Source organism: Nicotiana sylvestris, chromosome 10, assembly GCF_000393655.2.
Source record: "Nicotiana sylvestris chromosome 10, ASM39365v2, whole genome shotgun sequence".
Lineage (NCBI taxonomy): Eukaryota > Viridiplantae > Streptophyta > Magnoliopsida > Solanales > Solanaceae > Nicotiana > Nicotiana sylvestris.
Genome location: NC_091066.1, coordinates 52638679 through 52710767, shown reverse-complemented (window position 1 = coordinate 52710767; position 72089 = coordinate 52638679). Strand labels below are relative to the sequence as shown.

Here is a 72089-nt window from a genome sequence, read left to right as displayed (position 1 = left end):
CGGATCGGCTGGGCCAACCCATCAACAAACCTCCACACCTCTCTCTCTCTCTCGGTGGGGAGTATCACAATGGCATGACGAGCGAGATCAATGAACCGGGTCTCATACTGGGTGACCGTCATAGGACCTGCTGGAGACGCTCAAACTGCCTACGAAGAGCATCTCGCTGAGTAACTGGAAGGAACTTCCCCAGAAATAAATCTGAAAACTGATCCCAGGTCAATGATGGCGACCCTGCTGGCCTGGCTAAACAGAAATCCCTCCACCAAGTCTTGGCGGATCCTGCCAAGCGAAAAGTGGCGAAATCGACCCCATTGGTCTCTACTATGCCCATAGTCCGTAGAACCTCATGACAGTTGAATATGAAATCCTAAGCATCCTCTGAGGGAGTGCCACTATATGTAGTAGTGAAGAGCTTGGTGAAACGATCAAGCCTCCACAAAGCATCAGCGGACATAGCCGCACCATCACTGGACTGAGCCGCAATACCTGCTGGGCTGCCACAGTTGGCTGAACTGTTGGAACCTGAGCCTGAGGAGCTACCGGCTCTGGAGTACGAGTATCGGGAGTCTGAACTCCTCCCCCAGCCTGAGATGTGGCTGGAGCTGCGGGAAGCAAACCCGTTCTAGAAATGCCCTCCATAAAGCCTACCAGTCGGACCAAAGCGTCCTGAAGCACTGGAGTGGCTATGAAACCCTCTAGGACCTGAGCTGGGCCCACTGGAACAGCTGGGGCCGTAAACCCCTCCTCAAAATCGACCTGAGGATCCGTCGCTGGAAATACTGCTTGGGGCTGAGCCCTGCCCCGGCCTCGGCCTCTGGCACGGCCTCGGCCTCGTCCTCTGCCCCTAATAGGGGCTGCTGCTGGGGGCTCACGCTGTTGCGCGGTAGAAGAGGAAGCACATGTCCTCGCCATCTGCGAAAGAATAGAGTGGAAAGACAATCAGTACTTGAGAAACAGAATCGCATGACAAGAATGAACAAGGTGAAGTTTTCCTATCTCAGTAGCCTCTGCGGGATAAATACAGACGTCTCTGTACCGATCCCTCAGACTCTACTGAGCTTGTCTGTGAGTTGTGAGACCTAAGTAACCTAGGGCTCTGATACCAACTTGTCACGACCCGAATTCCCCACCGTCGGGAGTCGTGATGGCGCCTACTGTCGGAGCTAGGCAAGCCATCCTTAACATACCTTTTCAACTAATTTTCAACAAGATAATAATAAAAACAATAAATTCAAGCGGAAGCCTTAATTTAATATTAAATGAACGAAAATGCGGAAAAATTAACATCATCCTCTACCTAAGATTTAGTGTCACAATACTCACGGACTACTATAAGATACCACAAATAAGAGTTTGAATGAGAATACATAAGGAGTCTGCTTTGATACAATGAAAACAAACAGAAATAAAATAGATGAGACTCAGGGCCCACACACGCCAACGAACTACCTAGGAGTCTCTAGACTGAAGGCACGCTCCCAATCTACTGCTACTACGGACCGTAAGCTACTCCCGAATCTATGCACAAAAAGGGCACAGAAGTGTAGCATCAGCACAACTGACCCCATGTGCTGGTAAGTGCCTGGCCTAACCCCGGCGAGGTAGTGACGAGGCTAGATCGGACCTACCTCAAATAACCTGTATAGATATATGTGCAACAATGGAAAGATATACAAAATTTAAACAGATAATAGGGAGGGGACATGCTGTGGGGTGTAAAAATTTTGATATAAGACCAACGAACAGAGAGATGGAAATTGAATAATTAGCATCTATGAAAGAGAGCAAGTGAATCAACAACTGCACGACACCAACCTTCGTGCTTTTACTCTCAATTCTCACCAAAACTGTCAAATATAGTGCACGGGCATCACCGTTCGTTCTTTTCCTCACATAATTCTCACATCAAGGCATAGAATGACCCTTCGTGCTCAAATAATTAGAGACATGGCACGGAAAGACCCTTCGTGCATAAATAATTAGAGACATGGCACGGAAAGACCCTTCGTGCATAATTATCAAAACATGGCACGGAAAGACCCTTCGTGCATAATCTCTCTTCCTCACCCAATCATCAGTCACAACCAATCGGGGAAAGGGAATATACAACAAGATTAAACATCCCGGCAAGGGAGAACAAATCAATACACATCCCGGCAAGGGAGTATTCACAACACATTCTCCTTTTAAATCATTCTTCCTCAACCGTTCACATTATATGAAACTTATCAAATAAACAAGGAGCTTGTGTCACATTATTCGAATTAAAAGCAATCAAGACTCACGGTCATGCTAGACTCCGGTGCATAGATAACCGTCACCATGCCTATACACCGTACTCCACATTAGCAAGTAGCAAATATCATCCTAATCCTATTCCCTCAAGCCAAAGTTAGAACAAACACTTACCTCGAATGCTCCAAACTCAACTCACGCTTCTAGTATAGCTTTACCTCTTGATTCCACCACCAATCCGCTCGGATCTAGTCATAAGTTACTTAATCACATTAATAATTACTAAATGAATCATCCCCAATGCATGAAAATAGATTTTTCAAGGTTTTTCCCAAAAAGGTCAAAAATACCCCCGGACCCACGTGGTCGAAACTCGAGGTTCGGACCAAAACCCGGTTACCCATTCCCCCATGAATCCCAATATATGATTTGTTTTTAAATTGGACCCCAAATTGAGGTCCAACTTCTCAATTTGTAGAAAACCTAGGTTCTACCCAAAACACCCAATTTTCCCCATGAAAATCTTTGATTTGAAGTTGAAATTATATTAAAAGATGTTAAGGGATAAAGAAATTAAGTTAGAAATCACTTACCAATCGTTTTGGAGAAGAAAGGTTGTTTGGAAAATCGCCTCTTAGGTTTTGGGTTTTTGAAAAGTGAAAAATGGCTGAGATTTTCGAACTTGTATACCTTTATGAGGACCTGGCGCGGACCGCACAATAATGTGTTGCGGCCGCGCCGAGTGGGAGAAAAATTGGGGCTTCTCTGAACCCTTCCAGCGCGGACCGCACTGTTTTGGTGCGCGGCCGCGCTGGTTGACCTGAAACCCTAGCCTTCAGACTCAGCCACACGGACCGCACAGAAAGGCATCGCGGCCGCGCGTCTCCAGCGCGGACCGCACGGAAATGACCGCGGCCGCGCTGGTGTCTGCAACACCTGAACCTGCATTTTCTTAAGTCCAAGACCTCCTGGGCCCCATTCAAAACTCACCCGAGCCCTCGGGGCTCCAAACCAAACATGCACACAACCTTAAAAACATCTTACGGACTTACTCGTGTGATCAAATCGCCAAAATAACATCATATACATAGGATCAAGCCTCAAACACATGATTTTCTTTTCTTCAACTTTCATAACTCAAATTCTCCATTTTTAGTCCGAAACACGTCATATGACGTCCGTTTTTAGCCAAACTTTACAGATAGTGCTTAACACATATTTAAGACTTGTACCGGGCGTCGGAACCAAAATACGAGCCTGATACCTATATTTTCTAACTCCTTTTCATTTCAAATTTTCATATCAAATTTCATAAAAACAATTTCTTTCAAAATTCATTTCTCGGGCTTGGGACTCATAATTTGATTCCGGGCACACGCTCAAGTCCCATATTTTTCTACGGACCCTCCGGGACCGTCGAATCACAGGTCCGGGTCCGTTTACCCAAAATGTTGACCGATGTCAACATTATGCATATTAATACCAAAATTCATCAAATGTTTCACATAATTCACATCATCTAACATAAAAACTTTCCGGCTACGCGCCCGAACTACGCATGCCAATCGAGGCAACTAAAAGCGAGGTTTTCAAGGCCTCGAAAGCGCGGAACAAGGAAGAACTACGGTGATGACCCTTCGGGTCGTCACATTTATAATTTATAACTAATCGAGGAATACCTCGTTCCTTTTCTGCAGCATTATTAACATAAATGGCAGAACATTACCAAGGAGATTTTGAGGGTTTTATCAAACTCTTTTGTAACAAGCTGTCAATCTCGTTTTTGCAGAATTCAACTAGTTCAGCATTCATCTGGCAAGGTCGAGATTTAGTAGGAATATCATCCTCGGAGAAATTTTCTTCGTAAGGAAGAGTTACAATATGCCTTTTTCGGTTCCAAAAGGCACTAGGGTGATCGGCACAAGCATCAACAACCATCTTTTCAGCAATCAATTTAATCTTTTGCTGAACCTTAACAGATTGTAAAGTATCGAATATATTCATGCTTAATATTTCTAATTTTCTTCCGCGATATCATCGCCACTTGTTTCAATGTGCATTGATGTGTCTGATCTTTCACATTGATTCAAAGTTTGAAGTAAATTTCTTTTTACTTCTTCCAGATATTTATTTACTAATTCGGTTTTATCTCCGTCTTGAACCGAAATTCTTCGAGCAATATGTTTGACGGAGCTGTCATCAAATATTTCTTTCTGTCAGCAATCAATTTAATCTTTTGCTGAACCTTAGCAGATTGTAAAGTATCGAATATATTCATGCTTAATATTTCTAATTGTAATGAATCAACATGCCTTTGTTTCATATTAATCAAGGCGTTAATATCTCTAGTTACGGGATCTGTAACAAAAGAATAACTTATCTTTTATCTTGATAAGTAGCAGAAAAACCCTGTGCATCTATGTTATTAAAAGGGTAAATAGCATTAATAAAAGGGGTTCCAAGTATAATCGGAGGGTATAACTGATTTTTTACCAACAAGAAGAAATGAGGAATACAAACTTTACTTTGGCAAATATGAGTATTTGGTAGTTTGTACTCTATATCTAAAGCATGACCAGAAGCGGATTTAACCAAATGAGTGGTCTTTTGAAAATATTTAATTGGAATTAATCCTTCCTGAATGCAGCTTACATCAGCACCACTATCAATAATGGCTACATTAGTTATAGAAAAATTATTATCGATCAAAATAGTACATTTAATATACCATTTATGCACAGTAATAATTTGCATCATACCTAAAAACATATCAGATTTTTCTTCAGTCAGATCAGAAATTTCTTTTCCTTTATCATTAGAAAATTCAGAAATTTCTTTCGTCGAAAATTCAGGTAGAGAATTATTTTTCTCGATTTGCGTAATTCGATGATCGCAAATCATTTGATTTTTCTTAAGAGACTTAATATCCCTTTTCAAATTTTCAATTTCTTCTTTTAAATCATCAAAAGAAGCATCTCTGCTAAGCGTACTGGACTTATGAAGTCGTTTATTAATTTCAGACAAAGAATAAGGCGTAAAATGTTCAAATTCGTTCTTGTATTTTTCAAAAGGTTTTGAACTACTAGAACTAGAACTTGCAGCTAAATTAATAATTTTTTCACGAAGTTTTTCATCGGTAACTTATTTTAAAAGTTCTATTACATTATCAGATGTAATAGTTTTCATATTTAAATTATGAAATTGTGATTGTAATTTATAAAATTCGTCACTATCATAAGTACAAATATCACCTTTGCACGCAGTGCAAGAAGTATCAACATTTTTATCACTATTAGATAAATCAATTAAATCAACTTCATATTCATATTCAGTCTCAGAGTAATAGTCAGATTCTGATCCTGAAGTGTATAACAAGCCATAAACTTTATCGCATAACTCATCATCGAGTTCTAAGGTTTTCAGCTTTTGAAGCTTGCAATTTGGAGAAATATGACCAAACTTTCCACTTATGTATATATATATATATATATATATATATATATATATATATATATATATATATATATATATATATAAATTTTCTTGTAGTATATATTGTATGTTATGTATATATATTACCTTATATATTTTCTTGTAGTATATATTGTATGTTATGTATATATATTACCTTATATATTTTCTTGTAGTATATATTGTATGTTATGTATATATATTACCTTATATATTTTCTTGTAGTATATATTGTATGTTATGTATATATATTACCTTATATATTTTCTTGTAGTATATATTGTATGTTATGTATATATATTCCCTTATATATTTTCTTGTAGTATATATTGTATGTTATGTATATATATTATAGCTTATAAATAATTGCAAGTTAAAGACAAAAAAATATTGCAAAAAGATATTCAAGGGCATGTCTTATAATTTTTATTACCAAAAATGGTATATCTTTCTTAGTCTTCCTCCCCCCAATGGAATGAGCACAACAAGGTACTAATACCACCATTAAAAGGGAAAAAAACTAAAAGAAGATATGCCAAAAAGTACAAGGTACATCATAATCTACATTGTATCTCTAACAAATTTTATAAATCCTTCAAGGTTCGGAGGAGGTTGCGTTGGTGGTGGTGGAAAAGAAGCTTGTTCATCACCACTTTCGGGCGAAGCAGCATCCTCCGCAAGTTCTGCCATCATTTCTTCATAAGCTTCATCTACCGCTGGTTGTGATTCCGCAATTCCAAAGTTTCTTCTTTCTGAGCGGATCCAATCTCTGAACATTACAGATTTTTCCAAGCTCTCCCTCATTGACGCTCTATGATCACCTATTTGAAGTCTTGTTTGACTGAAAGCGCTCTCTGATGCAACAGTTGAAGCTTGAATAGATAAAATATCCCGAGCCATCCTTGCAAGAACCGGAAAATGTTTTTCCCTTGCCTTCCACCATTCCAAAAGATCAAAAGTGCCGTCTGGATTTTCCTTTTCAAGTCCCTGCGACCAATAAACTTGAAGCTCATTTAGATGTAAAGTTTCATCATAATTATCACCTTGAGAACCCCTGAACTCCGTCCAAGATTTAAGTACTTTTAAGGCCGCAGTTCTTTTAGACGATTGTGAACTAGACGAAGTAAGGGTTGGAACATTTGGCCTAGCATGCTCTAAGGCAAGTTGATAATCATTATAAATTGTTTGAGCATTAATTTTAATTGAGGCTTTTGCATCTGCAAGTGTAGCAAATTCCTCATTTGAAAGATCTAAAGCCTTATAAATATTTGAGTACCAAAAATGAGGACCTCTTAATTTCATTGTAGGATTTAACATTGCAGCAACACCATAAATAGGAGGGATAGGGAAAAAATATTTCTTAAACTTTTCTTTCATTGCATTTATAGCAAGTTGATAAATTTCCCCACCCTCCGAAAATTCAACAAACAAATCACATAGTGCTGCAATATAAACTAAACAGTTTGAAATAGTAGGATAATATTGCCCAGAAAATGCATTTGTAGCAATTTGAAAATGTTCTAAAAAATCTATAAGAATTTTAACATTCGTCCAATCTTGAGTAGTAAGCATTTCATCATCATCCTCACCACCCACCCGAGCATTAAATGTTGCATTAATTGGGTTTCTATATTCATATGCAACTACTAAACTTTCGTACATATAATTCCATCTAGTCGGGCAAGCTTTAGGAACCTTTCTTTCTCTAAGGCCATATTCATCACATTTTTTAAAATATTCTCTTAGTCTACTTCTACGGTTTGAATAAAAAAGCCAATTAAGAGCCATTCTAACCTTTTCAATTTCTAAATTTAAAATTCGCATACCATCACCGACAATTAAATGATAAATATGACAAATACATCTAACATGGAATATATTCCTAAATGCAGGATTTAGTGTTGTTGTAAGTATGCCTATAGCACTAGTGTTACTAGAAGCATTATCCATAGAAATTGCCATTATTTTATCTCTAAAGCAAAAATATCTACAAATATCTGCAACAGTGTTAGCTATAAACTTACCTGTGTGACATGAATTAATTATTCTATACGCAATAATGCGTTTTTGCATTGTCCACTCCTCATCTATCCAATGACTTGTAACAGTTAGATAATCACAATCATTACCACTTCTACCAATATCAGTAGTAATAGAAATCCGATTACTTATATGAGTAAATAAATACCGCAAATATTGTTCATATTCATGTTTATATTTATAAATATCGCTCTTAACTGTTGCGCGAGGCCAACCTTTATAAGTAGGATTAAAAACTCTTCTAATATAATGCACCCAATTAGGATTAGAGGGAAAAGAATAGGGTAAGCACATAACGGTAACCATCTTTGCTAATTCTTCACGATCTCTATTTGGATCGTAATATAAAATACCTCCGGTCACAGTGTTAATTCCTGGTTGAACTAGATTTGAACCTGTACTAGGGTTAACATCAGAATCTACATGTGTTCCCTCTAGCTGCGCTTTCATTTGTAAATATCTAACTTTATCTCTAGGGTGTGTTTTTATGTGCCTAGTCAAACTACCCGTGCCACTACGGTCTCCAGTATTTATGCGCCAGTAATTTCCCACATGTTTTACACTTAGCCTTATTTTGTTCTCTTACTTGAGTAAAACAATTCCAAACTAATGATGTTTCTAGGCGTTTAGGAGGTTGTCTATTAAAACTAGGGGTTTCTACAGGTGGGTCGGGCGGTACATCAGTTGGGTTATTAAAAGGACTAGTAGGTGTATCATCTAAATCCGGTTGGGTTTCATCTTCATCCTCATTTTCAAAGATAGTTTCATTAGGATAAAGAGCATTCATAGTTTCATCATCTAAATTTTCACCTGGTGCAACATTATGGCAAAATTGACTATCGAAAAATTGAAAACATGGGTTATCACTATCAATAATAATAGGAGTAGCAGGACGTCTACCAGGTCTGGGTCGGGGAGCCGGGGGAAGGGTAGTAGGTTGGCTACTACTTTCACCAATTTTAGCTTTACTCTTACCACCAAAATTATTTTTCAAAGAAAATGCCATATTAATTATAATTATACTAAATAAAACTAACAAAACTATAATATTAAAACTTAAGAGTTGGAACGCGTTTACCGAATTGCCGAACAACTTCTTGAAAATTGAAAATCGTTGAAGACTTGAATACTTCAATTCACCAACTTCACAATTTTTCACGAAATTTCAACAATAAAATAAGCAATTATAGTAGAGAGATTGAGAGAGATTGATGAATTGGTGAGTAAAAATGAAAGAATGAGGGGGTATTTATAGTTGAGAATTGGGAAAAAGTGTAATTATATAAAGTTTGGGGTTAAAATAAAGTTTGGGGGCCAAATGGCTATTTTTTAAACTTCCAAACGGTCAAAATTGCAGCCCAACGGCTATAATTTTAATTTTTGACCCTTTTTTTAAAAAAAGTAGCCGTTAGGCCCGGTAAGACCGGCTCAGGCCCGCCAGCCAGTCTCAGGCTTAGCGGTCCCGGGCTGGTGGGCTTTTCTTCCATACCCGGCCCATCACGGGCTTTTTGCACCATTAGGGACCGGCCCGTTTAGCCCGTTAGGACTGCGGGCCCGGTCCCATCCCGGCCTACCGTACAACATTACTTGTCTCCTATCCCCTTCGTTGTTCGATTATGTGGTTTTTGTGGAAGAACCTCGAAGAGATCTGGTCCAGATCTCGTTCAAAGCTCTTCAAAGGTTCGTCCATGACTTGCGAGTAATTTGTATTGAAGTTCCATGGTTCAAATCTCTGGTCCAAAACCAGGTTCTCTTTACCCCTTCCCTTTCTCCTCAAAACCCTAATCTTTGGACATGAATCCATCCCAATCTTTGTAGATCTAGTAAGGATTCTGAGTTTGTCAATGACTTTTCTTTAAAGATCTCTTGTTTCTTTACACTATATTTTGGGTTCTTTGCTATCTACTGTTTGAATCTCAGCATACATGAAATGTTTTTCACGTTTCTATGATTTTTCTTTAAGTTTCTCTTATTCCTCTACTATTGACTGATTTTAAACACTACAATATGTTGACACGCCTTCCGGTTTTCTTCTTTAAGTTTTCCAAACTAGGGTTTCCCAAAAATTTCTTTCTCCAAAATGTTTGATGATTTCGAGTGTTTAATCTTCTGTTTCTTGTGTGTTTTAATCGATTTCATGAAGATTGCTTTAACCGTAACTTTTTTATGCTAAAAACCCTAATTTTTCGACATTATTGTTTGGATTCTGAGTTTGTCTAGGTTACTTATGTACTAACTTTGTCCTATGCTTGATTTCTGTGATTCTTCTTTAGCCCAATTCGATGTCTTTTGATTTTTTATCCTAATGTACCTCTATTGATGTTCTTTGTTCGACTTTTCTACTGATTCTATATGTCTATGTTCATTTTTTGTCTATTCATGATAAACCTATACTTTTCTCCTAAAATCAGTAATTGATTTGGATTCTTGATTTATCAATTTGTTTTGTTAAGACCTATGTGCTAATTCCTGACTATTTCCTTTTTTTACAATCTTGATTAGCTTTCTTACTTTATTCAATTAACCGTGATATTCACTGATTCTTCACTAATCATTTCTTTAATTAAACTTCTGTCTATTTGCCCCTAGTTGCTCATTTGATTTTCTTTCCTTAAATATATTCTACATTTACCGTTGGTTAATTACCCTTAATTAAGGAAAAATTACACTAATTGTTGTATAATTGATTCTGTGGCTTTCTTAATTGCGGATGCGTTGATTCCCTTTATCTTATTTTCCTTGCTCTTAACTGCTATATATACTCTCCTTTACTCCTCAATTCAAAAAACACTAGTTCATCTACACTCTCACACTCCCAAAAGCTCTTTATTCTCTTTTGTTACTTGCAATTCTTATTAATCCAGCCGGCTATAAGCCATGGCTGGCCACTTGCACCATCACTGCTCTATACTCTGTATTCTCTCCTTAACTGGTATGTCCTGATTCAATTCACATTCCAAAACTATATGTTTTCTTTGTTGCTGCAGGTCATCAGTTATGATTTCCAGTTCTATTTGCTATTATACTCATTATGCAATCAGCATGCCTAGATTACTGTATCATACAGCATGTTTAAGTTTGTTCTGTTAAAAGCAATAACTAGTACACTGTTTGGCATGTCCAATCCTGCCTTAGATAATTGCATGAATCCTATTTATTCACTAGTATGTCCAAGCTGCATTGTTTACTGTCTCACCCAGCATGTCTAAATTCTGTTGTTTTATATGTATTTCTAAACTTTGAATGCTTCATGAAGTATTTGTTTAGTCTGTTCATCTAAGTCCTACCTACTCTGCTTTACTAAGGAAATCCTGTTAAGACATTTAGCCCTTTCAAAGGTACTCTAGTTGTGTGTATTGGTCATGTCTAAGACCTATGTGTTCTCAACATATCTTTTAAATTAACTTGTTAGTTCCATAACTTCTTGAGGAATCTGTGTATTTATTTGCTATTACTAAGGTTCATTCTAGGTGTCCCCTACCACTTTCTCCTTGTGTGAAGTCTATTTGCCAAAGTGTTTTCTGAAGCTGTTCTGGGATTGGTATTCTGATTTCAAGATGTTCTTTTTCATGCTTTTCCAACTACTGTTTTACTCAAACTAGTACAGGTTTTCAAAAAACTCTTTCCATTCCTAAGACCTTCTTTCTACTGTTTACCAAACTCTTTCAAGTCATTATGCACTCTCACATTACTCTTAGATTACTAAGTCATGCCTCTATAGTATGTGTATTGCCTTGAGACCCTTGAGATCTCTCTGAACTCTGGCATATCAGTGCTGGCACTTCCACACTACACATAATCAGTTTTTGTTTGAGGAAAGTCTGGGTGTGAGCACTGCCCGGGATCCTTGAGGTCCTTATGGAACTCTAACACACATAGACATGAATTGGGCTATGGAACTTTGGGCATTTGAGACTACTGAAGGCTTGGTACACTAGAGTTGTTTTGGGCCTGCTTCAGGTTCCCTATAGCTTAACTTCTATTATATTTATGTAATTTATATTCAATTCTTGGTCTGTAATAATTATTGTAAACAAACATTGGAGTGATTAGTGAAAAAGGAGGGGTAGTCACATATTGTGGATAAAGTTTAGGGTAGATAATATGCCTATAGGGTCCATTTCAATTCAAATGTGTTTGTTAGATGACATGCCTATAGGATCTGCTTTGGTTCAAATAAATTCCGCTTGCTTTACTTTCACACAATTAGAAGCCATGCCTATAGGATCTAAATCAGCTTTAATAATAGATATCATGCCTATAGGGTCTAAATCGGCTTTAATAAAAATCATGCCTATAGGGATTTAGCTTTGGTCAAAATAAATTCTGGTTGATTCACCTTATGTTCAATTAGAAATCACGCCTATAGGATCTAAAACTAGATTAGTTAGATTTAAAATCAATTTAACTCATGTTTCTAGACTCTGAATCGGTTTAATTAACTAACCTACTCATTTCTTTAATAGTTTTCAACACTGCCTTAGCTAATATTACTAGAGAGCATGCCTATAGGATTCAAATTGCCCGTTTAAAAATCGTTTACTGATTTACTAACTTCCTGATTAACAATTATATACCATGCTCATAGGATATCACTATTATACGCCTAGGCAAGCCTATAGGGCGACTAAAAACCATGTAATTGTAAAACTATGCCCTGTTATCTGTAACTGCTCATATTCAACAGGTCAAAAATCAGTAGGCAAGCTGAATAGGTCTTTGACACTCTAGGTCCTAATTCAATACTGTATACTCTCTGCTCACCTAGATATCATATTCTAAGGTTTTTCTCTTAAATACCTGAAACTGTTGTTGAGACGTGCACTTACTTGTTCTGTTTGTGGAGGTAAAAACATGAGCCTTTAATTATTCTCTCTTTGATCCAGTCTTAACTGTTTTGATTAACGCCTAGACTTTTCTCCTTTAAGTACCTTAGGATGGTCTAGAACAACCTAAATTAGAGGTCCTAAATACCTCCAGGGCCACCAGGAAGGGACGGGTAGTGCACACATAGGATATCTTTCAAGGTTGCTAGAACGCTTTAGGCTATGGCCAAGGGGAGGGAATTGGGTAGTAAGGATATGATGGCTACGCACTAATGTCACGTGTAACCCCTCATTGATGAGTGATTACTAGACATTGTGTGGTTATGATCCTGTAGGCTAACCAATCTATGACCCCTGTTTCCCAACTCCCGTTGTTTAAATGAATTTACTTTTCTTTACATATGTGCAAATTGTTCAAACTTCTTCCCTTGCTCTCATTACTTGAATCATACATGTACTTAGAGTGTCAAAACATGCCTCTACTTGCGAGTATGTGTTAAATTATTTATTTGTTAAAATGACTAATTCACATAGTTTAAGTTCGGTCGGGACCCATCGTTGTGGACCGCAGGGGTGCCTAACACCTTCCCCTCAAAGTTATTTCGAGCCCTTACTCTAATCTCTGGTAATGCAAACTAGTCCAAGAGTTAATTGCTCTAGGTGTCCTAACGCACCATAATCCGTTAGATGACGACTCTTCAAATACTCAATTCCCAAAAGGAAATGAGTTATTCCCTCCATGAATGTCAAAACTCGGACTTCCCTATCAAAAGGGAAAAAAGGGGGCACGACAGGTGCGTATTGATGTATGGTGGAAACGTTATTGCATATGCTTCACAATAGCTAAAGGTTAATGAGAAGAATTAACATGTTTATGACTTGGAGCTGGCAGCCATTATTCATACGTTGAAGATCTGGAGGCACTATCTATATGGCATGTCGTGTGAGGTGTTCACGGATCAGAAGAGTTTGCAGTATTTTGTTCAAGCAGAAGGAGCTCAATTTGAGGTAGAGAAGGTGGTTGGAGCTATTGACAGACTATAATATCACCATCTTGTATCATCCCGGGAAGGCCAATGTGGTGGCCGATGCTTTGAGTAGGAAGTCAGCTAGTATGGGTAGCCTTGCGTACATTCCAGTCGGTGAGAAACTGCTTGCATTAGATGTTCAGGCCTTGGCCAATCAGTTCGTGAGGTTGGATGTTTCTGAGCCCAGTTGTGTTTTAGCTTGCACAGCCGCTCGGACTTCCTAATTTGAGCGTATAAGGGAGCGATAGCATGATGACCCTCATTTGCTCGTCCTTAGGGACATAGTGTGGCACGGTGATGCCAAGAAGATTATGGTTGGATATGATGGAGTTTTGAGGATGTAGGGTCATGTTTGTATGCCTAATGTGGATGGCCTTCGTGAGTTGATTCTAGAGGAGGCACATAGTTCCCGTTATTCTATTCATCTAGGCGATGCCAAAATGTATCAGGTCTTATGGTAGCATTGTATACAGTGGAAATCGACGGCTCGATTTCATAGGCATCAAGGCATCTCAAGGGCTTTTAGTGATCGACTTCGAGACAGTTCAATTTCGAGACAGTATAATTAATGACCAGTCCCGAGACATTGTGAATTACTAGTCTCGGCAGATCAGGGTGGAGTTCCTAAGGCACGCGCATATAGAAGGTCAAGTCTAGTAGACTAGCCCAAAAGGCAAATCAAGGTATTTAATGGTTGTACCAGCCCCGTATCTTTGTAATTAATGCATTTGTACTATGATGGGATTTCCCCTCTTATATAAAGGGAATCCTTGTCATCTTGAAAACATCTGTTGTTCCATACTAAATATACTAGAACATTCTCTTTGCTCTCTAACACATTCTCTTGGTCTCGTTATCTTATTTATTGCTCATATTTATTGTGTTATATTTATCGTTCATCATTTATTGCTTATTATTGGCCATAAAGAGCCGTCTTTGATTTATGTATAATTGTTAGTCACCATCGACCACCTTCAATAGCTCCCAGCCGAGATTCAGACTCGACCCCGAGGTCCTCGAATAGGCAAGCTCGAGGCCCCAATCGTTAGCGATTTGGTTTGGTTAACATCATATTTTTAAGCTCTTATCTCGTTTTTAAGTCTTTCACATAGCATCAACTGCCTAATAACTAGCATAAAAATACATCACATATTTTTAGAACCACTAAATCAAATTTAATTGTTATTACCATTTTCACGGTAAAAAAGCATTATTGGTGGAGGAGGATGAAGAAGGATATTGTTACATATGTAGCTCGGTGTCTAAATTGTCAGCAAGTAAAGTACGGGCATCAAAGACCTGGTGGTTTGCTTCAAAAGATAAAAATTCCTGAGTGTAAGTGGGAGGGTATCACTATGGATTTCGTTGTTGGACTCCCACGGACTTAGAGGAAGTTCGATGCAGTTTGGGTTATTGTGGATAGACTGACCAAGTCAACGCCTTTCATTCATGTGGCAGTTTCCTATTCTTTGGAGTGGTTGGCAGAGATTTATATCCGTGAGATCATTCATCTTCATGGTGTGCTCGTGTCTATCATTTCTGATCGAGGTACGCAATTTAACTCACATTTCTGGAGGGCAGTACAATGTGAGTTGGGTATGCGGGTCGAGTTGAGCACAATATTTCATCCTTTGACGGACAGACAGTCCGAGCATACTATTTAGATCTTGGAGGATATGCTCCGCACTTGTGTTATTAACTTTAACGGTTCTTGGGATGAGTTCTTACAATTAACGGAGTTTTCCTACAACAACAGTTATCCGTCGAGCATCCAGATGGCTCCCTATGAGGCATTATATGGTAGACGTTGTCGATCATCGGTTGGATGGTTTGATCCGGGGGTGGCTCGATTATTGGGTACAAATTTGGTATGATGCCTTGGATAAGGTTAAGATCATACAGGATAGACTTCGTACAGCTCAGTCCAGGCAGAAGAGTTATGCCTACCGTAAGGTTTGTGATATGGTATTCATGGTCGGAGAGAAAGTGTTGCTTTGGGTATCTCCAATGAAGGGCGTGATGAGGTTTGGAAAGAAGGGCAAGTTAAGCCCTAGGTATATCGGGCATTTTGAGATCCTTGAGCGAGTGGGAGAAGTGGCCTCCAGACTGAATTACCACTAGGTTTATCAGCGGTACATCCAGTGTTTCATATGTCCATGCTTCGGAAGTATCATGACGATCCATCCCATGTATTAGACTTCAGCATTGTCCAGTTACACAAGGATTTGACCTAAGAGGAGGAGCTGGTAGCTATTTTAGACCGGCAGGTTCGTCAGTTGAGATCGAAGAGTTATCATTTGGTTCGAGTGCAGTGGAGAGGTCAGCCTATTGAGGCAGCTACCTGGGAGTCCGAGTCCGATATGCGGAGCAGATATCCCCACCTTTTCACCAGCTCAGGTACTTCTCTATATCCGTTCGAGGACAAACGATTGTTTTAGAGGCGGAGAATGTGATGACCCAAGAGGTTATCTTATTTTTTAGAACTCGATTCCATGTTTTGAGGCCTCCAAAAACCTTATTTTATTCCTCCTTGATTTGTGTGCACAGTCCGTGAGCCTTTCCGAAAAGCTTTTATGTGGAAAATTGATAAAATAATAATTTTTGGCCTAAAAAGTAAATTTTTGTTGACTTCGGTCAACATTTTGAGTAAACGGACCTGGACCCATATTTTGACGATCTCGGTGGGTCTGTACTAAAATATGGGACCTGGGCATTTGCCCAGAATCAAATTCTGAGATCCCTAGCTCGAGATATGAATTTTTGATTAAAATTGAAAAACTGAAATAATAATGGTTTAAAGAAATTTGGTAATGTTTGATCTTGTTAGTATCAGGTCCGTATTTTGGTTCCGGAGCTCGGTACAGGTCCGTTATGATATTTTTATTCTATATGTAAAATTTGGTAAGAAACGAAACTGATTTGACGTGATTCGGACGTCCGGTTGAGGAGTTAGAACTTTTAAAACTTTCTTGAAAATTTCATTCAATTTGGTGCTAAATTCGTAGTTCTAGGTGTTATTTTGGAGATTTGATCGCATGAGCAAGTTCGTATGATATTTTAAGACTTTTGTGCATGTTTGGTTCAGAGCCCCGAGGGCTCGGGTGAGTTTCAGATAGGCTACGGGATGATTTATACTTAGAAAATCTGGTGTGTTTGTTGTTTCTGGTGTGCTGCTATTTTGTGCTTCGCGATCGCAAAGTGTAAGCTGGGTTGGGGATGGATTTTTTCTACGTGAACACGAAGCCTTGGTCGCGAATGCGGAGCACTGGGGGGTTTGCTCTTCGTGAATGCGAATGGCTTGACGTGAACGCGTAGTGTATTGGAGGTGGGCCGGAAATCATCGAGTTGTTCTACGAACGCAGGCTTAGGCTCGCGAACGTGAAGGTCAGGGGGAACAGACCATCGTGAAAGCGTGCAACTCTTCATGAACGTGAAGGCCTTTCTGGCCGTTGTGTATCGCGATCACGACAGGTCTCTCGCGAACGCGATGAAGACATGTCCAGTGATTTTCAAAATAGAACAAAAAAGGGACTTCTTCCCAAATTTCATATTTCATCACTAGAACTCGACCGAGGGCGATTTTTGAAGAAGGAATTCAATACCAAATCATAGGTTTGCACTCTTTAACTTGATTTCTTCAATTTCCATCATCACCCATTGAATTCCTAGTCCTAAATCTTGTTCTTTAAGGGTAGAAAATTAGGGATTTTGCAAATTTGGGGATTTAGACCTCGAATTGGGGTCGGATTCTGGAACTAATTACATATTTGGGCTTGGGGTGAATGGGTGAATGGGTTTTGGTTCGAACCTCGAGTTTTGGCCAAGCGAGCCCGGGGTCGATTTTTTACTTTTTGGGGGGAAATGTTGGGAAACTTATAATTACGTATTGGAATTGATTTATTTAGCGATAATTGATGTTATTAAGTTAATTATGACTAGATAGGAGTGGTTCAGAAGTGGAAACTAGAGAAAAAGCGGTAATTGAGCAGTGAGTAGCCTGTGGATCGAGGTAAGTGTTGTGTCTCACTTTAACTCGAGGGATTAGGGATCCCTAAATTAATTGCTATGTGAAAATCCATGTGTGTGGCGTATAGGTGAGGTGACGAGTACTTATGCGCCGCCAATTTATCTGTTTTCCCTGTTTTCTTCCCGTTCATAATATAGTGTTTCGTGCCTTAACATGTTTCACTGGTATTTCTATGCTTAATTGCTACATGTTAGACATTGTTTTCATTGTAGAAGGTATTAGCTATTCCGTAGTTTCATTGTCTTATATTATTGGCTTAAGTCGGTTATCGGTGTTTTATGGTATATTTTGGATTGGTTTCGCTGAGTAGTATAATTTGAGTGAAGTTTCATAACTGTACAGCTTTCCATTTGCTTTAGTTTGAGGTTTAAATATTGTGGAGAGTTTTGAGCTAAATTGTGAAATTTATGTTCTTATTGTGTGTGATTGGTACTGATATGGTGGGATCGGGTTGCGTGCTACAACTGGAGGAATGAGGGAGATATATTGAGAAAGAATAAGGGTGAAATGCTAATATATGGTGGGATCGGGTTGCACGCCACAACAAGAGTAATAAGGGTGGTATATTGAGGAAAAATAAGGGTGAATTACAATTGTACGGTGGGATCGGACTGCACGCCGCTACAGGAGGAATAAGGGTGGATTGATATGGAATAATAAGGGTAAATATTCATATTGATATTGATTATATGGTGGGATCGGGATGCGCGCTGCATCAGTTTATGTGTTTATGTATCTTTCTTCTACTGTTCAAGTTATTCTGTAGTTTTGCTTTTCACTTAAGGATTGGTTATAGTTGGGTACTGATGAGATATCGGAGTTCTATATTCCTTCCTTGCAAGTTACTATTTTGTTTGTTCCATTGTTCTTTCTATTTTATTATACACTGTATGTAGGTTAAATTGTAATTGCCCCGCCATAGCCTTGTCACTATCTCGTCAAAGTTAGGCTCGACACTTACCAGTACATGGGGTCGGTTGTACTGATACGGCACTCTGCACTTTCTGTGCAGATTTCGGAGCAGGCAGTGGCTGATTAAGAGATTGGCTTTAGAGTTCACTGTTAGGAGACCCAAGGTAGTCCTGTTGGCATCCGCATGCCCTGGCGTCCCCTTCTATATCTCTGTAGTACTGTTTTATTTACTTTCAAAACAGATGTAAACACCGGATTCTGGGTAGAAATGACAATGTTATTAGTAATAGTATATGGATAAACATGTTATTTACTTACTTCCGCAATTAATTCTTCTTGTTCTAGTGTGTTAAATTTTAATCAATGAAACTTAAAGGAAAATGGTCAATAAAAATTCTAACATTGGCTTGCTTAGCGAGTGTGATGTTAGGAGCCATCACGGTCCCATTGGTGGGAATTTTGGGTCGTGACACTAATGATTTTAAGAATTTGATTTATGTTTGGCCTTATTGATGCCTGGTCCGTAGTTTGGTTCCAGAGCCCGATACAAGCCCATTATAATATTTGAGACTTGTCTGTGAAATTTGGTGAGAAACGGAGTTAGTTTGACGTAATTTGGACGTCCGGTTGTGAAAATAGAAGCTTAAAAGTTTTCTTGAAAATGTTATTTAATTTGGTGTTCAATTCGTATTTCTAGGTACTATTTTGGCGATTTGATCGCTCGAGCAAGTTCGTATGATGTTTTAAGACTTGTGTGCATGTTTAGTTTGTAGCCCCAAGGGTTCGGGTGAGTTTCGGATAGGCTAAGGGATGTTTTGAACTTAGCAAATCTGGTTTTTTTGTGTTGCAATTGATATCTGGTGTGTTCTTCTTCACGTTCACGAAGGACTCCTACGAACACGACGAGTGAACTAGACTGGGGGGAGTTTTCTTCTTCGCGAACGCGGAGGCTGGGTCGCGAACGTGGAGCGATGGGGGCCTTACCCTTCACGGACGCGACCAGCTCAACGCGAACTTGTAACGTTAGGGACCTGGGGAAGGGGACAGTCGTTCCTCTACACGAACACGAGCACTGGCTCACGAATGCAAAGGCCAGGGGGAGCAACTTCGTGAATGTGTAGTGGGACTCACGAACGCGTAGGCCTTTTGGGCCGCTGCCTTTAGCGGCCTAACGCCAGCCCTTTTAATATTTCAAAAATGGGATTCTTCCATTTTTTTCATAAACTCTCCATTAGAGCTCAGCCTAGGTGCGATTTTGAAGAGAAAACTCAACACCAATTCATAGGTTTGTACTCTTTAACCTATTTTCTTCCATTTCTAACATCACCCATTAATTCCTAGCCCTAATCTTTGTTCTTCCATGGTAGAAAACTAGGGATTAGGAAGAATTGGGATTTTTTTGGAAATTGGGAATTTAGATCTCAATTTGAGGTCGGATTTCGAAACAAATTACATAATTAGGCTCGGGGGTGAATGGGTAAATGAATTTTAGTCCGAACCTCGGGTTTTGACCAAGCAGGCCCGAGGTCGATTTTTGACTTTTTGGGGAAAAGTTTGGAAAACCTAAATTTATACATTGTAATTGATCCCTTTAGAAATATTTGATGTTATTGAGTTAATTTGGCTAGATACAAGTGGTTTGGAGGCGGATTCTAGTGGAATGGCCCTGGTAGAGCTTTGAATTGACTGTGGAGTGAGGTAAGTGTTGTGTCTAACCTTGACTTAAGAGAATTAGGAACCCTCGGACTATGTGTTATGTGAATTCCATGTGTACGGCGTATATACGGGGTGACGAGTGCTTATTGCCGAATTATCTGTTTTTCTCTGATTTACCGCTTTTCCTTAATTTTTTCCTTTCCCATCTTAACTGTTATATGCTCTAAATGCTTTCCATGCCTAACTACTACATGTTCATCAATATCTTCTCCTGTTAATGATGTTATCTCTTTTCATAGTTTTATGAATCCCTGCTATTTGCTTAAATTGACTTGTTTGCACCTTCTAATTATAAATTGCCGTATTGGTCTCACTGTGTAGTGTTATTTGTGTAGATCCTTATATTGTACAAGGTTTCCCTTAGTGTTCAGTTTGGTATTTACTGATCATAAAGGCTTTATGGTTTGAACTGTCGATTTGACTGTGTGCAATTAGTGTTTGGTACTGATATGGTGGGATTGCGCTGCTCGCCACAATAGGTGTAATAAGGATGGATTGATATGGTGAAATAAGGGTGAAATATCTACTATACGGTGGGGTCAAATTGCACGCCGTAATAGGTGTAATAAAGGTGGATTGATATGGTGAAATAAGAATGAATTAAGATACTGATATTGATATATGGTGGGATCGGGTTGCGCGCCACAATAAATATATATTATTTACTATTAATGATATTGTTATGGTGGAATAAGGGAGGATTATGTATTGACTGGTGGGATCGAGTTTCGCACCGCAACAACCTATATGTTTGCATTTATTGATCTGTGTTGGTTTTTCGGTATTTGCATTGAACTATTAAAGATTGGTAATTCTGGAATACGTTGGGTTATTCTTGAGACTGCAGTTATCATTTTTAGTTGACTATTTAATTCTGTTCAGTATCTTTATTACACTATCATTATTATATACACTGCGTACATGTTACAGTGTAGGTGACCCGCCTTAGCCTCATCACTACTTCATCGAGGTTAGGCTCGGCACTTACCAGTATATGGGGTCGATTGTACTGATACTACACTCTACACATTGTGCATATTTCAGAGTCGATCCCGACGGCGGCTACTAGAGAACTCAGACTAGATAGCCTACGGAGACTTGAGGTACGGCTGTTTAGCACCCACAGCTCCTGAAGTCACCTTTTTGTTTTATTTAGCCGTGTAACTTCATTTTAGCCAACTTTATGTTATTTCAGACCCTTGTATGTACTATTCTAGTAGCTCGTGCACTTGTGACACTTGGTTCAGGGAATTGTAATATATGTTTGGTTGGTTGGTTTAGCTTCCGCGTTTACACCTTAGAATATTTCAGTGAAATATTAGGCGTCATCACGGTCCCGACGGTGGGAATTCTTGATCGTGACACATTAGTAAGCTTAATGTTCCATTGTTTGGAGGCTTGTTTCAAATCATAGAGGGATTTCAACAATCGACACACCTTATACTCCCCCTGTGTGTGAAATCTGAGAGGTAAATCCATATAAACTTTTTCAGTGAGGTCACCTTGGAGAAAGGCATTAGTAACATTCATTTGAAACAATGGCCAACCCTTGAAAGCATCAATACTAATAATTGTTCTCACTAAAACCATTTTAGCTACAAGTGAGAAAGTTTTATGGTAATCTAGTCCAGCCTGCTGTGTGTAACCTTTAGCTACCAATATATCTTTGAACTTGTCCACCTCTCCATTTGCCTTGTATTTTATTTTGTAGACCCATTTTAAGCCTATGGTTTTCTTCCCAATGGGCAGGTCCACAATTTCCCATGTGTGATTGCCTTCTAGTGCTTGTATCTCTTGTTCTATTGCTTTTATCCACTGTGGATCCTGTGCTGCTTCTTTGAAGGATTTGGGTTCCACTAGGACTGAAAAAACTTGTAAATAGGCTTGATATGTTGTGGTAAGATGATCATACCTAACATGATTTGAAATTGGAAATCTGCAATTCCCAGACAACTTTGTAGAAGTCACATAGTCTTTCATCTATATGGGAAGAGTTGTCTTTCTGGGTTCTCTTAGAGCTGGTTGTGTAGGTAAGTCAGTTGTAGTTGGTGCAAACACTGACTCAACAGGAGGATCCTTTCCTGACACCTCACTTAGTATTGAGCCTTGAGTGTCTGATAAGTTCAACTTCTCCAATGTTGTAGAGATTGGCTCTACTCCTTCTGATTCCAAGTCATCATCACCTGCAAGAGAATCAATTGCATCTTGATTCATAGGTAAAGTAGTATCTTCTTGACTGACAGCTTGCATAGGTGGTAAACTAAAAATGTGTTTTTGTTCTAAAATGGGCTGTTGGAAAAACATGTCATCGGATTTAACTCATGTATCCTTGAAAGGAAATCTGCCTTTTTGAAACACTACATCCTTGCTTAATCATACAGTCTATGTCTCTTTTGTGTTTCTGAGTAGCTAATGAACATTGACTTCCTAGCTCTAAGTGCAAACTTATCTCCCTTGGGCAAGGTTGTTGCGTGGCATTGACAACCAAATATCCTTAGGTGATCCACCTTAGGCTCTTTCCCATACAATAACTCATAGGGAGTTCTTCCTTTCAGAACTGGTGTAGGTAGTCTATTGATCACTTAAACTACAGTCTTAACACAATCACCCCAAATTCTTATAGGGACTTCACTTTGAAATTTCAAAGCTCTGGCCACTTCTAAGAGGTGCTTGTGCTTTCTTTCTACATTCTATTTTGCTGTGGTGTATAGAGACAACTAGTTTGATGAATAATACCATAAACCAACAAGCTATCACACTGTGTATTACAGAATTCTATTTCATTGTCAGATCTTAAGTACTTGACATTGACACCAAAATGATTATTTATTATCAGCAGAAAGTTTTTCAAAACTGCACATATTTCACACTTCGACTGTATTAGACACGCCCAAGTGCATCTACTGTAATTATCTACTATTGTAACAAAATATTATTTCCTGTCATAGGTTGGAACCTTGTATGGTCCCCAAACGTCTAAATGAATAAGTTGAATGATAGCAGCTGAGTTTGAAACACTAGTTGGAAATTATAGTCTACACTGTTTTGCAAGAGGGAATACATCACAATTCCTTGCTTCTATACTGCTGATTTTATTCTTTAAGACTGACAAGTGCTGCAAAGATCTTATTGAAGCATGTCTCATTCTGTAATGCCATAAGATTGTTTCTGCATTTTTCTTTGTAATTGTTCCTGCCACCAATGTCTTGTTTTTTGCTTCCCTTTGCTTTATTATGTATAATACTTCATTTTCTCTACCAATCCTCAATACTTTGCCACTGTAAAGCCCCTGCAACACACAGAAATAAGAAAAAAAATGCAACTAAACAGTTGAGGTCTTTTGTGAGCTTTGACACTTATAGCAAATTAAATTTAAAATCTAGTACATGGAGGACATTCTTCACTTTCTAATTTCCTAGAATCTCTGCATTCCCTGTATGTGTAATGTTTGAAGTCTTCCCTATCGGCAGTTGTACACTTCTATAACCATCTATGATCTTAAGTGTGTCTAGTAAATCCTTATTACAGGTTATATGATGAATAGCACCTGTATCCACTATCCAATCCTGTTTTGTAGCATTGGACATTAAGATTTTTATTATGAAAATTTTCATCTCTAAATTCCCTAGCAATAGTCTTCAATTTCTGTGAATATATTGATTTATATATGCGGCCTATTTAATTGATTTTGGTTTCTACAAACAATTCTTTCATTTTGTTTTTAAAGAAATACCACCTTAAATTCTTAATAGGTAATCATTGAGTAGTTACTTAATTATATATGTTGTAATTGCTTTTATTGGGGAATAAAATGCTAGTTGATTAATAATTCTCACTGAGTTAAGGTTCTCATATGATACAAACTTCTTGGAAAGTTATTAATTTACCAATATTCATGTCAAATTGTAGAATCCTAAGCTAAGCTAATCGAGCAACATTCAGACTAGATGAGTTTCATTGCCATCTAAGGCACATATTCTGTAAGAAAGGAGAGCAGATAGAAGAGAGGAAGAAGGGATCGTGTATTTTAGAAAATGAATTGTATGTCTACATTTTGGCACGTAACAGTGCTTTTATAACAGACTAACTATTTTAACTAATTAGTCCTTCTAACTTTCTAAATTGCTAAATGATCCCTAATTACCCAAGGCTTCATTCTTGCACTTCAATAAGCAAATTAAAAATCTTATAAGAAAATGTTAGATCATGGTCTTAAAGCGTCAACTACCCACAAGAATGGATTAGCAGACTAGTTTGCCACTTCCTTCCTTCCTAAAATTGATCACTTTCCGATTGACACTTTAACTCACCCTTATTCCATTTTGGCCCTCCAAACCCCTTTTCTTTTGTTTCATTTTGACACAAAAAATTTTCTCCTAAGTAAAAATGCAGCGCGTGCAAATACCCGGCTGCTACCTCCACCCCCACCCCAATGACCCCCCCCCCCAAAAAAAAATTAACTTTTTTTTTGTAATTTAAAATTATTATTTTTTTCATTTTTTCTGCCCACATCCCGGGAAAAAAAATAATTTTTATATATTTTCAGTAATAACTATGGGTTCAACTGAATCCATAACTTTTGACGCGGAGTAAAAATTTATTAAAATTATAAAAAAATAGATATATACCCATAACATTTAAAAATATAATGGGTTCTTTTGTTCCACTTTGACACAAAAACTTTTATCCCAGGTAAAAATACAGCGCAGACAAATACCTAGCTGGTACCCCCACCCCATGGCCCCCCAACCCCCCGTAATATTTTTTTTTGTAATTTCAAATTATTATTTTTTTCTTTTTTTTTGTCCCCCTCCCGTGGAAAAAATATTTTTTTATATATATTTTCAGTAATAACTATGGGTTCAACTGAACCCATAACCTTCTACGCGGAGTAAAAATTTGTATGTAAAAATTCATTAAAATTATAAAAACAAAATAGATATAAACACATAACTTTAAAAATATAATGGGTTCAATGTTAAAAACATTAAAATTGAATCCATAGGATTTAAATTATGGATCCGCCTCTATGTTTGAAGTATGAAATTTGGCTTCAAAATGGCTCTCACGCGCCTACAAGGGTGAGGCAAATCACACATGGAATCTAGTCAGCTTTTGTGTCAAAGTGGAACAAAAGAAATGGAATTGGAGGACCAAAATGGAATAAGATTGAGTTAAAATACCAAAATAAAAAATTGGACCAAGTTTAATGGACCGTATATGTATTTGGCCATATTTTTTCAACACGTAAGAGCCTAATGTAATAATCTGAGAGCTATGTTGTATGTTTTGTTGTTGCCTTTCTAGGTCGAAGGATCTCTGATTTGTATTAGTTGACTTATTTATTAGTTTAGTGATATTAAAAAATAATCTATTCCAGAATCAAATAAGTGGAACTTATTAAGACTAATTATAGGATTTGAAAGGAGTTTATTTTATTTTTGTTTATTTATAAATAATTGAGTGTAAATAGAGATTAAATATAAATGTTAATTAAGATTTAAAATTATAAAGATCAATTCATATATAGAAATAGGACTAGTAGTACTAGTAGGATAAAGAGTGACATAATGATTACCCATAATTACGGCCACCAAACTAATATCCTTTAGTGATGAGTGACAATCATAGACATCGCTGGCCTGCTTTCTGCTTTTGAAAATTGGAAGGAGGAAATGAATTGGACAGATACAAAAGTGTGAGTAATTTCACCGTTAAATTTTATGCAACACCATATTTTACTTTGTTCTAAAAACTATAATACATATTTAATTTTAAAAATAATTTAACTTTAAACTCTTATTTATCTTTAGTGGCATAATCTTAAAGTCACAAAAATTATATGGCATACCTTAGATCATAAGTTTTTTTAAAAATAAACTTTCTTAAATTTTGTGTTGAAATCAAACAGGTTAGACAAAAAATGAAATGAGAGTACTTATATTTTGCTTATAGTAATACATATTTTTTTTTACTAACGATACATCAACTACTGTTGAAGTATGAACCATCATTCTTTATTTATTTTTATTTTTTTAATTCCTCAAAGTGTTTTCAAATATTCTCCCTCCATATGCAGGTCAAAGTAATAAAATTTTCTTTATGCCAAACTAAGTGGGCGTTTGTACATAGAATTGTAAAATTCCGAAAAAATAAAAAATTTATTCAAGTGAAAATGGTACTTTGAAAATTAGAATTGTGTTCAGATACGCATATAATTTGGAGCTGTTTTTGACTTTTTGTGAGTGATTTGATATGAAAATTTTGAAAAATAACTTTTTAGAGTTTTTTAAATTTTCGAAAAATTCGAAATTCAATTTTAATTGAAGTTTGAAATTTTCATGCCCAAATACTGATTCCAAAAAACGAAAAAATTCGAAAAAGTGAAAAAGTTCTTATGGTCAATCGGGCCCTGATAGTGTGTGACACTCAAATCAAAAGTTAAATATATATTTGTTCATTTTCGTCAAATGTCATAAATTTTACAGTACTTTAATAAAAAACTGTCAAGAAAATATTTATCATCATTAGTGCACTTTCTTTGGAAGGTTATGTGCACTTATATCGGAAGCTGCAAATCAACCTGAAACACCAAACTGTTACATATATATTTTTTTGATTAGCCAAAGAATTAAATGAACAAAAGCTTAAAGATAGTCTTCTCGTAGCTTGTTTATTAAACGGCAAGAACAACTTAAAACAGAAAGAAAGCAACATATGTAAATCTTCTACATAAGAATATATCCCAAGATTGTACATTGGTTCAGTAAACAACAAGAGATAAAGGAAAGAAAGTACTATACAGAATTACACATCTAAGTACAATTCTAGCTTTGTGATCTCAGAGAAGGATCAAAAACCAAAAGCTCCCTTCTTCATAGTTCAAATTACCACAGCATAATTCAGAAAATGTAAAATATTTAAATGCTATTTGAAGAAACTTAACCAAAGTTCATAACAAAGGGAAATATTTGGCCAAAGAGCAATGACCTTGAACTTGATCATCAAGATATTAATTACCTCTTCGAACTTAGACTTCTTGATAATGGATCTTTGACTTCACCTACAACCCAAGTCTCCTTTGCTATATCTGATGAAAATTTGTAGAAATCATCCCCATATCTCATCACCACTAAGCTCTTGTTTTTCTTTTTAGTACTCTCTAAATCTTCCATTGTTGATTTTGCATTCTTTTCTTCTCCATAATCATGCTCTTCTTCTTCTTCTTCGTGTTTTTGCTCAAGCCAGCTTTTCGCAGGAGCAGAACGACAACGCATGAGCAAAAGTGCATTGGGTGGTGGTGCACTTAACGGAGCATGATCGTCAAATCCTGAATTCGCCTCTGCTTCGTTATTACTGTTATAATAAAGCTTTTCTTTCTCTGTTTCCTCTGTTTTCGTAAAATCTGTATTCTGGTTTTCTTGCAAAACCATGAACCACTTAGAGAATACAGTTCTCGAGACAGCTTCATTATCATTTTTATGCAACTCTTCATCTTCTTCTTCCTCATCATCAGAAGTGATAATATCAGTTGCTGCCGCAGAAAATGAACCAAAGCACCTAAAATCAAACCTTACATTACGCAAACAAGTCAAGAATTGAATTACATCCTTTTTAATTCCAAGTGAATCAATCCAAGCAGGTTTATTCCTTTTGTGTTTTTTGATATGTAGCTTCTCAATCTCTTCCATAACTGACTGCCAATTCTTGCATGATTTTTGTTTGTGCCGCCTAACTTTGATCTGCCCAGCACATGTAACTTTTGGAGAAGTTGGCTCTGAAATCTCAGTTCTCTTTGATTTGGCCCATAGCATAGGACTTGCTTGGCCAGCTGCTGGCCCAATACCTCTGGTGCTACATCTCTTTAAATGGTGTTGATGATGGTGACTTGCTGGACTTGGCATAAGTGTTAGATGAGCTCTAGAAGGAAAACAGACTAATAGATCTGTTGAAGGAACTTCTTTACACTTTCTACCTTTCATTGTGTTAATTTGTATAACTTTCTTTCTTCTTCTTGACTCTTCTTTAAGCTTCTTTGATTTCAGATTTTGAGATTTGATGAATCTTAAGGATGTTGAATATCTATTTAAACTGTGTTCATAAGAGTGAGTTTTAAATGAAAAGTAAGGGAGAGGCAAAGGCAAAGGCAAACGCAGTGGACAGCTAGCTTTCTTTTGTTACTTTTTTGTTTATTGCTTCTATCTTTAATTACCATATGTTATATGGTGCATTTTTATGACAATCATTTTGCTTTGTTTTGAAATGGGTCACAACGTGTGATCTTCCCTTCTTTTCTTTCTTAGCCTTTACTTTCCCCCCAACTCCTTGCCAAACAAATTATGTATACTTGATTCAAATTAGAGCCACAAATAAAAGAAAGGTAAGGAAAAATAAAGGGCTAAAGAAGGAAAAAAGGTTGGAATATGAGCTCTGTTTCATCATTTAGTCATAGCCAAGTTAGGCAAGGCTAACGTCGTCGTTTTTTTAACCACAAATTGTCCCACCCAAACTACCAAACTCATCGCTTTGAATAACTCTACCATAATATCTACAGTATTTAATTTCATGGAGGATACTATCTCCAACCCTAACATCCAAAATGTTGTAACACCACAATAGTGTAATACCAAATTTACTCTAATTATGACATCATTTTTTATACCAAAAAAGAATATTTCTTTTTATATTCTTCTCTCTCTTCTATATTATATTATTATCTTTTATTTAAATTTTATTTTTTATTTCTTTCAAACAAATTCTATCTTTTTTCTTTTTTCCATATTCATCACATATAATTCACATTCACCACTTATATAATCATTTATCATAAAATTATTTTAAAGGATAAATCAACTAAAAGTGAAATCATTGATAAAAAATAATTAAATAAATATTACATCATAGTCAAATTTAATTTAAGTACCACATAAATATTCAACTTTTGCCTCTATTCTCCTATAAATGCTCGATTAATGCATTACGAAGTGCGAAATGCACATCTTTATCCTTAATTTTTTTGTGTCGAGCTAAAAATTGTTCAAATCAGTGATCTTCATCTACTGTCATTTCTACCGCAGGAGCTAGACATTCACATGCATCTTGAATTGGTGCATTAAGATCACGTTCGTCCTCAATTATATGTTGTGCAGTATAATACATGTGGTCATTTGAATTTTAGTTTTCACTTTCAATTTTAGCAACATTAGATATCTTACATTTGCAATTTTCATTTTTAAATAATGGTTATATTTCTTTTTATACAATTATAATAATAATAAAAGTAACTTATAATTTTATATAAATATAATATATACAAAAATTAATATATCAAAAAAATAGGATATAAAATTAAAATTATAAAGATCTTAATATAAAAATTAATTATATAAATAATATATGATAAATTAAAAGTCCAAAAAAATAAAAAGATAAATAAAATAATAATAAATCAAATTTGGTGTTGATGAATAGTGTCACACCAAATTTGGTGTGGCACTATTCTCACACTAAAATAGTGCAACATTTGATGTTTTATTGGAGCAAAAGAACACCAAATTTAGATTTGGTGCAAAAAATAGTGCACCATTAGAGATCTAATATTGCTAGATGATTTTGATAAATGCATAACTTATTTGTTATCTGAATTTCTTCATTTTTAAAAAAATAAATCGTTGGGGTCACTAGGACAGGGAAACGGTTATGAGGGCAGAATTATAATTGATGGGCTTGAAGATTTGACTTCGCTTTTGTTTGAGTCCTTCACTGAAGATGGGGGCATTTGCATCTATACTTGTTTTTTTGTGTCACGTTTTAGCTTGTTCTTGCTTTATAAAAAAAATTGCAAGCGTACCCGCTTTTTCGCATAACTTCAGCATACGGGGCTGAAGAAGCAAAGACAATCACGCAAAACTTCAGCATTCTAGTAGCCGGGCCTGAAGTTCAGCTCTAGAGCTGAAGTTTTTGTTTTGTAACTGGCGAACTTCAGCTCTAGAGCTGAAGTTTTTGTTTTGTAACTCGCGAACTTCAGCTCTAGAGCTGAAGTTTTCGTTTTGTAACTGGCGAACTTTTCTTTTTTTGTTTCGCCATGAACTTCAGATCTAGAGCTGAAGTTCTTGTTTTGTAACTGGGGAACTTCAGCTTTAGAGCTGAAGTTTTTGTTCTATATTTGATTAACTTCAGCATGTGGTAGGCCTCTTCGGCTTATTAGTCTCTGCAGCCTTGCTCTTCTCAACCTTGGATTAACTTCAGCATGTTGTAGAGTATGTTTCTTGCTACAGAAAGCTACTTTGGTATACTCATTATTTTAGTTTCTAAGCTTCAAGAATCCACTAATACCCAACAAAAAATATTATAGTGTGTTGAAGTCTAAACACAAAAATGCAGTATATGAAGCACTTGAGAAGATCAAATCAGGTACGTACAATATGGGTGTTTAAGTTGTACAATGAAAACTATTTTCTCGCTTCACCAGCAAAAAAGTAATATGCAACACGGCGAGGAGGAAGCATAGATAGAGTCAAGAAGGAGAAGAGGAACTGAAATCCATACAAACAAGTACATAACCAATCATTACCATTAACTACATTGTTAATCTTCAGAAAGAAGAAGAAGAAGAAGAAGAAGAAGAAGAAGAAGAAGAAGAAGAAGAAGAAGAAGATGAAGGAGCAGAAGGAGGAGCAGAAATGGGGCTGAAGTTATTTAAAAAGTGGGTACAAGTTAAAAGTTTAAAAAAAAATAGGTACAGGTTAAATGGGGGCGATCAAATAGGGCGCCCCATGCAATTTTTACCTGAAGATGATATCACAAATAACTAGTGTTAAAGAAAATTAATACCAGATCTAACTCCATTCCAAAATCTAGATCAATCATGTGAAAATTGCCTAATTGAGAGAATAATTTGTTTCCTCAAACAATGTGGGATAATCTAGAATATCTTATCGGAGCACAAAAATAAGGATGATTCTCGGTCTAACTCAATTTCAAATGCTTTCTGATAAGGTGAAAATATTGTAAAAGAGGAAAGCTGAATTGAGAATTTTGACTTCGGGTCAACCGAGCAGAGGAGTTAATTCAGTTTTGAGTTCCTAAGGTTAGTTAACGTCGCTTGAGTCCTTTATAGCCCGTTTGGCCAAGCTGCAAAAATCAACTTATTTTGAGAAGTGTTTTTTTTAAAAGTGCTTTTCTCAAAAGTACTTTTGGTGAGAAGCAGTTTGTGCTTGGCTAATTAGTTGAAAAGCACTTTTGAGCAGCAATTAGTGTTTGGCCAAGCTTTAAAAAATAATTTCTAAGTGTATTTTTCTCAAAAGTGCTTCTCAAAAAGTGCTTTTGGAGAGAAGCTACTTTTTTCTGCTTCTCCAAAACTGCTTCTGCTTCTCTTCAAAAGCACTTTTTTCCTTCCAAAAGCTTGGCCAAACACCTCAATTTTTGGCCAAACAGGCTATTAGTCTTTCTATTATCTATTACCACACTTATTTGTAGTTCCAAGAAATGGGCCAGGTGTCCCTTTTGGCCGTCATAATAGTACAAGAGTTGTAATCTTTCTATTGGTTGCCAACTGGTCTAGTAGTCACAATTACATTATTAGAGGGTGTTTGGCTAAGCTTATAAGCTGATCAAGCTAGCTTATAAGCACTTTTCGGCTTATTTAAGCATTTGGTAAAGTTAAAAGTACTTATAAGCTCAGTACTTATAAGTCAAAAATAAGCCAAAAAGCCAATAGTTGGTCACCCCCCGTTTATGAATTTTTAACTTATAAGCACTTTAAGTTTGGCCAAGATTTTTACTATTTTATCCTTAAAAATATTTCTTTTTAGAACAAAACTCCTACATCGATACTCACTGCCTCAAGTATTTAACCTAAACCCCATCCCCCCTCCCCCACCTCTTTAGGTCTACAATTCTCATTGACTATTTAAGATAAGCAAATTCTCTATTCCTTTGCATACTTATATCTATGTGATTGTGTATTAATTTTTGAACTGTATATAATAAATGAGGACATATCAAATTTTTGGTGTATTGCTTTTTAATATTGTGGTGATGAAGATAATGTTTGTTTCTCTTCAAATGATTTGTCCTATTTAGGTTTATTTTTTACCGAGAAACTTTTGTCAATTTATTAATTATTATTATATATGGTTATATGCTTATCATAAAATAAATTATATTTATCATAAAAATTATCTCATCTAAGCACAGTTATATTTAAAATAAAATGACAAATAGAATATTTTGTATTTGAATCGATCTATAATCTAAAATTTTGAAGAAATTACGCCCTTATAAGTGTAAACGGTTCTAAGGTTATTTAAGTCATTTTAACAGAAAAAAGTTTATCGTCATTTTTTTTTATCAAATACTGCAATAACTTATTATCAATTTCAGCACTTGTACCCAAACACGTAACTGTTTATTTATTAAATCAGTTTCATTACTTAAAAGTGCTTTTCAACACATAATGATTATCAGCTACTTCAAACCAGCTAATCCAAACAGGCTCTTAATATCGAATCTATAGAAACTTTTGAGAAAATTTTATTTTGTGCTTCACACAACTGGCACTAGTTGCGTGGAATCTCTTTTTTGTCTCACAATTTTGTGGACCCAAAAATATAAGATATGGGTCAACAAATTTGTAAGATAAAAAGAGGCCTCACAAAACTATTGCCAGTTGTGTGAGACATAATGATTATCTAAATTTTCTTTTCCTTGTTTTATGCAAATTTTCCATTTTCAACTTTTATAATTAATCATCGTAGCTCATACACTACAGTTGGTATCTAGAGCCAGGGTTTCCTATGGTCGGTGGTACGATAGGTGAATCACATGAAAAAAGAAAAGCAAATAATGGTTGGAAGAAGATATAGTCTTAGCTCCAAATTTACGTAACGATTTGACCGATCGTTTTGAGCTCTAGCGTATCATTTAGAGGTTTGAGGCCTTGAGTAGCTTCACTTCAGGTATTATGACTTGCACGTGTGGTCGGAATTGAATTTCAGGAAGCTGATAGTTGATTTAGAAGAAAAATTCTCATTTCGGAAGCTTTAAGTTGAAAGAGTTGACTAAGATTTAACTTTTCAATAAACGACCTCAAAATCAGGATTTGAAGGTTCCAATAGGTTCGTATAATGATATTGGGCTTGGGCGTATGCCTAGATTGGGTTTTGGATGACACGAGAGCGTTACAACGTTTATTATGGAAAGTTAGTATTTTGGAAGAATTTCATAAATTTGGATTGAAGTGTACTTTAATGTTATTGATGTCCGTTTGGAATTTCGAGCTTGGAAATAGCTCCATATGGTGATTCTGGTCTTAGGAGCGCGTCCTAATGTGGATTTGGAGGTCCGTAGGTCAATTCAGGGTCGTTTGGCGAAAATCGGAACTGAAGGTTTTTGAAAGTTTGACCGGAAGTGGAATTTTTTATATCGGGGTCGGATTCCGATTCCAGAAGTGGGAGTAGGTCTGTAATGTCAGTTATGACGTTGCAAAATTTGGGGTAAATCGAAATTGATTTGATAAGTTTCGGCATCGAATGTAGAAGTTGGAATTTCTTAGTTTCATTAGGCTTGAATTGGGGTGTGATTCATGTTTTTAACGTTGTTTGATGTGATTTGACGCCTCGACTAAGTCCTTGATATGTTTTGAGACTTGTTGGTATGTTCGGATGGGGTCCCGGGGGGCTCGGGTGAGTTTCGTGATGGTTTCAGACCATTTCTAATTTTTAGCTGCTGATTTTTGGTTACAGTAGTGTGCTATGCGATCACGGGGAACTGACCGCGATCGCGATGAGTAAAATGGGAGAAATTGGCCAATGATGCGCGATTGAGGAAGACCTTTCACGATTGTGTAGAGGAACCTTTCTACGGCACTGACCTGATTTTAGAAGCTTATATCCCGTAATCTATAAGGAATCTGGAGATAATTCAAAAATGAAAGTTATAGCCCTTTATATCTAGTTTTCAGAAAATCAAACTATTTGTCATTTAGAGTTGCATACAAAATGTTATGGTTGGTACACTATAGGCTGTTCAGGACAATTTGGAAATCGCGAAGAAGAAATTTTTGTTGTACATGGCTGTTTTTGGTAGCTTATATCTCGGAGATGACCAAAAGATGAAAGTTGTAGATCTTGGTGTTCAGTTTTCAGAAAGTTAAAACCTTTGTTATTTGGAGTTTTGTATAACAAGTTACGACCATTATACTAGAGGCTATCTGGAAGAGTAGAAGAAGGCTGTTGGAAAAATTTGTTCTTCTCGATCGCGGGAGAATTGCTGCGACCGCATAGAGTAAAAAAATGCTGGAAAATTTTTGTGCTTCATGATTGTGGGTGTTTGGCCACGATCGTATAGGGTAAATGACTGGGCAGCAGATTTAAGTTCTGAACATGGGACTTTGTCCCATTTTCCATTTTTAATGATTTGGAGCTCGGGAAAGGGCAATTTTTGAGAGCTTTTCAAGGGAAAAATATTGGGGTAAGTGTTCCTTACCCTATATTGATTATATTTCATGATTCCATACTTAATTACATCATGAATCTGTGAATTAATGGAAGAAAAATTAGATTTTTATAAAATCTTTCAAAAAATATAAAATGAAGATTTGAAAGGCAATCCAATGTCAGAATTTGCATATTTTGTATAGTTGGCCTCATCTCTGAATTGGTGTTCGAATTTCATGAGTTTTTCCGAGATTCGAGACGTGGGTCCCACTGTTGAATTTTGAGATGAATTTCGGATTTTATTCGGAAGATTACTAATTTCATATGGAATTAACTCCTACGATTCATGTTGAGTATATTGAATTGTTTGTGATCGGATTTGAAGCTTTCGAACACCAATTCGTGAGGCAAAGGTTTATTCGAATCTTGAATTTGATTGCAAAGCGAAATAAGTCTCATGTCTAACTCTGTGGTGGTGGTGGGTGGGGGGGACTACATCTTAGTTGATATTTAATTTTATGTGCAACTAGTTGTAGGTGCTACGTACGCCCGAGATAACGAGAGTTCGTTCGTAGCTAAAGCATGTTTATGTCCGGATAGACTTAAAATTTTATCATGCAATATTTGAATTACTTGAACTTATCACCTTGAGTTTTTGCCAAGATATTCGATAAATGCAAAGGGGTGTACTATTTATTGTACTCATGTACCGTATTGTAAACACATATCTTGTGATTCAGAAACTTCCTTCCTTTCTTGTGGAGCAGGCCGAACGCCTCGGCAGTATATAGATGCATCTATGGTTCATGCCGCTTGACCCTCGGTAGTGTACACATTATTCTGGATCGGGCCGAACGACATTGGCAGAATCGTGCGCGATATCGCTAGTAGTCTGAATATTCACAAGATAAACCTTTCACTGATGCCCGACATTTTATTGTATTTATTACTTAATTGGTATTGACACTTAGCATATTTCTGATATATTAAGGCAGGATATATGGCCGATAAATTTATGCTTTAAAGGAAATAATTGGAAGATTATGTAACTTACAAATTTACCCTATCTTTGTCGTATGCTTCATATCTGCTTATGCTTTATTATATTGCTATATTGGACCTATGGTAAGTGTCGATATCGACTCCCTCATTACTACTTCTACAGGGTTAGGCTAGATACTTACTGGGTACGCGTTGATTTACGTACTCATGCTGCACTTCTGCACTAAATGTGCAGGATCTAACAGGTCATTTGATGATCATCTTGGTGTGTAAGGGCACCGGCTGAGGAGACTTTATGTGAGTTACACTCCTGGCTACGTACCGCAGTCCACCGAGTCTCCATTGTATTGTCTATTTATATTCTGTCTTATTACATTCGGGACGGATGATGTATATTTATTGTGTTCCTTAGAAAAATGCACATGCACTTGTGACACCAGGTTTTGGGGGTTTCTACTGGAGGTTTAGCATGATGGTTCATGGGATTTCTATTATTTCACCATGTAAATTCTATTTGGTACTATTTAATTAATGGAAATTGTGATTTCAAAGTAATAAAATGAGTAATTAAACTGATAAATCAACGTTGGCTTGTCTGACGGCAGCGTTAGGCACCATCTCAAACTATTGTGGATTTTGGGTCAAGTGAGCTTGGTATTAGAGCATTAATTTCACTTGGGTCTCACGGGTTATGAGCAAGCCTAGTAGAGTCTTGCGGATTAGTAGACGTTTGTATTTATCTTTGAGAGGCTACAAGGCTGTTAGGAGCACTTCCCTTCTTGATTTCTCATCGTGCGATTTGATTCCTTTGAGGCTTATGCCTTTATTTCTTTCCTACTCATTCTTATACTGTCACGACCCCAGTTCGCCCTCCGTGAACTATCGTGACGGCACCTAGTCTCTACGACTAGGTAAGCCTAACGAATGCGGAAAAGAAGCAATTTTTGGAAAGAAAATTATATAAAACCGAAATAACAACATGGAATAGTGTTTAAGATGCCGCCTGACACCTAATAGTACAAGAATCTCAACATAATACTTCCCAAAATCCGGAGCCCCATGAATCGCAAGCTAAGAGATACATAAGAAGCTCTAACTCCAGAAATATCTAAAAAAAGGAAAAATACTGAAGGGCTATACTATTGCAGAAAGATAGAAAGGGACTCCTCGGTCCGAGGATGCGACAGATATACCTCAAAGTCTCTACAGAAGCATCTTGCCTCAAGGATGATAAGATTGAGTGGAAGTACCTGGATCTGCACATAAAAAACATGCGCAGAAAGAGCATGAGTACACCATAGCGGTACTCAGTAAGTTCCAAGCCTAACCTTGGTCGGGTAGTTACGAGGAAAGTCAGGGCCCTACTGAGGTTAAATGAAATACAAGGTATAACAATATAAAAATAAGACAATATAATAAGTGCAATAGTAAGGTGTAACACAGAATAGAAAGAACATCAACAACTACTGCAGAGGCAAAGTAAACACGGAGAGAAATACAGCTCAATATAAAAATAACAATCGGGGATCTCCCAGGATACCGTCCTGTAGTCCCAAATATAAATATCCAGTGGATCTCTAGGGATACCGTCCCTTAGTCCAACTTATAATGCGAGGGGATCTCCCTGAATACCGATCTGTAATCCCAAATGTAAATACTCCGTACACGGGAATCTACCGGGTGCAATCCCGTAGTTCCAATGTAAATGTGCAGGGGGATCTCCCGGAATACCGTTCCATAGTCCCAAAGTAAACATACAGGGGGGTCTCCCGAGATACCGTCCCGTAGTCCCAAAGTAAACACACAGCAATAACAAGAAGAATACACAGTTCAATTCAAATTCCATACCAAGTGTCACACCTCCCTTTTTACCTACCCCAGAAAGGGTATAAGGGAGTTTTTTTCTAATTTAAAGTGACAATTGAAACAAGATTATTTATCTAAGAATCAGAGTCGGCACTTGGGATAATTTATGGTATCCCAAGTCACCGGTTCAAATCCCAAATCGAGGAAAAATTTGACTCTGTATTATAGTCCGCGAACCAGAAATTCGGGTAAGGAATTCTGTTAACCCAGGAGAAGGTGTTAGACATTCCCGAATTCCGTGGTTTTAGAACGGTCGCTCAACTGTTATTATTGGCCTATTTATCTAATTTTTATAACACTTTCAAACCTATATGTATTTTTACCAGCTTTTATTTAATTTTAGGAAGATTTCAACGTTATACAAAATACGTCTTTGGATCACGCCACATGAAATTCACCCACGATCCGTGACATATTTTGTTTAACGTTGTTAGGATTTGGATTTGGGTCACATGAAATGCACCCAATAGTTTAGGGAGGTAAGTTATTAAAGTAACGCGCCTAAAGCAACTACGCGTTTGCAACTTTGCGAGGGCCATGAAAATTGGTAAATGGCGCACCTCAAATTCTAAGGATCAACACAAGATTAATTAAATGAGGGCCATGCAATTGTCATTTTTGTTGGGAGTGGTGCACCTCAGTTCTAAATTAAAGAGGCATTCAAACTAAGCTTTGGAGGGCCATAAGCTATTTTGCGTTATTTAGTATGGCTAACCTCATTCTAAAAAAATATTAATTGTTTAAAGAAAACTGCAGGATTCCTAATTACTCAAATATTGCCTAATGGATTTGTTGAAACCCAAAAGAAAGTACTACTTCATTTTAAAGAAAAACTCAAGCCCAATCAACGAGCCCAGTCCGTATGGGTCATGTGCAAATAGAATATTCTGAGATATACATGTCGAACCTCCACAACAACTGAAAGCAGTCAGATTTTTAACGTGCCAAATTAACATTAAACCAAAAGCCATTGCAAGCTTTGGGGCTCGAAGTAGGCCCGTCATGATGAAGGTCGACAAAACCAAAACAGCTCAAAGCTGTGCATTCGTACTTGAGAATGCTTTCGCCACTTGGGCTGCCTTTAAGCCCAGATTTTACAAACTAACAATTAATTTAGATTAAAAGCTAAGTGGGATTAAACCTACAATTATTCCTGACTCTTAGCTAAGGGACACAAATTGCCTAATTAACTTCCATATTTACAATTGTCTTAATATAGAATAATTGACCAAATGTTCCCAAATCAAACCATCACTAATCCATTATGGCTCATGAGTAAACATGCTGGAACTATGGACATCAGTCCTTTAAATAACTTCACAAGAACAGTCATACAAATTTCAAATTCATTCAAACCTTGGCTTAATCCATGTACATGATAAATGGAGACTTGTAAATGGGCCTAATGAACAAACATGATCTCAAACCTTAGGCTCATGGGCAAACATGCTTATAAAACAACATCAATACACATAGAAGCCAAACACCTAACATTTTAATGGATTCAGATAAACATTAGAACCAAAACCTTACTGATTTTTGACAGAAACTTAAGCAAACAATTTGTGATCCAGAGCACAAATCAAAATAAACTGAATAATTGAGGCATACAGTTCATTTGCCGTACAAACAATCTAAAAACCTGCTCATACACCTTCTAAACATGTTATTTAATGTTGAAACTAAACAATTGTCTAAAACACAAACCCCATTTTATAATACTAGTACCAGCTCGTTTAACATCTACCATTACCAATCTACTACGTGGTATTTAAACAGTAAGGAAAAAAACAAAGAGAAACTATGGCAAATACAGCCTATATTCCATCGGATTCCACTTGATTCTCATAACCAACATTCAATCATTATTTCTGGACTAAGGAAATACTTGGAAATGAAAGTAAAGGGGATAAGATCAGCAGTAGCAACAACAGTATCCAGCGGCAGAAAGAAACCACAGAAAAAAACAGCTTTAAACCAAAAACTGATGCTCAAAAATCAAAAATCCACAACCAGAACTTCAAACCAAGCTTTTAAACCACCAGATTCAAATCATTTGAGCCCAGATAAGCTAGAAACTATTTCAGGAATTAGAAACTGAAGAGATCACCGAAAGAATTCAATCAAACAGTGAAAAGCAGCCATTTGTACTTTTGGATTTTTATCTCCTAGGTCTCTCCCTTATTCTGTCCTCCCTCTTAAACTTCTATATCTCTGTTTCTTTTTCTTTGGACTCTATATTCTGTCCCTTCTCCTTCAGTCTTTTCCTAAGCAAGCTTTATATAGGATCTCTTAAGGCAGCCTAAAATCAATTCCCTATTCACAAATGCCCCTTCCCCAATTTCTTAATTGATTCCACTTAATTCTTTGCTCTTTATTTTATCCAATAATGCACTCCTAAACCCTACCACTATTAGAAGCTTCTTAATTAGTTAGGTAAGGTTCACACAACCTAAATAATCCCTAGGTTACCCTTACAATCCCTGTTAATTACTCAAACCTAACAAACGGGTCAAATTGACCCAAAGTCCTCGAGCTACTGTCTGTGATCCAAACCAATTTCTGCGATTATATGGAAGGTAGAAAACAAAATCGACTACTTAAATGGATTCAACACATGATTGATTAATAACAACTACTATATGACTGATTAATATCAACAAACAAACATGAAATCAGTTAGGTTATTAAAACAAGCGACCTAATTAGATGAACTAAGTCAGCGGACCAATAAGAATCATAGAACAACTTTCACAAAATGAAACAAAGGGGACAACGAGCAGAGAATAGTTTGAACTCAACAGATTGGTCGAGTTTTCAAAAGGAGTAAAAAAATCTAACTAAAGAAAGGGAGAGGAAAAAGGAGATGAAATGGATTAAAAGAATGAAAACACTTACCATTTCAGAAATCAACAACCTGCTGTAGACCTTGATATAACGAGACTAATGTTACACATTTGTTCTTTGTCAAGAACAATTGAGCAACATCACTCTTCGTCGAATCTAATCTTCAAAACTTTGACAGAAACATCATCATATGACCATGCATGCCACTAGGTTTCATTGAGGACAATCTTAGATTTTTAGGGCTCGACCTCAGATTTAAGATTCGAGAGATTCTGGCAATATTCGAGGGAAAACAATAATGGATTTGGTACGAGGGAGATATATGGGTTAGGTGGTGTTGATTTGGGGTCGACTGGTAAGTTAGGGTTTAAGGGTCTGACCTTCGATCCCATATTCGAAGAGTTCGACTGTGATTCGAAGGTAATGGGCTGAGGATTCGGAACGGGGAGATGAAGGAGAGGCGATGGTGTGAATTTGGGGTTGTTTGGTGGTTGCCCGCCACTGTAGGCGATTTTTGGCAAGCGGTCAACGATGGTTTGAGGCGACGATTTTGGCTGGTCTCTGAAGAGAGATCAAAGACGATGAGGGGGGGGGGTTCTGAGGGGGTAAGGGGTTTGAGTATATTAAATTGATGATTTAATTAGGTCCGTTGGATGATTGGAATCCAACGGTTTTGATTAAATCATTAATGGAAAACATGGTCATTTTGTTTCACTGGGGGGAACCGATTTGGTTCTGGATCGGGTCGGGGTTTGGGAAATGGGCGAGAATCTGGACCGTTTGATTAAACTAATTCAATGGTCCAGATTAAAACGCCTAAAACAGCGTCGTTTGGATTAAGCTGGAGACAGACCGACTATTAGGGCGGGTCTGTGCCGGTTTTGGTTGGGTTTTGGGGACAATTGTCAAGTTTGGCCCAAATATAGCCTTTTCTGTTTCCTTTTATTTTCATTTCTTTTCCTTTCCCAATTTCTTTTATATTAAACTAAAATAAAAACCTAAATTAATTCCTAATCCAAATTATCTAATTAATTTAATTAACTCTAAATTATGACTATCACAACTAAGTTAAGTACCAAATTAAAGGGAGAATTACCAAAAAATCAAAAATTAAAAAGCAACAATAAATTATTTTTTGTGATTTTCTATTTTTGTAAAGCTACTTAATTAATTCTTAAAAATACAAAGTTAAATCCTATATGCAAAAAAATGCAACATATTTTTTTTAAATAATTTAAATAAAATAAACATGCATAGACAAATGCAAACAATAACAGAAAATGCCACAAAAAATCCGCAAAATTGTGAACAATGGAAAAAAATATTTTGTTTTTGAATTTATGGGAATAATTCATATAGGGAAAAAATCACATGCTCACAGCTGCCCCTCTTTGCTCGGAAACATGAATAGTTTTCGTGCAAAGATCAAGTGAGCAGATACGAGCGATTTTTGCCCATTTGAATACTCCATGGGAAGCATCTTTGAAAGAATCTGACCGAATCTCTGCTTCAAAGGTTTCCTACATACCCTTGGCTATAAAGGAATCAGGTCAGTGTAGTTCGAGAAGTTTCGGTAGCTGGGACTACCATGAAGCTGTGATTTTACTGTTGTTGCTGCTACTACTGCTTACTGACCTCCTTATTACACCGTGACAAAATAAAAGAAGCTAGACTAAGCTATGAACTATGCATTACAAAGATTTATTTACAAACTTGATCTTGTTATTGTCGTTGCCTTGTTGACTTGCATTTTCCTACAGAGTTCCTTTGTTGCTGACTTGAATCGTAATTTTGTGATGCTTTCCCTTTCCTTCAATTACTTTCCCTTGTTTTCCAGGTGGATACCTGATTGCCGAACTTTAACCATCTTCCTTTGACTGTTATTGCCTTTCCTTGAATTGCTTCCTTCTGTTCTTCTTCCTTTCATTTTTAGGTGGTTTCTTGATTGCCAATACTTGAATTGTGTTCCCTTCCTATGAAACTTGAATTGCTTTCCCCTTTCAACTTGAACTTTCTTCTTTTGACCATTATTGCCTTCCCTCTATTCTCCAGGCGGGCTCCTAATTACTGAAACTTGAATCGTACTCCTTGCCTTCGTTTTTCAGGCGGGCTCCTGATTATTGAAGTTTGATTTGTACTTCTTCCCTTCGTTCTCCAGGCGGGCTCCTGATTTCAACAAAATTTGAATTTTTACTTCTTCCCTTCGTTCTTCAGGCGGGCTCCTGATTTCCAACATTTGAATTGTACTTTTCCCTTAGTTCTCGAGGCGGGCTCCTGATTACTGAAACTTGAACTGTATTCCCTTGCTCTCCAGGTGGGCGCCTGACTGCTGAACTTGAATTGTATTCCCTTGCTCTCCAGTTGGGCGCCTAACTGCTGAAACTTGAATTGTATTCCCTTGCTCTCCAGGTGGGCGCCTGATTGCTGAAACTTTAACTGTTTTTTCCTTGACTTGTTCTCCCTTGTTCCTCTAGGTGGGTGCCTGATTACTAATACTTGTGTCAATCTTCCTTGAAACTTGATTTGTTTTCCCTTGTTCTCCAGGTGGGCTCCTGATTACTTGATCCTGAACTGCTTTTTATCCCTAACATCCGTGTTGTTCTTCCCTGTTCTTCAGACAGGCATCTAACTTCAACAAAATAGACAAAACAAAGAAAATTTTCTACCCCAATTTGGTAGCCGGGAACCTTTGTGAGTGTTAACTGAATCATGTTACTTAATATCTCTAACAATCTGTAAACTAGATCCCATTATCCAAGAGGGTTCTGAAAATTTCTAGTAAATGCCCGTTTCAAAGCTGCATTATATTTTCTTCTATTGAACCTTGTTATCTAACTTGGTCGTAAAACTTCATCCCATTATCCAGGAGGGTCCTGAAAAGTTTTAAATTAAATCTTATCTTACAAGTGACGCTTTTAAAGCTAAACTATACTTCCTTATAGCCGAACTTACGCTAAAACTTGTTATCTAATGGAATTCTTAGTGCTACGTCCCATTATTCAGGAGGGTCCTAAAAATTTCTAGTGAATCCTATCTCAAGCATGCAAACTTCGAAGTTCCGCTTATATTCCTTTGGGTTACATTTATGCTAGATTCTGCTACTCATGATTATTTTGAATTTTAAACTAAGTCCCATTTTCCAGGAGGGTCCTGAGAACTTTGCGATCAAAGCTGCTTGGTGCTTGCTCTTTCTCCACGTAGGATTTCTCTGAAACAAATGAAATTTCCCCCCCTGTTTAAATCAAAGAAAAATCTTGTCAGTTTAAAACGTGGTGGTTAGTTGTGGCATTCTTGCTGAAGGTGGTTCTTCCTTTGCCATGCTTTGCTTTGACTGGCTGCCTTGAGCCGGTCGAGAATTGTTTGACCTTCTGATTGATCCTTAACCCCAGGACCCTAGATGATTTGAGTGCTCTACACCCCAACCGTTGTTTTTCATTTCTGACCTCTGCATCTCCCGCGACATTACTGAACCATTTCACCGATTTAACTTTTACTTACACTCTATGTCCCACTTTTCATCACACTATCTCTGGGATGTCCTAGCCGCATTTTGCTTTGTGCAATTTTGAAACTGGTAGTAAACTTTGAAATTCCTTCTTATTTGTTGAAACAAGGCTAACCTTGGAAGAGCTTTAGAGCAGTAAAATTAACAGCAATGAAATGCGACGATTTTGAGAATTAAGAATAAAGAAGAAAATCCAAATTTGGATGACTGTTGGAGAGAGAAAAAGAAACTTATCTGAGTGGAGTAACTAGCACCAATAATCATGGTATGCATTTTGGATTAATCAACCCAGTCTGTTTAACCAATCACTTATCAAATTGTTTTACTTTGTGCTCCAAGATATCTGCAACCCGATGTTTACTTTCCTCCAGCTTACAGACCTTGTTCGGCTTGCAGTGCCTTGAAGGGTTTTCACCGACAAACCTCTCTCATTTGTTCATTCCTCAATTCCTTGTCGCCTCATGGTGTTCGTGAAGGTTTTCACTAATAAGACTCTCTCATTTTTACTTTCTCTCAGCTTTCGTCGCCTCATGGTACCTACGAGGGTTTTCACCAATAAGACTCTTTCATTTTTTGATTTCTCTTGCTTAAACCGGAGTGTTGCCCCTGATATGAATCCTCTTTACTTTCTTGACTTGGCATATGTTGAATACTGATTGGGAGGTCTTTCTTTGGACAGTAATGTGGGTTCTTTGGATATGTTTGAAAAGAAAAAGGTATCAAAAAGGCTCAAAGCAACTTAAATGGGTCAAAATTACAACTTTTGGAACCTGATCTCTTACCACAATCACAACTTCTACCCCAGTTTCTTGCTTGGGGATTTTTGATTTTTATTTTGATATGATATGACCAAGCTGTGAGGCTGCCTACATATTCTTAACAGGAATCAGGTCAAACGTAGTTCACACCTGAATTTCTTTATTTTCTTGTACTTTTTCTTTTCGCTTCTTTTCTTTTTTTTTTCTTTCTTTTTTTTTCTTTCTTTTTTTTTCTTTCTTTTCTCTCTTTTTCATTATTGATTCCAAAAAAGGGGTATGAAATAAAATAAATAAGGCTCAAAAGGGGAAACAAAGGGTAGAGTGTTTAGATAGCAGAACAAATTGCCTTTGTCATTCTAATCTTCGAAACAATGCCAAGTACAAACAATCAACAATTGAACCAAAGAAATCATACATAATATCTCTTGACTGCATCAGGATTGATAGCCATGTCTACACATTTGCCTTCGATATCTGTTAGATACAAAGCACCATTGGACAACACTCTTGTTACAATGAACAACCCTTGCCAATTTGGGGCAAACTTGCCCTTCGCTTCGACCTGGTGTGGAAGGATGTGCTTTAATACTTGGTGACCCACTTCAAACTTTTGGGGACACGCCTTTTTGTTGTACGCTCTTGCCATTATCTTTTGATATAACTTCCCATGACACACTGCTGCCAATCTCTTCTCATCGATCAAACTTAACTGCTCCAAATGGGTTTTGACCCACTCATCATCCTCAATCTTAGCCTCAGCAACAATACGAAGGGATGGGATTTCAACTTCCGCAGGTATCACTGCTTCAGTGCCATATACCAACAAGTAAGGAGTTGCACCCACTAAAGTGCGAACAGTAGAGCGATAACCCAACAATGCGAATGGTAACTTTTCATGCCATTGCCTGGAACCTTCCACCATTTTCTAAAGTATCTTCTTTATGTTATTGTTGGCTGCCTCGACTGCTCCATTCGCCTTGGGGCAATATGGGGTGGAATTGCGATGCGTAATCTTAAATTGTTGACATACCTCTTTCATCAAGTTATTGTTAAGATTAACACCATTATCTGTGTTGATCACCTTTGGTATCCCAAATGGACAAATGATATTTGAGTGAACAAAATCGACCACTGCTTTCTTGGTCACAGATTTGAGATTTTTAGCCTCAACCCACTTGGTGTAATAATCAATGGCCACCAGAATGAACTTGTGCCCGTTGGATGCTGCTAGTTCAATTGGTCCAATGACATCGATGCCCCAAGCAACGAAGGGTCATGGTGCCGATATTATGTTTAATTCCGATGGTAGAGAATGAATTAAATCTCCATGTACCTGGCATTGATGAAATTTGCGCACAAAACTAATACAATCCGCTCCATGGTGAGCCAATAATAACCTGCTCGGAATTTTTTTTTCGCCAGCACACATCCACTCATATGCGGTCCGCAGACTCCAAAATGTACTTCGGTCATGACAGCCGTGACTTGTTTAGTATCTATGCATCTCAAAAATCCAAGATCTGGAGTTTTTTTTATACAAAACTCCTCTACTGAAGAAAAGTCCATTTGCCAACTGTCGAATTGTTCTCTTTTGATCCCCCGTGGCTTGCACCGAATATACCCCCATTCTGATGTACTCCCTGATATCATGGAACCACGATTCACCATCAAGTTCTTCTTCCACCGTGTTATAGTAAGCATGCTAATCTCGGACTTGAATATGTAGAGGATTGACATAAGCTTTGTACGGATGATGCAACATTGATGCCAAGGTAGCCAAAGCATCGTCTACCTTATTATGGACCCTTGGAATATGTTTGAACTCCATTGATCGAAACCGTTGACAAAGATCATGGAAACATTGTCGGTATGGTATGTGCTTCAAATCTCGTGTTTCTCATTCTCCTTGAATTTGATGTACCAGAAGATCCGAGTCTCCCAAGACCAAGACTTCCTGGACATCCATGTCTGCAGCTAGCCTTAAACCCAAAATGCATGCTTCGTACTCAGCCATATTATTGATACAATAAAAATGAAGCTGAGCCGTAACAGAATAATGATGCCCTATTTCAGAAATAAGAACGACTCCTATTCCAACTCCTTTCATGTTAGCAACCCCATCAAAGAAAAGTTTTCAACCTGGTTTTTCAGTCTGCTCTAGCTCATCAATATGCATCACCTCTTCATTGGGAAAATAAGTCCTCAGTAGCTCATATTCTTCATCGACCGGGTTCTCAGCCAAATGATCGGCCAACGCTTGGGCTTTCATTGCGGTCCGAGTCACATAGATGATGTCAAACTCTGTGAGCAAAATATACCACTTCGCAAGCCTCCCTGTGGGCATAGGCTTTTGAAAAATATACTTCAACGGATCCAAGCGCAAAATGAGGTAAGTAGTGTAGGATGACAAATAATGTTTCAATTTCTGTGCTAACCAAGTTAGGGCGCAATATGTCCTTTCCAGGTGAGTGTACTTAACCTCATAAGTTGTGAACCTCTTTCTAAGATAGTAGATGGCCTGTTCCTTCCTGCCAGTGATATCACGCTGACCCAATACACAACCAAATGAATTTTCCAGGACTGTCAAGTAAAGAATCAAAGGTCTCCCTGGTTCTGGTGGAACCAACACAGGTGGGTTTGACAAGTATCCTTTTATCTTATCAAATGTTTCTTGACACTCATCAGTCCACTTGACCGCAACATCCTTCTTCAGCAACTTGAAAATAGGCTCACAAGTTGTCGTGAGTTGAGCAATAAACCTACTGATGTAGTTCAATCTCCCTAACAGACTCATCACCTCAGTCTTGTTCCTCGGAGGTGGCAATTCTTGGATAGCTTAGATCTTTGATGGGTCCAACTCAATGTCTCGACGACTGACTATGAATCCCAACAATTTTCCAGATGGAACACCAAATGCGCACTTGGCAGGGTTAAGCTTGAGGTTGTACCTGCGAAGCCTTTGGAAAAATTTCCTCAAATCTCCGATGTGGTTGGCCTGCTGCTTCGACTTTATGATTACATCATCTACGTACACCTCAATCTCCTTGTGTATCATATCATGGAACACAATAGTCATTTCCTTCATGTAAGTTGCCCCAGCATTTTTCAAACCAAATGACATTACTCGGTAACAATAAGTTCCCCATGGCGTGATGAATGCCATCTTTTCCGCATCTTCTTCATCTGATGATATCCTGCATAGCAATCAACAAAAGATCCAATCTCATGCTTGGCACAATTATCGATCAAAATGTAGATGTTGTGTAGTGGGAAATTATCCTTTGGATTTGCTTTGTTGAGATTGCGGTAATCAACGCATACTCTAATCTTGCCGTCCTTCTTTGGTACTGGCACAACATTAGCTAACCAAACGGGATATCGTGTGACCCGAATGACCTTTGCGTCCAACTGCTTAGTGATTTTTTCCTTAATCTTCACACTCGTATCAGTTTTGAACTTTCTCAATTTTTGCTTGACGGGAGGGAATGTCGGGTTAGTGGATAACTTGTGGACCACTAAATCAGTGCTTAAACCCGGCATGTCGTTTTATGACCATGCAAAAATATCTTTGTATTCAATCATGGCTTTGATCATCTCTTTCCTGATCTTTGGTTCAAGGTGGACGCTTATTTTAGTCTCTCTAATATTATCTGCATCCCCTAAATTGATGACTTCTGTATCATTCAGGTTGGGTTTGGGTTGTCCTCCAAAGTGATTTAATTCCTTAATAATTTCTTCAAAGGCCTCTTCCTCATCATATTCTGATTCGTCATCACACTCTACTTCTTGAATTATTTTTTCAGAATCAGATTGATTTTTAAGACTGGGCTGAGGATTCCTCACACATGCCATGTCATTAGAACCAGCGTAAAAAGAACTGTACAGAAACAAAAGAAAAACAAAAGGGAAACTATCAGAAATGATGAAGAAAGGGAAATTGCATTTCATTGAATGATAAAAGATAACAAGGTTTGCACACTCAAACAGACTAAAAGATAAAAATCTAGATTACAACCCTGGAATAACCCAGACAAACTGAAGGAAAATCAAAATAAACTACCAAGACTCCTTTCAAGTGGGGAGAGGAGTGGCTTTCCAATTATTAAGCTTTGTTTCTGGCCCAACGAATTGAATTTCTGCGTTGCTAGAACCTTCATTACTTTCCACCATGTTCACACCGTCGAACAACTTCTCAAATCTTTCAATTAACTCCTTATCAAGATCAATCACAGGACTGGGAATTGTTGTTACCGGTCATTTTTTGGTACCGGACTTGACAAATGATCTGGAGAGACCTGGGACTGGCTTTGGAAGGACCCATGCCCTCTTTTTTAACTTTCTACCTCTTCTTATGTCTGTAACAATGGGCTTGAATCCCAGACCAAATGTTCCCAAGTTTTTAGGAAGAGACACCGGCTGTATGATGCCTTGCAAAGATGAGCCCAAACCTTTACCAAGTACAAAACCATTCTTCAACATCTCATAGGCCATCATGACTGATGCGGTGGTTATCTTCGGATTTGGAATGTATTTCCCCTCTGGAACTTTCTCTACCAACATCGTGTCAAAAACCTGGTAGACCTACGGTCCCTTGTCATCTTCCACTTCAATGAACGGTACAATGGCATCGCTGTGAGCGCATAATCTGTCTTCACTATGCACAACTATTTCCTGTCTATCCCATTCAAATTTTACCACCTGGTGTAGTGTTGATGGGACTACTTTAGTGGCGTGAATCCACGGTCGACCTAACAGTAGATTGTAGGAAACAACTATATCCAGCACCTGGAATTCCATTGTAAACTCAACTGGCCCTATCGTGAGCTCTAGCATTATATCCTCAACTGAATCTTTGCCTCCACCATCAAATCCCCGAACACAAATACTGTTCTTATGAATCCTCTCATCTTCCACTTTCAACTTACTCAGAGTGGAGAGAGGGCATATGTTCGCACTGGAACCATTATCGACCAATACATGGGTAACCACAGAGTTCTCACATTTCACCGTAAGGTAAAGGGCTCTGTTATGCTTAGTACCCTCTACATGCAATTCATCATCGGAAAAAGTGACTATGTTCACTTCAAAGATATTGTTGACTATCTTTTCCAGATGGTTCACGGTGATTTTATCGGGAACGTGAGCCTCATTCAATATTTTCATTAAAGCTTGACGGTGCTCGTCTGGGTGGATTAACAATGACAATAGTGAAATTGAGCAGGCGTCTTCCTTAATTGTTCCACGATAGAATAGTCCTGAACCTTCATCTTCCTCAAGAATTTCTCTACCTCTTCTTCAGTTACATCTTTCTTTACCAGCACTGGGTTATCTTTGGAGATCTTAGCTTTTCTCAACTCCTCGGGGGCAAAACATCTTCCCAAGCGAGTCAAACCCCGGGTTTCGCAAACTTCTTCTTTGATTTCTTTCCCTTTGTAAGTCACTGTCACCCGTTCGTAATTCCATGTAATAGCCCTGCTGTTGACTATTGGTAACTGGGTTACCGGCTTGATAATGACATGACCTGTGCGGGTGCCCTCCACAATTATGACAGGTTTGCTTGCTTGGCACAACCACTTTCATCCTTTCTTGCTTTGCTGCAACATCACTCGAAGACCCCTTCTTAACTATTATGGATGGTTCACTACTCCTTTCACTTGACTTGAGCACTGATTTCTCACTTGTTGATTGTTCAACTGATCGAGACTGAAGCTTCTGCAATTGTGGAACTCCGTTCAAATAGAAAGCTTTTTGGCCAGTTCAAGGTCAATCGTGTTGACTCCACTGGACCAAATCATCATGACGGTCTGTGACGGCTTCTTGGTCTCCCCTCCCTCATGCACTATTTCAATCATATTTGCCTCTTGATGGGCTGACATCGGATTCCGGTTGATATTGGGCGCCTCTCGGGAGCTTGAACTTCAATCCGATTGGTATCAATAAACTCCTGGATAGCACTTTTTAAGTGCCAACACTTCTCTGTGTCATGACCTGAAGTACCAGAACAATACTCACAGCTTACGGAATAATCAAGATTTTTTGGGGGAGGATTTGGCAATTTGGACTATATCGGCCTCAACATGTCTAGTTGTCTTAGCCTGTGGAATAAACCGGTATATGACTCTCCCAATGGAGTAAAGATTTTCTTTTTCTGCAACCTTTCATCCTTAAATGCTTAATTAGGCCGGAAACTTGGTCCAGGAGGGTTTGGGTAGGCTCGTGGGGGTGGATAAGTGTTTTGGGGAATGGGCGCACGCCATTGCGCGTGGGTGGGAGGTTGGTTGTATGTTTGGGCATGGTGGACAGAAAAATGAGGTTCTGGTGGGGGGTAGTAGCGTTGGGGTGGATTATATGGGCTATGAGGGTAACTTTGGTGGTGGGGTCGAGGCTGATTATAGTGGTGAGATGAGCCTATGGGTCCAAACCAAGTTCCTGAATCAACCATTGCTACGTCCTCTCTCTTCTTTTTCCTAATTCCTCCTGTGTCGCCCTGAATAGCCTCAATGGTCGCCTTAATAGCCAAAGAGCTCATGATTTTATTCGACTTGTGCCCCTCTTCTACCATACCTCCCATCTTCACTACTTCATTGAAGGATTTTCCTATAGCTGAGACCAGATGTCCATAGTAAGTAGGTTATAAGGCCTGTAGGAAATAATCCACCATCTCACTTTCTTTCATTGGATGGTCTACTCTTGCTGCCTTCTCTCTCCATCGGAAACCATACTCTCTGAAACTTTCACTGTGCTTTTTCTCTAGTTTTGTCAAGGACAGTCGATCTGGAACGATCTCAAGATTGTATTGGAAGTGACAAGCGAATGCTTGCGCTAGATCATCCCATGTATACCACCTTCCGTGATCTTGTCAGGTGTACCACTCCAGCGCCGATCCACTCAGATTTTGACTGAAATATGGCATCAGCAATTCATCTTTTCCTCCAGCTCCCCTCATATTTGGTAACCGCATATTTGTGGAATGTAATGCACCTAAGTAATTAATTATTTCTATCATGTATTTGCTCGATTACTTGTGTCATCTTGGTTTTTTCCTTATTTCCATGTGCAACTTCTCTTTTTCTTTTTTTTTCTTTTTTTTCATTCTTGCCTTTCTTTGTTTGACTTCTCTTTGTTTTTTATTCTCTCATTTCCCTTTCTTATTTTGTTTTGTTCTCATGGTTTCTTATTTTCTTTCTCTTTTCTTTTGGTTATGGTCGAATCCTATGGAGATTGCCTACGTATCATGACCCCGTATGAATCAGACCAAGCGTAGTTCTGGGTATAAGTGTAAAAATAAGTAATAAAACATTTTTGGGATTTTCAAAAAGCAAATACTTTGATTATAACGACTCAAAAACTAACAGACTCAAAAGAAAGTAATAGACTCTAACAGAAAGAAAATACAGACTCAAGTAAAAAAAATCACGAATACATTAATGCCTCAAATGCTCCTGGGGCCCGCGAGACATCATTTAGTCTCGCCACGGGCCTATATGCAAGATCCCTTTGAAGTCTCTCCAAGTCACTCATTATCTGTCGAACAAACATCATCACTGCCGCGAAGAAAGTGATGCGAGTCATATCCTCACATGCTTGCAATTTCACAACAATGTAGTCGGCGATGACTCTGAACCGCTCTCGGATTTTACCCTTTTCCTAAAGCAGACGCCCGACCTGTTGATTCTGGGCTTCTAACACCTGAGTGTCGTGGAGATGTTGATTTTGCAACTGTTGCATTCCTTCCTCCATTTGAGCCATCAAATCATAACAGTGTTTCCTATCAGCTTTGAAGTCCTTATCTTGCTTGGCTGCTTCATTCTCGAGGGTAGTCATTTTTCTCTTCAGGATGGTGATTGTCCCTTCATACTTTCTTTTCATTTGCTGCACAAACTTTGCCTACTCTTCGGCCTTCTTTGCCCATTGTGCCCGGACTTTGGCTAGGTTGGCCTCAGACTTTTCCAGGTCATCTTGACACTGAGGGCTTTCTTATTAAGACTACTTATAAGCCTTTCATCCGCTCGGCTTCTTTTCGGGTTTCTAGCAGCTATTTTCATCTTCGGATTTGATATTTGAGGGTTTCATTTTCCTGAGTTAGTTTTTTCTTTTCTCCCTCATCTGCGGCGGCTTGCAAACCATTTTCAAACTAAAGGTCCAAGACTTGCCTTTCCCACTTACTTATGGTAGCCCTGTACTCGTTTTCTTTGGTCAACCGGTACCATTGCACCTATGCTCCATCAGTGAATTGTTGGACATGGGGTCTTTTTGTGTGCTTTTCAGGCTCCTGATGAACTCAGGATCTTTTACCATACCAAGCAGGGTAACCAGGCTCCAACTCACCTCTAGATAGATCTCGTATTTGAGTTTTAGGCTCTAAGAATCTGCACTGATACCAAATCCGACACACTTTTTCTTCTGCAAAGACAACTTTTGGTTCTAACTCAATGACCTGCCGACTCAAATCTTCATTGTGTGGGATGGTCTGGTATCGGCCTAACTAACATATGACTCTATGCGGAGCATAAGGCTGGATACTTTGAAGACCCATCAACAGCAGGAAATTACCTCAGCCGACATATAAATTACTTCACTGACCAAAAGCCACCCAAACGTCCATTCGATCTTGTTTGCAGTCAAGGATCTCAAGTGGGCGTGCCATACTTTTGTACCCTTCGGGAACTCATAACTCTCTACCCACTTTTCCTGTTTTTCAATGCACTCGATGCCAGTCATACCACAATTCAAGTATCTAGGACGGTGACAAAGGTGTTCCTCCATCCATAATTGTAACATCATATTGCACCCTTCAAAGGACTTTCCTCCTTCTCGGCAAAGGGTCAGAGCTCGGTAAATTTCTGCCAAGATTAGCAACATTATAGTCCCATTTGCCTTTTTCATCATAAAGTCAGATATCCCCACGAGCCCCAACTCTATATTCCTATCTATTCTGGGCAAATCAAAATACTCAGGAACGCCGTTATAAAAGCTAATCCTCTCCGAGCTTCCCACTTGTCTTGGTTTCCTGCGTGAGTAAGACCGGTATCTGGCATCTCTAAGCCACAAGGATTCTCATAACGTCGGTACAGGAAAAAGAAGGTACAAAATACTTTGGCTACATTTCCGTCTCGGATGTCCCGAGTGATGCTTAACAGGTCCAAATATTTGTAAGGGGTTACTGCTCTAGGTGCCACCAGGTATTGATTTCTAAGATTCCCGTCGAAATCGGTGTTTCCTGCCATCTCTTCCAGTGTAGGAGTTAACTCAAAATCAGCAAAGTGGAATACATTATGTGCTGGGTCCCAAAATGGTATCAAAGCCTCAATTATGTCCTTTCTCGGCTTAACCTTCAAGAGCCAGATAAGACCACCCAACGCTTTTGTCACAACCTTCCTGCTGTCGTCCCCTAAATCATGCTACCACATATGTAGCTCCAAAGGGATCTCTTTAGGGACTGAGAAAGGTTCATTTTGAATTGTGCTCATCCTGCACATTTATTAAGGTGATTTCAATTAAAAGAAAACTACGACTCATTTTGACTCAAGAAAAATGACCATTTTTCAAAATTTTCACAAAAATATCTGGCTTTGCCGATACGGCCTTTCAGCACTCCGAATAAGAAGAGTTTAAGGCTGTGTCGGCTAACCAGCCAAAACCTTGAAAAATGACTAAAGGTGGCTATTCTTACAAAAAACAGCCTTCCGGCACCCTTTTGAGGGACATTCGGCTATTTTTGACAAGAGTGGCATCACCTTACTTATTTGCAATAAAAATAAATTTTTTTTTCTTTTTGTTTTATTTTTGTAAAAAGGAAGTTGGACCCGATGGGGGTTGCCTACGTATCTTACATCTTGTGAGAATCAAACTGGCGTACTTCGGGCAAATAAAACAAAACCAACTATTTTTAAAAACAAAACCTCTTTTTTTTTCCTTTTTTTTTTCATTTCATTTTTCTCAAAAAATTCGGCAGAGTTTCAACACTATTTGGACATTGGGTTTTTCAAAACAGGTGACGAACTCACTTAACCCTCACATTGCTATTATTTTTTTTTTTTGACGAATCACTTAACCCTCACATTGCTATTCTTTTTTTTATTTCTCCCATTATTTATAAGCCGATCAGCATGCAAATATAAAGCAAATAAATGCACAAGTTGCAAGTAAGATGCATCAGGATGGTCCTTTTCATTTTGGGTACACCTGTCCTAGACAGACGCAACCCCTGTGTTGAGTCTCCAAAGTCAAATGCACGTGATGCAAACAAACGTTCCTACTAGGGATCCGGCATAAGGCTTTGTTATACTAGGTTTAAAACCTAGGTTTATTGTTCTAGACCTGGCTTACCCGAGCGGACAATTCGAGCTGGGGGGGGGGCAGCGTACCGGGAATACAGAAGCTTCACCAGCTTTGCAACTTGTCCGAACCTCGTTCTAAATTTGGGATATGGCTCTAACAGAAGAGAAATCACACGAAGTGCACACTCCTCCATGATTTAGAAGACTCAGCGAGTAGATGGGTTTCATAGCAGTTTATATACAGTTCACAGAATATCAAAGCGGTAAAAGCAATATTTAGCACATTAGGCCCAAATATGTAACAAAATCAGATAATAAATAAAGCCAACTATAACAATTCATCTAAGCTCGAATTCTGAATCCTGAACCAGAGATTCTGGGTTCGTTCCCCAGTAGAGTCGCCAGAGCTGTCACACCTTCCTTTTTACCTACCTCGGAAAGGGTATAAGGGAGTTTTTTTCCAACTTAAAGTGACAATCGAAACGAGATTATTTATCTAAGAATCAGAGTCACCACTTGAGATAATTTATGGTGTCCCAAGTCACCGGTTCAAATCCCAAATCAAGGAAAAATTTGACTGTGTATTACGGTCCGTGAACCAAAAATCCGGGTAAGGAATTCTATTAACCCGAGAGAAGGTGTTAGGCATTCCTGAATTCTGTGGTTTTAGCACAGTCGCTCAACTGTTATTATTGGCCTATTTATCTAATTTTTAAAACACTTTCAAACCTATGTGCATTTTTACCTTCTTTTATTTAATTTTAGGAAGATTTCAACGTTATACAAAACACGTCTTTGGATCACGCCACATGAAATGCACCCACGATCTATGACATATTTTGTTTAACGTTGTTAGGATTTAGATTTGGGTCACATGAAATGCACACCCGATAGTTTAGGAAGGTAAGTTATTAAAGTAATGCGCCTAAAGCAACTATGTGTTTGCAACTTTGCGACGGCCATGAAAATTGCTAAATGGCGCGCCTCGAATTCTAAGTATCAACACAAGATTAATTAAATGAGGGCCATGCAATGGTCATTTTCGTTGGGCATGGCACACCTCAGTTCTTAATTAAAGAGGCATTCAAACTAAGCTTTGGAGGGCCATAAGGTATTTTGCGTTATTTAGTATGGCTAACCTCATTCTAAAAAAACATTAATTGTTTAAAGAAAACTGCATGATTCCTAATTACTCAAATATTGACTAATGGATTTGTTGAAGGCCAAAAGAAAGTACTACTTCATTTTAAAGAAAAACTCAAGCCCAATCAACGAGCCCAGTCCGTATGGGTCATGTGCAAATAGAATATTCTGAGATACACATGTCGAACCTCCACAACAACTGAAAGCAGTCAGATTTTTAACGTGCCAAATTAAAATTAAACCAAAAGCCATTGCAAGCTTTGGGGCTCGAAGTAGGCCCATCATGATGAAGGTCGACAAAACCAAAACAACTCAAAGCTGTGCATTCGTACTTGAGAATGCTTTCTCCACTTGGACTGGCTTTAAGCCCAGATTTTACAAACTAACAATTAATTTAGATTAAAAGCTAAGTGGGATTAAACCTACAATTATTCCTGACTCTTAGCTAAGGGACACAAATTGCCTAATTAACTTCCATATTTACAATTGTCTTAATATAGAATAATTGACCAAATATTCCCAAATCAAACCATCACTAATCCATTATGGCTCATGAGTAAACATGTTGGAACTATGGACAACAGTCCTTTAAATAACTTCACAAGAACAGTCATACAAATTTCAAATTCATTCAAACCTTGCTTAATCCATATACATGATAAATGGAGACTTGTAAAGGGGCCTAATGAACAAACATGATCTCAAATCTTAGGCTCATGGGCAAACATGCTTATAAAACAACATCAATACACGTACAAGCCAAACACCTAACATTTTAATGGACTCAGATAAATATTAGAACCAAAACCTTACTGATTTTTGACAGAAACTTACGCAAAAAATCCGTGATCCAGAGCACAAATCAAAATAAACTGAATAATTGAGGCCTACAGTTCATTTGCCATACAAACAATCCACAAACCTACTCATACACCTTCTAAACATGTTATTTAATGTTGAAACTAAACAATTGGCTAAAACACAAACCCCATTTTATAATACCAGTACCAGCTCGTTTAACACCTACCATTACTAATCTACTATATGGTATTTAAACAGTAAGGAAAAAAACAAAGAGAAACTATGGCAAATACAACCTATATTCCATCGGATTCCACTTGATTATCATAACCAACATTCAATCAGTATTTCTGGACTAAGGAATACCTGGAAATGAAAGTAAATGGGATAAGATCAGCAGCAGAATGAAACCACAGAAAAAACAACTTTAAACCAAAAACTGATGCTCAAAAATCAAAAATCCACAACCAGAACTTCAAACCAAGCTTTTAAACCACTAGATTCAAATCATTTGAGCCTAGATAAGTTAGAAACTATTTCAGGAATTAGAAACTGAAGAGATAACAGAAAGAATTCAATCAAACAGTGAAAAGCAGCCGTTTGTATTTTTGGATTTTTATCTCCTATGTCTCTCTCTTATTCTGTCCTCCCTCTTAAAAATCTATATCTCTGTTTCTTTTTCTTTGGACTCTATTCCTTCTCCTTCACTCTTTTCCTAAGCAAGCTTTATAAAGGATCTCTTAAGGTAGGCTAAAATTAATTCCCTATTCACAAATTCACCTTCCCCAATCTCTTAATTGATTCCACTCAATTCTTTGCTCTTTATTTTATTCAATAATGCACTCCTAAACCTTACCACTATTAGAAGCTTTTTAATTAGTTAGGTAAGGTTCACACAACCTAAATAATCCCTAGGCTACTTTTACAACCCCTGTTAATTACTCAAACCTAACAAACAGGTCAAATTGACCCAAAGTTCTTGAGCTACTGTCTGTGATCCAAACCAATTTCTGCGATCATATGGAAGGCAGAAAACAAAATAGACTACTTAAATGGATTCAACATACGACTGATTAATAACAACTACTATATGACTGATTAATATCAACAAACAAACATGAAATTAGTTAGGTTATTAAAACAAACGACCTAATTAGATGAACTAAGTCAGCGGACCAATAAGAATCATAGAACAACTTTCACAAAAAGAAACAGAGGGGACAACGAGCAAAGAACAGTTTGAACTCAACAGATTGGTCGAGTTTTCAAAGGGAGTAAAAAAATCTAACTAAAGAAAGGGAGAGGAAAAAGGAGATGAAATGGATTAAAAGAATGAAAACACTTACCATTTCAGAAATCAACAACCTGCTGTAGACCTTGATTTAACGAGACTGATGTTACCCATTTGTTCTTTGTCAAGAACTGAGCAACATCATTTTTCGTCGAATCTAATTTTCAAAACTTTGACAGAAACAACATCATATGACCATGCATGCCACTAGGTTTTTTGAGGACAATCTTAGATTTTTAGGGCTCGACCTCGGATTTAAGATTCGAGAGCTTCTGGCAATATTCTAGAGAAAACAATAATGGATTTGGGACGAGGGAGATATGGGGGTTAGGTGGTGTTGATTTGGGGTCGATTAGGTAAGTTAGGATTTAAGGGTCTGACCTTCGATCCCATATTCGAAGAGTTCAACTGTGATTCGAAGGTAATGGGTTGAGGATTCGGAACGGGGAGATGAAGGAGAGTCGATGGTATGAATTTTGTTTGGTGGTTGTCTGCCGCCGTAGGCAATTTCCGGCAGGCGGTCAACGGTGGTTTGAGGGGGCGATTTTGGCTGGTCTCTGAAGAGAGATCAGAGACGATGAAGGGAGGGGGGGGGGGTTCTGAGGGGGTAAGGGGTTTGAGGTTTTGAGTATATTAAATTGATGATTTAATTAGGGCCGTTGGATGATTGGAATCCAACGGCTCTGATTAAATCATTAATGGAAAACGAGGTCGTTTTGTTTCACTAGGGGGAACCGATTTGGTTTTGGATCGGGTCGGGGTTTGGGAAATGGGCGAGAATCTGAACCGTTTGATCAAACTAATTCAACGGTCCAGATTAAAATGCCTGAAATGGCGTTGTTTGGATTAAGCTGGAGACGGACCTGCTATTGGGGCGGGTCTGGGCCGTTTTTGGTTGGGTTTTGGGGACAATTGTCAAGTTTGGCCCAAATACAGCCTTTTCTATTTCCTTTTATTTTCATTTCTTTTCCTTTCCCAATTTCTTTTAAATTAAACTAAAATAAAAACCTAAATTAATTCCTAATCCAAATTATCTAATTAATTTAATTAACTCTAAATTATGACTACCACAACTAAGTTAAGTACCAAATTAAAAGGAGAATTACCAAAAAATCAAAAATTAAAAGCAACAATAAACTATTTTTTGTGATTTTCCATTTTTGTAAAGCTACTTAATTAATTCTTAAAAATGCAAAGTTAAATCCTAAATGCAAAAAAATGCAACATATTTTTTTTATTTTTCAATAATTTAAATAAAATAAACATGCACAGACAAATGCAAACAATAACTGAAAATGCCACAAAAAATCCGCAAAATTGCGAACAATGGAAAAAATTGTTTTATTTTTGAATTTATGGGAATAATTCATATAGGGCAAAAACCACATGCTCACACCAAGGTAAACCAAGTATTCTAGCTTAGCATGCTGCACGTAATCCAAACAAGGTAGTTTGAGCAAATAGAGCAATTAAGTCAATTAGACATGCTTCCCTAAGCTAACAACATGCTTAAATTGCAAGTAGTATAAACAGGAAAAAGAAACACAATTCAGAATTACTTAAAGAAAAACCGAATTTTTCAACAATTAGCACAAGTACACACTCGTCACGTCACATACAAGGCATTTCAAATATCAATAATATCAAATCCTAAGGGGAGTTCCCCCACACAAGGTTAGGCAAGACACTTACCTCGAATGAACTCAAAATTAACCCGAAACCACGTTCTTGCCACGAGTACTCGACTCCAAATGGCCCAAATCTATTAAATTCAATTGCATAATGTAAATAACATTTCAAGTAACTGATTCTACAAATAAATTCTAAGCTAATACGCGAAGTTAGGTAAAATAACCAAAATGCCCCTCGGGCCCACGTATCGAAATTAGGTAAAATTTATATTTTCAGAATCCCCATACTCTCACGAGTCTAACCATATAAAAATTATCCAAATCCAATGTCAAATCCCCAATCAAAACTTGAATTTTTGGTCTAAGAACTTTCCCCAATTTTCATACAAATTCGGAAATTAAATGATGAATTCATGTTTAGATTAATGGGTTACAATAAAAAAAGAGTTAAGAATTGTTACCCAATCGATATCTTGTAAGGCCTCGGAAAATTTTGCTAAGTAATTTAAGATTTCGTGGTGCCAAGGTAGTCTAACTGTTTAATTTTTGTGCAAATGAGGATTCATGATATAATGAATATCAATTGGATATGTTAATAATTGTATAAGTTATATTATAAGTGATTTGGGGTCTAAGGAGAGGCCTAAGTATAAGCCAAGTTGGAAAATTTTATAATGGACTAAAGTTGTGTATGAGTACGCACAAGACCTCATTTTAGACAATCATATCTCCAGTTATATAAGGTGTTGTGTGATGCATAACCTATCAAATTAAAGGTCTTTGATTCTAGTTTCCAAAACATCGTTTGTCATTTAGAGGTGTATATAGAAAGTTATGACCATTTTACCGGACCTATGTCAGATGCGCGTCCGCAGCGCGGCCGGGTGAAAACTGATAATTTCTGCCTCCGAACGCGGCCAGACAGCGGTAAGAGCGCGGCCACCGCGTCCCCGGCGCGGTTTGACCACGGTCGCATGCCTGGAAGCCCTATAAATACCCCAAGACCGGGTATGGAGAGTCTCTAAGTCATTTTTTGAGCTAGGGCTTGCTCTATCAAGAGGAATCCGTCCTATACTTTCCTCCTATGATCCAAGGTAATGTTTTTGGAGTATTTTGAATTGATTACTACTCCGAAACATTTATATAAACAAGGATTGATCTTGAAAATCCATAGATTCCCATTCAAATCCCTAAAATTTTCAAGAACACTACAAGTGGGGATTCTCAAGATTCTTTCTACAAAAGGTATGTCTATCATCTCTAACTACTCTATGGTGATTATTTATGTATGATATATACGTTAGAACTCATTGGATGGTGATTGGAAGCCATAAGTGTCTAACCTAGGTTGTGTTTGTGTTGTAGAGATTGTGAGATGGGTTATTGAGGTATGATTCTTAGGTGTAATAGTATTATGTATACATGCATGTACAAATTAGGTTTGTGGGAAGAGTGTTGAATATAAATAAGTAAAGGATGGGTTGGGGAAGGAAGGAAATCTTGTAAAAGAGATTTGAAATCAAGATGACCAACTAGTATTTGATAAAATGCTGAAATCAGCTAAAACCATGAATACCTTCCTAATTTGTGTTCAATTTTGTTATGTCTCAAAGTGGATTGGGATTGCTAGAATTTTTGGAACGTCGTAGTAACTTAAGGAAAGCTTAAACAAGGTATGTAGGCTAAACTTTATCTCTCGGAAGTGAATTCCATATTGTTTTTGTAAGTTTAAGTGTGGTTTGCCTACCAAGATTGTATAGCCTTGAGTCACATTTATATGAAGGTTAGTATACTAATTGGGTGAGAAGAATTCGATCTATTTAAATGCTCCTAGTTGCTCTTATGTATACTAAATGCCTTGACTGAATGTGTCTATTTGTTGATAACCTATAAAGATGATTGAAAATGCATTAAACGAATTGTGGAAAATGAATGTGGATAACGTGCTAAGGACTTGAGTTATATTTGCACCTAGTGATGCCTATGAAATGACAACATGTAAAATAGATTATGAAATAAGTCTCGACTCAACTCTTATGAACTAACTTCCAAAAATAGAATGGCCTAAAGGCCTTGTACCTGAACTATACTCACAAGTGGCTGTTTTAGATAATGCTTTTTTTTATAAATATATTCAATGTAATGCTAGTCCGTACACATTCCGATTTTGAAGTTGTGCATTTGTCATGATGGAACAAGGGGTAATTCAAGGATAATTGAGGTGATTGCTTGCTTATAACTTTAATGCGTATTTCAATTGTTGGTTGGCATGACCCCTTTTGGGAAGAATCCTTTATGCTTGATGATTCTATTACTATTGACTCGAAAATATATAATTCCCGGAATATTTGGTACATTGATATTGGTTGGTGATCCTTGGAAATAAAAGGATGAAAATGTGGAAAAATCAAATACGGCCTTCGTGCCATGAAAAAAAAGAAGATGAATCTTGTGAAAGGCCCAAAGGGCCAAAGAGATACTATTATCGGGAGAGATTGAGAACATTAATAAAAAGACTATAAAATGTGAAAGGTAGTAAGGTAAGAATGGTTGCATTTATGCTATATCTGTATACTTGTATTTATACTATAACTGTGTGCAATATTAAATCGAATCAAAGATGTTTTTGGGAGTATCATTAGCAATACTGAGGAAGGGTGGGTCATAAGGCCCACACCTGAAACTACACGTGCCAGTGTAGGAGTAGAGTGTGACTTGGAATGAACTTGAAATAGTGGTGAACTCGTGACTATTCCCCCAAAGCGGGATGAAACCAATACCTGTGTATTTGAAAGGAAAAAGCCAACCCACACGACATATGTAGGAAGGCGGCCTAGCTGATCGTGTGGAGATCAGATTCCATGTTGCACACATGGTGGTACTATTCTCGTGACAACTTTCTTTCGCATCACAATGTCAACCCACATTGTTCCTTGGGGAGGTGGCCTAGCCGACCGGGCGTGATCGGACTCCGTGCTAACAAAGATTGTGGTAATATCGGTGCTAGTCATCTACCAACCAAATAATATATATATATATATATATATATATATATACTATTTTCTTACTTAAAAATTGTTATGTTTCAATTAGTTATTTGGATATTGTTGATTGGACTTGCTGCTTCTATGTGTCGTTTCAGCTTATATGGACATTCTATTTTGAAAGAGGACTTTTAGCCTTACATACTAGTGCTATTCTATGCACTAACGTCCCTTTTGCCGGGGCGCTGTATCGTTTCATGATATAGGTGGTTCCACAGCGAACGCCATTGGCCAGTGATAGTGGTATTCTCTTTCCAGTAGACTTGGTAAGCCTTACTCCATCCCGGGGTCATGTCATGTATTTTCTGTTCATTTTCTCATCACGTTTTGGAGGTATAGCCGGAGCCTTGTTGCTGGCATTTCCCTATTTCTCTTCTATTGTATTTAGAGGCTTCGTTGACTGTTTATGGGTGGTGGTTGGTGTTGGGCTTCAGGACTAGAAATGTTTGTATTTAACAAGCATGCTTTTCACTAAACTTTTAAACTTGTAATATTTTGGAAAACTATGAATGATGTCATTACGGAAAATGAAATAGGAGTTTCTAATGGAATATTGCTCAGTGTTTTGATAAAATGGGATAACATTCCCTCCTTATTCATGAACTAGGTTGGGTAGAATGAAATCCAATAGGCTTGCTCAGTCGGGTTTACTCGGTTGAGCGCCGGTCACGCTCCTCGGATTTTGGGGCGTGACAAACTTGGTATCAGAGCCTAAGGTTTTAAAGTATCCTAGAATGTCTCGGAGCCGTGTCTAGTCGAGTCATTCTTATCGGTGTGTTGTCGACCACATCTATAAGTTGGAGGCTATTTGGACATTTAGGAATTCCACCCTTCTGTGATATTCCGGATCGTGCCATAGAGCTCAAGGTAGAGATCTAATTTCCTTGTTATGTCCCTCTTTCCAGATGAGTAATCCATGAGTCCGAAGCAGCAAGGAAGGAATAACCCCACCATTGAATTTGGGGGAGATTGCGCATGAGTTCGTAGGGAGTATGCACCAAGCCGTGGAAGGATTGGAAGAACTTATTACTAAAGGAAGTGTCATTATCCCTGCCAATGTCACCACACCAACAAAGCGTGCGGTAAGAGAATCTAAGAAATGAAAGAGGGTTGTTGGTGCTAATGACCCGGATTGTTCAGTTTGCAAGAAGTGTCACTTGGGGAGATATTGGACGACTCTCGAGATATGTTATAGTTGTGGAAAGAGGGGGAACAAGAAGAATAAAGGCCCTAGGTTGGGTACACCTATCCCGGTCTAGCCGGTATGTGGGAAGGAACATTTGATGACGTGTTGTGAGTATGCCCAGCCATGTGTTTGGGGTGGTAGATCAGGGCAATTCCAAGGGCCCGCATAGCAAACTAATACTGGAATTGGTACTCCCACATCGGAAGCTTGGAGGAAGGATAAGGGGGAAGTTTATAATGTATGCAAAAATGGTGAGTATCAGGTCAGTAGGGCGAGTCAGTTTAGTGGACCTCATCCCCGTTGTGGGAAATGTCATCCGGGGGTATGTCGCTATGGTACCAATGTATGCTACCAGTGTGGTATTTTAGGTCACCTTCAAAGAGATTGTCATTTATCTCGCCAGATCATGGGCAGGGGTGTGGCACAGCCAGCCAGTTCTTCAGCTACTTCATCTATAGCGCCTTCAGGACGTGGAGCAGTCGGGGGTAGTATTCAGAGCTCGGGAGGGCCCGACAGGTTCTATGCTATGAGGGGGCATGAAAGGTCGGAGGCTTTTCCGGGTATGGTTACAGGTATATTGACTTTTCAATCTCGTGGTGTATATGTTCTAATTGACACCGGTTTTGCTTTGTCATATGTCAATCCTTACATTGCTATGGGGTTTGGGATAGAGTAAGGGCAACCTTATGATCCATTATGTGTATCTACTCTTTGAGCGGGATGCATTATTCATGAAGCCTTTTTATTTCAATTATCTTACTCGCAGCGTTATGAGGAATTGAGTCCCATGATGATTTCCTGAATTAAGTCGGAATCCGAGGGTAACTATTTCCACTTGATTTCCTAGACCCTCACCAAGGAACTATATCTGATAAATTTCTTACAGGTCATTTTATTCAAATGGACAACATCTACTCACTTGTGCTTACGTATGAACCGTCGTAAAAATTTGCCTATATGGTGCCAAATTCAATGTAAAGCAGCATGGTGTTGTGATCCTTCTTGAGTCACTCTTTTCTCCCTGGTGTAGGTAGTTTCTATGGTTCAAACAATCACTTTGCTCCTTCGTCAATATTATCACGAAGTATTTTCACTATCTGGTAACATGAGAGACTATCTCAGCTCCTATCATATGTATTCATACCAGTTGAAGTAGATCGTTTGTCTGTATAAGTTTCTGAGAAATTTGAGGTTTTCACAAATCCGCCACAAAAAGATCTTTTCTTTGCCCATTGTAATATGACTTTCGTGCTCACTTAAATCGTTCCGCAATAAGTAGCTCACTTTGTTCTTGGTATTAAAGTTGCTCGTGAAGTGTCCCGGTATCGCAACCGGAGAATTATGATAGCAGAACCGTGTCAATCTCATAGGAAGTAGTTCATTCCCTCTCCAGCCAGCACATGATTTCCCCCCCCCCACTATTGAGAAGTCCTAGCAATGTGGATTTTATCGTAAGATGTTCATATTGGATGTCACGAGTTTGTCACATATCATATTAATTTGAAAGACAAGTTATCATATCTTTAGTACTCTTGTATAGGATCAACTATTGGGGAGGGTTGAGCGCTTTGAATTATAGTAATCTCACGAGTGTTTAACTTCTATTTCATTCTCATGGGCTTGTGGCGCAGATTTCTTGTATCAATTAACGTTAGGAATGTAATTCGACTTTATATTATGAAAACCCCTATCTCATTCAACGTGCTAGAGTATTCTCATTCTTGATAAATTGATCTTTCCTACACTCTAGGAGATGACTGGGGGAACGTACTTGAATATACCTTCGTAAATGATTTCTATTACCGATGTTTCAAACAAATGATTTCATCGCAATGATTAATCGTGACATCATGATCCATAGTAAGCTTAATGTTTCCTAAAATAATATAACCTTATAAGACGCCCTGCTTAACACATCTACATTGATGAATTCTTGAGATATTTCTAGTCCAATCTCGAACCTCGTTGTTCCTATTTATGGTAAATCTATTAAGGATATGGGTTCAAGCATGTCAAAAGGTATTGTAATTCCATGGTCAATCATATCGGGTAGGAACTCTATAGTCTTATTCATTCTAGCCCCTCGCAGAATAATGGTTAAAAGTCACCAAGTGGTCGACTCAGGTGTCCGACATAGAGATTTAAGTTCAAATAAAGTAAGCAAGCCATTCTCAAGGTTTCCTCTAGGAAGATGCTATGTGAATTGTCCTTAAGGATGAAGTAGGTGTAGTGCACTTCAGAAGTTATGGAACCTTGAAAAAGATGGATCAAGTTATGAGTATGATGTTCCCCGCCCCCCCATCATATCGTTGCCCTCCATGGTTCCGATGTTCCATGTATCTATGTCTAAGAAGGTAATTGGGAATCTTTGGTATATCATTCTGGTGAGAATTATCGAAGGAGAAGTTAATGGATTGTTAGCTTATGCGAGGTATCTAGCTGTCATCCTTATTAGATAAGTTTGGAGGTTGGGATTGTTTCCGTAAATGTGTTATGGAAAAGCTTGTAAGTCGAGAAGGCCACTTTGAAGGCCGAAAGTGTCATAGAAAGAAAATATTTTCGCTTGATTGTATAACAATTGGTTTTGATTTGAAAGGTACCTTATAGGTGTTGAGATTAAAGAATGTGCAGTCCATGTTCAGGTAACATTATGATAATGTAGCGCTTGTAATGCAGAGATTAGTGTTATGGATATATACTTTTTGGTGCTTTGTCGAGTTGTGGACGAGTTGTTAGGATGGTTTTGGTAGTTCTCTGGCAGGTGGATAGGCCTAGTTACAAAGGAGACTCTGCCAAAATTTCTGAAAAAGTTGGGAGTTAGTTAAAATTTAGGGACTTGAGGTAGGTGAAAAAAGGGGGGATATACTGTGTTAAGCGTATAGGGCGGACTCTACTCCTCATTCGAGGCCAAATAATGGGGGGGGGGGAGAATGTAAGGCCCCGAAAAATTTTGCTAAGTAATTTAAGATTTCGTGGTGCCAAGGTAGGCTAATTATTTTATTTTGTGTGCAAATGAGGATTCATGATATAATGGATATCAATTGGATATGTTAATAAGAGTATAAGTTATATTATAAGTGATTTGGGGTCTAAGGAGAGACCTAAGTATAAGCCAAGTTGGAAAATTTCATAATGGACTAAAGTCGTGTATGAGTACGCACAAGACCTCACTTTAGACAATCATATCTCCAGTTATATAAGGTGTTTTGTGAAGAAAAACCAATCAAATTAAAGCTCTTTGAGTCTAGTTTCCAACGCATCAAACCGTTTGTCATTTGGAGGTGTATACCGAAAGTTATGACCATTTTACCGGACCTGTGTTAGATGCGCGACCGCGGGAAAACTGATAATTTCTTCCTCCGAGTGTGGCCAGACCGTGGTAAGAGCGCGGACACAGCGTCCCGGGCGTGGTTTGACCGCGTTCGCGCGCCTGGCAGCCCTATAAATACCCCAAGACAGGGTATGGAGAGTCTCAAAGTCATTTTTTTGAGCTAGGGCTGGCTCTATCAAGGGGAATCTATCCCATAGTTTCCTCTTATGATCCAAGGTAATGTTTTTGGAGTATTTTCAGTTGATTACTACTCCTAAACACTTATATAAACAAGGATTGATCTTGAATATATTCAATTTAACGCTAGTCCGTACACATTCCGATTTTAAAGTTGTGCATTTGTCATGATGGAACAAGGGATAATTCAAGGATAATTGAGGTTATTGCTTGCTTATAACTTTAATGCGTATTTCAATTGTTGGTTGGCATGACTCCCTTTGGGAAGAATCCTTTATGCTTAATGATTCTGTTACTATTGACTCGAAAATATATGATTCCCGAAATATTTGATACATTGATATTGGTTGGTGATCCTTGGAAATAAAAGAATGAAAATGTGGAAAAACCAAATACGGCCTTCGTGCCATGAAAAAAAAAGATGAATCTTGTGAAAGGCCCAAAGGGCCAAAGAGATACTGTTATCGGGAAAGATTGAGAACATTAATAAAAAGACTATAAAATGTGAAAAGTATTAAGGTAAGCATGGTTGCATTTATGCTATATTTGTATACTTATATTTATACTATAATTGCGTGCAATTAAATCGAATCAAAAATATTTTTGGGAGTATCATTAGCAATACCGAGGAAGGATGGTCATAAGGCCCACACCTGAAACTACACGTGCCGTGTAGGAGTGGAGTGTGACTTGGGATGAACTCGAAATATTGGTGAACTCGTGACTATTCCCCTAAAGTGGGATGAAACCAATACCTAAGTATTTGAAAGGAAAAAGCCAACCCATACGACATATGTGGGAAGGCGGCCTAGCTGATCGTGTGGAGATTAGACTCCATGTTGTGCACATGGTGGTACTATTCTTGTGAAAACTTTCTTTCGCATCACAATGTCAACCCACATTGTTCCATGGGGAGATGACCTAGCCGACCGGGCTTGATCGGACTCCGTGCTAACAAAGACGGGGGTAATATCGGTGCTAGTGATCTCCCAACCAAATATATATATATATACACACACTATTTTCTTACTTGAAAATCGTTATGTTTCAATTAGTTATTTGGATATTGTTGATTGGGACTTGCTGCTTCTATGTGTCGTTTCAGCTTATATGGACTAACGTCCCTTTTGCCGGGGGCGTTGTATCGTTTCATGATACATGTGGTTCCATAGCGAGCGGCATCGGCCAATGATAGCAGTATTCTCTTTCTAGCAGACTTGGTAAGCCCCACTCCATCCCGGGGTCATGTCATGTATTTTCTGTTCATTTTCTCATCACGTTTTGGAGGTATAGCCGGAGCCTTGTTGCCGACGTTTCCCTATTTCTCTTCTATTGTATTTAGAGGCTCCGTAGACTATTTGTGGGTGGTGGTTGGTGTTGGGATTTAGGACTAGAAATGTTAGTATTTGACAAGCATGCTTTTAACTAAACTTGTAAACTTGTAATATTTTGGAAAACTTTGAATGATGTCATTACGGAAAATGAAATGAGATTTTCTAATGGAAGATTGCTCAGTGTTTTGATAAAATGGGATAACATTCCCTCCTTATTCATGAACTAGGTTGGGTAGAATGAAATCTAATAGGCTTCCTCAGTTGGGTTTACTCGGTTGAGCGCCGGTCGCGCTCCTCGGATTTTGGGGCGTGACATATCTCTGAAAATCCCTCAAAACCTCGCTCAAATCCGAGCTCCCAAGCTCTAGTTTTCAAAAAAATGGCTAAACCCTTGATTTTGAACTGAAACATTCTGCCCAAGTATTTCCTTCTTCGCGAACGCGAAAGGACCCTTGTGCTTGCGAAGCACAAATAAGCAGAACCCGCTCTCCAACCATATAGGAAATATCACAAACCTTCCGGTCCGTGTAACTCTTCTGTCTGGACTGGGCTGTGCGGAGTCTATCCTGAATCACCTTAACCTTCTCCAAAGCATCATGAACCATGTCCTTGCCCAATAATCTAGCCTCACCCGGCTCATACCAACCCACCGGGGATCTACACCGCCTACCATATAAAGCTTCATACGGTGCCATCTGAATGCTGGACTGATAGTTGTTGTTGTAGGCAAACTCCGCCAATGGAAAGAACTGATCCCAAGACCCTCTAAACTCAATCACACACGCACAGAGCATATCCTCAAGAATCTGAATAGTGTGCTCGGACTGTCCATCTGTCTGAGGGTGAAATGTTGTACTCAACTCTACCCGAGTACCTAACTCATGCTGTATAGCCCTCCAAAACTGTGATGTGAACTGAGTACCTCTATCTGAAATGATGGAAATTGGAATACCATGCAGACGAACAATCTCCCAGATATAAATCTCCGCTAGATGCTCCGAAGAATAGGTAGTACACACAGGAATGAAGTGCGCGGACTTGGTCAGCCGATCCAAAATCACCCAAATGGCATCGAACTTCCTCAAAGTCCATGGGAGCCGAACTACAAAGTCCATGGTGATCCACTCCCACTTCCACTCCAGAATCTCTATCTGCTGAAGCAACCCACTCGGTCTTTGGTGTTCATACTTCACCTGCTGATAGTTGAGGCACCGATCTACAAACCTAACTATATCTTTCTTCAACTGCCTCCACCAATAGTGGTGCCTCAAATCCTGGTACATCTTCGAAGTGCCTAGATAAATAGAATACCGAGAACTATGGGCCTCCCCTAGAATCAACTCCCGAAGCCCATCAACATTGGGTACACAAATTCGACCATGCATCCTCAATACCCCGTCATCACCATTAGTCACATGTCAAGCGTCACCATGCTGAACTTTGTCCTTAAGGACAAGAAAATGAGAGTCATCATACTGACTCTCCCTGATACGATCAAATAAGGAAGACCGAGAAACCACGCAGGCTAAAACCCAATTGGGCTCCAAAAGATCCAATCTCACAAACTGGTTGGCTAAGGCCTGAACATCCATCGCCCATGGGCCTTTCCGATGCTGGTAAATAAGCCAAACACCCCAAACTCTCTGCCCGGCGACTCAAAGCATCGGCCACCGCATTGGTCTTGCCCGGGTTATAGAAAATAGTGATATCATAGTCCTTCAGCAACTCTAACAACCTCCTCTGGCGCAAATTAAGATCCTTTTGCTTGAATAGGTGCTGCAAGCTCCTATGATCAGTATAAATCTCACAAGGAATACCGTACAAATAATGGCGCCAGATCTTCAAGGCGTGTACAATGGTAGCTAACTCGAGATCATAGACAGGGTAATTCTTCTCATGTAACTTCAACTGTCTGGACGCGTAGGCAATCACCCTACCGTCCTGCATCAATACTGCTCCAAAGCCAATCCTTGAGGCATCCCAATAGATAGTATAAGACCCCAAACTTGTAGGCAATATCAAAACTGGGGCTGTAGTCAAAGCTGACTTGAGCTTCTAAAAGCTCGCATCACACTCTTCCGTCTACTAGAACAGAGCACCCTTCTGGGTCAGCCTGGTCATAGGGGTTGCAATCGATGAAAACCCCTCAACAAAATGACTGTAATAACCCGCTAAGCCAAGAAAACTGCGGATCTCTGTAGCTGAGGATAGTCTGGGCCCACTCTGCACTGCCTCTACTTTCATCAGATCCACCTGAATACCCTCACTTGATACCACGTGGCCTAAGAATGCCATGGAATCCAACCAAAACTCACATTTTGAGAACTTTGCATATAACTTCTTTTCCTTCAGAGTCTGGAGCACTATACTCAGGTGCTACTCATGATCTTCCCGACTCCGGGAATACACCAGAATATCATCAATAAAGACAATGATGAACGAGTCAAGATATGGCTGGAATGCACTGTGCATCAAATGCATAAAGGCTGCTGAGGAATTGGTCAACTCAAATGACATAACAAGGAACTTGTAATGACCATCCCGAGTCCTGAAAGCAGTCTTCGGGATATCTAGCTCCCGAATCTTCAACTGATGGTAACTTGAGCGCAATTCAATCTTAGAAAACACCCGTGCACCCTGAAGCTGGTCAAACAAATCATCAATACGAGGCAAAGGATATCGGTTCTTCACTGTAACTTTGTTTAACTGGCTATAATAAATGCACATACGCATATAACCATCCTTTTTCTTTACAAACAAGACAGGAGCACCCCAAAGTGATACACTAGGCCGAATAAAACCCTTATCAAGCAATTCCTGTAACTGATCCTTCAACTCCTTCAACTCAGGAGAGGCCATACGATATGGAGGAATAGAAATAGGCTGAGTGCCCGACAACAGATCAATGCCAAAATCAATATCTCTATCGGGCGGCATGCCCGGAAGATCAACTGGAAACGCATCAGGGAAAATCCCGTACTACTGAAACTGGTCAACTGTAGAGGTATCAATATGGACATCTCTCGCATAAGCTAGATACGCGTCACACCCCTTCTCAACCATTCACTAAGCCTTAAGGAAAGAAATAAATTTACTGGGAGTGTGATCTAAGGCACCCCTCACTCAACACGTAGTACACCTGGTATAGCCAGTGTCATGGTTTTGGTATGACAATCAAGAATAGAATAATGGGGCGA

General features: G+C 38.2%; 2 protein-coding genes across 2 annotated transcripts; both read right to left on the bottom strand.

The window, feature by feature from the left end:
* Positions 1-26974: 26974 nt before the first annotated feature.
* LOC104240103 (uncharacterized) lies at positions 26975-28463 on the bottom strand. Its single transcript, XM_009794886.2, has one exon. The coding sequence runs from the start codon at positions 28238-28240 to the stop codon at positions 27275-27277; it is 966 nt and encodes a 321-aa protein (XP_009793188.1). The 5' UTR covers positions 28241-28463; the 3' UTR covers positions 26975-27274.
* Positions 28464-43536: 15073 nt separating this feature from the next.
* Positions 43537-45596, bottom strand: LOC138879332 (uncharacterized). Its single transcript, XM_070158941.1, has 2 exons — positions 45167-45596; positions 43537-43643 (listed from the first exon to the last, which is right to left on the bottom strand). The coding sequence occupies exons 1-2, from the start codon at positions 45594-45596 to the stop codon at positions 43537-43539; spliced, it is 537 nt and encodes a 178-aa protein (XP_070015042.1).
* Positions 45597-72089: the final 26493 nt, after the last annotated feature.

Coding starts and splice junctions, on each gene's coding strand:
- LOC104240103 (XM_009794886.2), bottom strand. CDS start 28,240: ATGAAAGGTAGAAAGTGTAAAGAAGTTCCTTCAACAGATCTATTAGTC.
- LOC138879332 (XM_070158941.1), bottom strand. CDS start 45,596: ATGGTGGAAGGTTCCAGGCAATGGCATGAAAAGTTACCATTCGCATTG. Junction 43,644..45,166: donor AACAAGAGTGTTGTCCAATG/GTGCTTTGTATC, acceptor TGATTTAAACAG/GGGGGGAAATTTCATTTGTT.